Source organism: Pinus tabuliformis, chromosome 7, assembly GCF_031772625.1.
Source record: "Pinus tabuliformis cultivar Carrire ecotype Pingquan chromosome 7, CPIR1, whole genome shotgun sequence".
Classification (NCBI taxonomy): Eukaryota; Viridiplantae; Streptophyta; class Pinopsida; order Pinales; family Pinaceae; genus Pinus; species Pinus tabuliformis.
This window is the reverse complement of record NC_142293.1, coordinates 851094163-851166251: the sequence shown is the minus strand read 5'-3', so window position 1 is coordinate 851166251 and position 72089 is coordinate 851094163.

Genomic DNA, 72089 nt, shown 5'->3' with positions numbered 1-72089 from the left:
GAGAAAAAGATGGCTAGGACCATATATAGTGGAAACATGCAATGAAAATGGTTCAATCCTTATTTGGACCATTGATGAAGAAGCCATCCCCATGCTCGTCAATGGGCATCGATTGAAAATCTACAAGAAGCCTCTTTCTAAGCAGGAGTTCATTGAGACTCTTGGCAAATTAGTATTGGTAATGGAGCGGGTCCCTGCCTCCACTCTACCTACATCATGAAGAAAAAACATCCAAAAAAATAAATAGAAAAAAACACAAAAAAATAAAAATGAAAGATCCTTGGGTGAAACCTCTTGGAGGCGCCCAGGGTAGACAGTGAGGGTGAAAACCTCTGGGAGGCACCCCAACTGTCTCAGACCAAAAAAAAAGAGAAAAAGAAAAGAAAAAAGAAAAATAAATCTAATTTCTGTTGAATAAATTGTAGGTTGCAGGAAGGTCATTACAGGTTTTGGGAGAATTGCGCAAGTCAAAGACAGAGGACATGACCAGGATGCATGCATCCCTCACAATCCATTCCTCCATCAGTGTTACCTTTCCCAAAGATCTGGCCTCATTTGGCCCGAAATTCCACATCCTACAGGAAGCTCTATATCTTCTACGGGAGGATCCTGTAGAAAATACAGACAAGCCAAAATCGGCCTCAGAAGAGGATCCAAGGGTTTGAGAGCTGTCTATGAGGCCTATAAACCTCCCTGCCTCCATCCCTCACCATAGGCCATCCTTTTCTGTCTCTTTACACCTCCATTCCACCCGTTTTCATGTCCCTGCACAGTCACACAACAATCTTGTCTTTTATGCTGCCCACAAATTTTAGTGACAAATCGAAACAACAGTTTTTCTTTTCACTCACCATACCTGCTACCATCCATCCAAGATTCCTTACCAAGTAGAGATCTACGTCAGTAACTATAGCCCTGCTCATATTAGCTTGAATCTCAGAAGGAGAAGCAGCTACAGGAAATCCTACAGGATTCCTGTAGCAGCTGATCCCTCTGAAACACATACTAGAGAGTCAAGGACAACAAAGTATAGCCTATGACACATGCATGAGCTCTATTTGAACGTGTAAACATCAGAAACAGTTCGAGGTCGAGCATGCAGAACGCAAGCAACCACAGCAATGAAGAAATGGGTTCCAACATCCGAAATGTGCATAACACGTCCGTGACTGCACAAGTAAGTGACTAAAACCTATTTTGCAATTACATGAATTATATTTCAAGGCTGCATAACTATGGGAATGGTTTGGTTTGAATGGAATCGGTGGCTAGTTAACTGGCCACCCTCGATCAGTTACACATCCTCGCGGAATCCAACCGAGCCCCATTAAATTCAAAATTGCTGATAAGATACATAGCCAGCACGTGTGGAATGTCAATTCACGAAGAATTAATCAGGACTGGTAGTGGTCGAGGTAGATAACAGGAGTAAGGGAGGTGATGGCAGTCAAGCGGCATGCAACAACATTATGGCCGTGACGTAGGATCAACGGTCCGGTCCGGCCACCTCACCACCTCACCACGAATCACTCCTGTAGATAAAACACAGCTCAGTTAAGCCATTCATCACCTTTTGTTCATTCTGCACTCACAACCTTTTCAACTGGAGTATGCATCTACCACTTCCAGAGCAACTAATTAGTTGTCCTCTGCAAGATTTCTGCCTATTTTTCAAAAATCTCCCGCCTATCAAACTCTATAGGAAGCATAGTTTCATTCTACAGGAACCCGGTGACTTCTACAGGAAGGGTTCTACATGAAAAACAGAGGACAGCTTTGCAGAAAGAAAACCTGAGACCTTCACCGAATTTCACACTCAAAACGAGGTAAGCTTAGGAAAACTCCTCTCTGCATGATTTGTTGGTGCAAAATGGTGAATTGAACACGACATTATATTGAAAAATGATAGTAAAAATTATGCCTGTGCATTGAGAAAAGGTGGAAGTCTACCTTCATGATTCACTGAGTTCACCTAGTTTTTTTCTCCTGCATCCAAAATCTCCTCATTAGTTTTTTCAAATTTCTCCTGTAAGGAAGGCATGCAACAGTAGAGGCCAACCTGTTTTCATGAAGAAAAACCCGAATTTACATATCTATCAATGTGCTGAGAAAAAACCTGTGTCCTTATGCTCTGTTCTGTAAAAAAAAAAAATTCATAAATAGACAGACCAAATTCTGGGTGACAACAGTTTTCAAATAGGGGAATTATTGCCATTTGATATTGTAAGGAGCACACGAGAAATTCCTCCTTTGATCTAAGAAAAAAACCGAATTCAGCTATCCTCTGTTTCAGTGATTGACTGTGTTTTTTCCCACCTGAGCATTTTCTTTTCTGGTTAAAGACCAAACTCAACACCATGCCAGGAGGATTCATGAGGAAAGAGCCCTTAAACTCTAGCAAATTGTATGAAAACCCTGAGGTGGTGGACCTTTTCACCAGGGCACATTGGATATCCTTCTTTGACAGAATTCAGGGTTATGATGAGGAGGTGACTGAAGAGTTTTTGATGTCCCTGAGACCACATTCGAAGACACATGCCACAGTTAGTTTTAGGGGTTTGACCCTAGAACTTACCCCTGATTTCATCAGTAGAATTACCAGTTTACCATTGGGGCTCCCTTGGAGCAAAGTGGAGAAGTCATTGGGACAAGTGGCTATGAAAACATTTTTTCTTCCTGAGGAGCATCTTGTAGAAGACCAAAATGGGGTTAGAAGGACAAGCTTGCCTCCTCTCTGCAGTGAAGTCAGTTATGAAATCATGAAGTATATCACATGTGAAGGGAGGTTTAGCATCATTTATGGTTATCATTTCAGGTTGCTACATGAATTGAGGTATGGGATGGACTTACCTCCAGCTAAGAAACTGAACATCCCATATTTCCTCCTTCAGTCTTTGATTGAATGTGGTACAAAGCTAAATGCAGGAGTCCCAGATCAGTTAGCCCACCATGGACTCATCAAAATGTTGGTGGAAGATGCTTTACACACCTATATTGTCCCCATAGCTTGGGAAATCTTCATGAATATGTCTAGGGATGATAAATAACATCAGCCCACCCAGCAGTGATGAGGTGGAGAAAATTGAAGAAACTGAGAAGAGCATTGATGAAGGAACACAGGACATTAAAACAGAGGAAGAACAGAAGGGAAAAGAGGAATTCAACAAGATTGTTGAACCTAAGACAACAAAGGAGAAAACAACAAAAATAAAGAAAGGGAGAAAGACAAAGTTTGGGAAGAAAAAGGTCAAGAAGGCCCAAAAGAAGGCTGCCACAGCCAAGGCAGGTACCCAGCAAGAGAAAGAAGAGACACACCCTGAGATATCAGGGGCACAAGCAGAAACAGGGGGCATAGAGATTTCTATAGGAAGTGAAGAAAAAGAACAGCAGGAAGAGAAATCCCCTGAAATGTTGGCAAGAGAGGCAACAGTTGTGCTTGCTGCATTAAGCACACCTACAAAACAAAGAGGAAAAAGAAAAAGGACCTCCATGTACTTCAAAGCTAGAAAAAGCACAAGGATCAAAGTAGGCAAACCTCAGCCACCGTCCAAGGAACCGATTGTCATTGAGGACTCACCCACTAAACAGAAGGAAGAGTCTCCTTCCAAGATATCCATCACCTATGAAAGAGGAAGCCCAAAAACCTCTACATGGAAAGAGAAAATTAAGTTGATGGACTCAAAGGCAGTTCTACAGGAAGCTGCAACATCTCTACAGGAAACTCTAGCCAAGTTAAAAGAGACTGAGAAATTGGAGGAGAAGGTAGCTAAACAATCACAAGGGGAGAGAAAAACTAAAGAAATACCTGAACCTACCCCTCAACCTAATTTGGGCTCATATTACAATTTGTTAGAGGGTGGGAAATTCATCCCACAGAAATTTTTTGTACCATTATTTTTCGAATTAGAGAAAGAGGGGATCAGAACACACACATGGATGAAAATCGCCAAATCTAAGGGAGTTGAGGACATAGGCCACATGGAGGAGAAGTTAAAATAATTAAGGGGAGAATTGGCCATGGTAAGGCATGTAGAAAGTTGCAAAAGAGCCCAGCTGTAGGAGGAGAACGAGCTGCTGAAAAATTAGTTACAGCTACAAGAAGTCCATAGGAAAGATAGGTTATCCATTTTGGGAGGGCAACAGCAGCAAGAAGGACCTCTAGTAGACAAGGACACAACTAAGAAACAACTGAAAGAGGAAGAGATACAAACTAATGTGGAAATGCTAACAAAACTATTGCAAGAACAGGAATCTCAGGCAGCAAAAGAAATACAGGTTTTGAAACAGCAGTTGCAAGAGAAAGAGGCCCAATTGGCCTGCATGGCCAGTTGGGCAATAGAAGCCTTACAATGTAGGCAACCTGCTAAATCTTATGCATTATGCCTTAAAGAGAAATGGTTGCAATTTCAAATTAACACACTGGCCCAAAGGGGCACTACTCCATTTCAGAATTACAATCAGTTTTTGCAATTGTGTGACAGTAGCTCAGTAGAAGATAAGGCCGAGATGGAAGAATTCTATTTGCATAATTTGGCACTACCTAACATGAATCTCTGGGACCCAAACACTTTTTAGGAGATTTGTAACTAATGGCCATGGCTTCTTGGTTAAGCCATGAGGAAAAAAGGGAGTAGAGATTCAGAAGATTATGGCCAAGGAACTAAATGAGCCACTTATGATCAGGGCAGAACCAGAAGATCCTTCAACCCTTATATATTCCCATTGGTACCTTGCAGAAAACCCTCACATCATGCCTGACTATGTTGAAAGACAAGCTCAGGCCATTGCCCACTTTGAGGACATGGAAAGACTGTTGGGTGATAATTGCATTCGTGCTTGCACTAGGAGATGGAACACCTTGTCCCATAGTCTGAAAATAAGATAGTACCACTCCCCAACTAGGATGAGGGAGGCTATGAGAAGAGTAACCCTATACAAAAAATCAATGTAGAACCTGAAAGCCAATTGGATTGGCCTTAAGTTTAGCCCTCCGCTACTGCTGGGGATGTTAGAAGGGGTCAAGGAAGAAGAGGATCAAAGGCAATGGGAGGAGGTAGACAGAAAGGAAGGATTTCATGATAGGGAAGAGGACATCACTTCAGAGGCCTGGGATGTCAGGGAGGCAGTCAAAGAAATCAAGGAGGATGAATTGGATTAGTTGCTCAGAGGATGAACAACATTTTCAGCAGCGGGGTGATGATGAGCCCCGGAAATGAATAACTATATGGGCTCATTTTGCCTAATATTCTCAATTAATCCACCATTCTCCATAGTTTTGTGCATGCTTTTGAATATATTTATGTTAATTGTGTGAGTGGGAATAGTCACTTTGCCACAAGGTCTAACACGTGCTTATTGCAGATTTTTGGACATTTTTGGGACCAAGATCAGGCACTTATGAGCATATTGGCTGCCAAATAAGAGGAAACAAGGCTGAGGATTTGTAGGAGGGATGTCTACTGCACTAAATGACCCCTTCCTCGAGTTCTCCACCATCAGCTCGGAGTTCTACAGCCCACCAAAGATGATTTTAAGGGCAGCTGAGCAGGTCTAGTGAAGTGGTTGATTAACTGCAGTTTTGGGAAGCAAAGCTCCTCAAGTTAAGGAGGACTATTGGGGGTCCTCGTATGCATAAATAGGAAGGCTTCAAGCCTTGGTAGTTTAGTCATTTTTCCAATCCATTTTCACACTTTAGTGCAGCTCTGTATTTCGAGCTTCTTCTTGTAAACAGTTTTTGGATGTAGCTATTATTTTTTTTATCAATGAAGATGAATCTTGCTTTGCACTAGCTCTGATCTTTCTTAGGAGGTTTTAGCTCTTGGGGTTGGGCCCAACCCAAGTGCCAGTACCTCCTTTGTGTACTTTTATGTGTTTTTCTTGCATTCCTAGAATAATTTTTGTTATTTAGGTTAAAATCTTGCTTCATTTCTTAGGTTGCTTTTGATGATTTAGATAGTTGTTCATGCTTCAAGTTGATTTGACAGTTTGGTAATAGAAAATATCCACAAAAAGGCTACCAAGCAGCCCTTTATCTCAGTTCTCCCTCATTGGGACCATAAATTGAGACCAAAGTACACTTGTTGCCACAGAAACATTGTTTTTGCCTTCTAATGCAATTGCTAGTGTTAGATGTTGAATTGGAAAAATTGATATCAATTATGTCTTCATGTTCAGATTTGTTCTTGCTTAGTTTCCATAGCTCTCTTGCATGATTTCCTATTTATACACTGCTATTCATCATATTTCTAGTTTTTAAGAGTAGATTAGGTCAAAGTAGATAGATCTCTGTTTTTTTGTCTTTGTTTGGATCAGTTTTTGGAAAGTAATGTGTAGAACACCTGTAATACATCCCTACCTACCCTTCCTCCATCATACAACCTGTTCCAACCCCTCACTCAAGATTCCTTCCCTTCATTTGTCACACTTCTCCAACTAACCCTAATTTCTATATTTTTGTGCAACATTGCTTTCTACATCCTTGAAAAAATCCAACCATCTTCATCACTCCTGAGCTTCATTTACCAGGTCCCACACCTCTTACCATTATTATCCATCCTTCATTTCCATTTCGCCACCATTTTTTCCTCCATCAATCCTCTAAAAATCACTTTCGGCCTGTTCCTGTAGAATTTCCTATAGATCCCCTACAACCTCCTGTAGAAGATAACACAAGCAGTTTTTCGAGATCTGAGCGTAGTGAAAATATCTAGAAGGGTGCTAGGGACCCCTTAGGTCCTCTCCATACCTTCCTAACCCCATGCAAACACCCACTCCATTTTCTTTCGCCAATAAAACTCTACACAGGCAAAAATGGTTAAAACACATGCATAATAATCTTGCATAAAATTGCTCAAAAATACAAAAAGATGAATTTTTCATATTTTCTTTCAGAAGTAGCTTAAACACATGTATTTTTCCTCTGCAATAGTCCATGGCATCCATTTCAGTAGTTGTACATCTCTTTTCTTGCACAAGTAGGGTTAGTCTGTAAAACTATGGTTTGCTAGGGTTTGCATTTCCTTTCAGCTTTCATCTTCTTTCTGCAAGTAGACTAGCCTCTTTTGAGTTATCTTTTGTCCATTAAATTTAAAAGCTTCTTCGAAGAACTCATAGAAGTTGGCTTAAGCTCCTAGTGAACTTGTGCCAGTTGATCAAGTGACAGCCTGTAGTAAGAGCTAGTACTTGTGCATATAGCACCACCGCTTCCAAGTTTGTTACGAACTACTAGGTTGATAAAAGTAAAGTAGGGAATCCCAGGAGTTGTAGCATCATTGTTGTAATACTAGAGCTCACCAGAGATCATCCACTTGGTAACAAGATAATCATCCTAAAGGAACAATGCAAGAAAATAGGATCTTGGAGGGTAGAGAGGAAGGCTAGAGAGAAGCCAAGATTTCCTGTAAGCATCTATGAGGATTGTACTGAGAGCTAGCTAGCTATGAGAACTAAGGATTTGTATAATTCCTATGTATTTCCACCATGTATGATAATACAATAGTGTGGGGTTTTTATCTGAGGATTTCCACAAAAGTATTTTCATGTGTATTGTGCCATTGATTCTTCTTCTTCTGGTTATATTGTTCAGCTCTATCTTTAAGCTTCTACAAATTGATAGTAGAAGTAGGTTATAGTATTATGCTTTGATTTATATTTCATTAGCAGGTTAACCTATCATAGATTTTCTGCATGGTATCAGAGCTCGATTTGTAGAAGTTTTCTACACATCCTTGGGAGACCATGGTTGGCCCTAGCTGATGCTTACATTAGCTGCAAAGCTGGGAATATGACCATCAAGAATGGGCATATGTCCAAACATTTAGTCCTATACCCTCCTGCTCAACCTTTTGTAGAGCATGATTTACCTTTAGAGTTGGAGGAGGAGGAAGAAAATGAGGTTTATTCAGCCCAACTTTATGCTATGGAAGCAACCATAGGAGGAGGACAGCAAGATGACGATGACTTAATTGAACACCTGCTCCAAATTCCAACTCTTAGTTCATTACCATCAAAAGAAGAAGTAAGGGAAATCCACAACAATCATCCAGTTGACTTATTCTTGTCCAATTCCAACCCACTCCATGTCAAAACCATATAATTTGGCCCAAAGAAAACTTTGAAAATTAATCCATCCCTTTCTGCTCTCGAAGAGGAAAAGCTATGCAACATGTTGAGAGAAAACCTAGAAGCCTTTGCTTGGAGTTACAAGGAAATGAAGGGAGTACACCCCTCAGTGTGTCCTCGCCACATATACATCAAAGAAGGTTGCAAGCCAGTTAGGCAACCACAAAGGAGGATGAATCCAGCTCTTAAAGATATAGTCAAAGACGAACTGTGAAAACTGCTAGATGTAGGATTCATTTACCCTATCTGTGAAAGTGAGTGGGTCTCTTCTTTAGTGTTAGCTCCCAAGAAAAATGGTAAGTGGAGGATTTGTGTCAATTACAGGGAGTTGAACAATGCCACAAAGAAGGATGATTTTCACCTGCCCTTCATTGACCAAGTGCTAGATGGCCTGGAAGGGAAGAAGTTTTTCTCTTTCCTAGATGGATTCAGTGGGTACAACCAAATCCAAATCTTCCTAGAAGACTAGGATAAGACCACATTCACCTGTGATTGGGGTACTTTTTCATATAGGGTCCTTCCTTTTGGCCTATGCAATGCCCCTGCCACTTTCCAGAGACCAGTCTTGAGTATTTTTGTTGAATTAGTACGTGATTGGGTGGAAATTTATATGGATGATTTTACACCTTATGATTGTGATTTTCAAGAAGCCCCGACTAACCTAGGCAAAGTATTGCAAAAATGCATTGAAATGAACCTGTCTCTCAGTCCAGAAAAACGTGAATTCTTAATGACTAAAGGGACCGTGCTAGGTCATTCAATATCTCAGCAAGGACTGCAGGTGGACCCAAACAAAATAGCAATCATCCAAAGGGTCCCACCTCCACAAAAGCAGAGGGATGTTAGGAGCTTCTTGGGGTTAGCTAGATACTACCGAAGGTTCATAAATGACTTCAACAAGTTAGCCTCTCCTTTATTTGGGTTGTTGGCCAAAGATTGTGAGTTTATATGGTCGAAAAAATGTCAAGAGGCCTTAGACATTTTAAAGGGTAAGTTAACCACTGCACCAATTCTTCGAGGCCCAAACTGGGCCCTCCCTTTTCATATTCATGCTAATGCCTCACACAAAGCCATAGGAGCAGCCTTAGGTCACATAGAGGAGAAATTTCCCTATGCAATCTATTTTATTAGTAAGAACATGTCAAAGGTTGAGTTAAATTATACTGTGACCGAAAAGGAACTCTTGGTTATTGTGCATTCATTAAACAAATTTAGGCATTACATTATAGGCTACCAAACATTTTTGCATACTCATCACGCTGCAATCAAATATTTAATGAACAAACCAGATGTGAATGCTAGAATTATAAGATGGTTGCTTTTATTACAATAGTTTGATCTAACTATTGTTGATAATCCTGGTAAGGAAAATGTTGTTGCAGAATTTCTATCTAGGATGAATCTGCCTGTAGGTGAAGAAGGAATGGTGGATGACCAGTTACCAGATGAGAATTTGTTTGCTATTTCAGTTCTCTCCCCATGGTTTGCTGATATAACAAACTATTTGGTATCAACATAGTTCCCACCAAACTTTCCCTCCAAAGAAAAGAGAAAGATAGTTAGGAAAAGCGCCCCCTTTACTTGGATTGAGGGCAGACTTTTCAAACTTGGCCCAGATCAAATATTGAGAAGGTGTGTAAGGGAAGAGGAATTTTTTGACATCCTTCTGACCTATCATGATGGGCCTTATGGAGGTCACTTTGTAGCAAAGAGGACAACATTCAAAGTGTTACAAGCGGGCTATTATTGGCCCACTCTTCATCAAGATGTGAAAAAAGTACATTAGTCAGTGTGATCAGTGCCAGAGGATGGGAAAGCCTAGTCTAAGAGATGAAATGCCCCTAAAACCTCAAGTGACTTTCGAGCCATTTGACAAGTGGGGCATGGACTTCATTAGGCCTATCAACCCTCCTTCAAAGCAAAAACAATACATTATTGTGTGCATTGATTATTTGACTAAGTGGGTTGAAACCAAGGCGATTAAGGCAACAACAAAAGAGAAGGTGGCTAAGTTCCTAAGGGAGAATGTACTCTACAAATTTGGGTACCCTAGAGAGCTGGTCACAAAGCAAGGCAGCCAGTTTACCTCCAACATGATTGAAGAACTGCTCAGCCATCACAAAATCAAGCATAGGACCTCCACTCCTTATCATCCATAAGCAAATCGGTAAGTGGAGGTGACTAACTGGGCACTGGAGAGCATATTAACCAAGGTAGTGAGTAATAATAGGAAGGATTGGGTAGAGAGACTAGTTGAGGCCACTTGGGCCTATAATACAACATGAAATACCACCACTGGATTTACACCCTATGAGCTGGTCTATGGGAAAAAGGCTTTGCTGTCCATTGAGTTTGAATATAACACATTAAGGATGGCAGCCCAACTAGATTTGGATCTCAGTCATGAACAGAAAGAAAGATTGTTCCATTTGAATGGCTTGGATGAATTTAGAATGTAGGCCTGCCTACATACAGAGATAGTTCAGCTTCAGAGGAAGATTTGGAATGATAGACATATTAAAGAGAAGAAATTTCAAGAGGGTGATTGGGCATTGTTATATGATTCAAGGTATAAAGACTTCAAGGGCAAGATAAGGACAAGATGGCTCGGACCTTATGTGGTGGAAAGATTCCATGATAATGGTTCAATGCAAATCAAAACTATAGATAAAGAAGCCATTCCATTGCTTGTTAATGGACACTGATTGAAAATGTATAAGAGGCCTTTATCAAAAAAGAGTTCATTGACAATATCAATAAGACAATGATGATGGTGGAGCAAGTTCTAGCTCGGCCCTCATCAGGTCACTGAAAAAAAAGAAAAAGAAAAAAAGGAATAAGGATTCAGGTGAAAACCTCCATGAGGCACCTAAGTCCCATCTTTGGGTTGAAAACCTCGTGAGGCGGCCCAATGATGAAAAAAAATGAAAAAAGAATAAGAAGATCCCTGGGTGAAAACCTTCCTTGAGGCGCCTAGGGCAAACATCTAGGGTGAAAACCTCTCTGAGGCAGCCTAGGTGTTTTTCAAAAAAAAAAAAAAAGGAAGAAAAAAAAAAGATAAAACAGACATAATTGTTATTTGCAGGTAGGCGAGAAAGACAATCAAGGAGCAAAGAGAAGATCCAAAGGGAACCTTGCCTCACATATATTCATCTCCTCCACTCCTTACCATGCATCCCTCCATCAATTCCATTGTTTTTTCACTTCATTGCTTCAATTCAGGCGAAGACTATGTTTTCTACAGGATCCCCTATATTCCTACAGGATACCCTGAAAACCTACAGGAAGCAATCCGAGGGTGAATGGTAGGTTGGTTAGGTCCTGTAGCAGCCTATCCCACAGAATATCAATCATTAGCTACAAGTCTTCACTAAGATGATCCAAACAGTAGACAACAGGCAGCAGAAAACAGACAGCATCCAACAGAAGAGGAAGAAGAATGACCATGCAGCAAATAAACAACGCAACACATTTGATCTTCGACAACTACAGCATGGCATCGAGACCACAGGTAAGTATCCCGCTCACTCACTCATATGCATAATTTGATCAAAATTTGTAAAGGTTACGAGGTAGTTGGTTTATAAGTGAAAAGGTGGCCAGTTAACTTGGCCACCTTCATTCAGTGATCACATACAAAACCAGGTTTCCTCTCACACGTGGTTGCAGTCAACTCAAAGATAGAGGAGGAGTAGGACAAGAAGTGGTTAACTATGGATATACAAGGTGGGATCTGATTACGAGGAGTGGGAAACAAAACATCGTTTACATGCATTCATGCATTCCACCTCCTCGAAACTCCCTCACTCAAGTCACCCTTATAACTCTGGCCACCCACTGGAAGCAAGGATTCATCGTTCTGCAAGAGAATTTCTATAGGAGCATGCACATGAATAGTCTACATGAGAAGTATATAGGATACACAGAAGTAGTCTATAGGATAGGCAAAGAGTGGTTCAAGAGGTAATATCACGAGAATTGTCTACTACCACCATTCTAAAGAGGTAGGATCTAAAAAGCCATCCCCATTTACAAGCAAATGAACTAGAAATGCTCTAATATATAGTGGATATAACAACTGTGGGAGGTATATTACATACACAGGAAACTCTATTTTCTCCTGAATTTAAAATTCTTCTGTCAAATCTCTCATTTCCTCCTCAAGCCTCACAAGCAAGATGATAGGAGGGTTTAATAGGAGAGAACCCACAAACACTGTGAGGATACAACAACACCCCCAAGTGCTTGAAATCTTTATAAGACACCAATGGATGGGGTTTCTCGAAAAATTCACAGGGCATCATGATGAGGTGGCTCAAGAATTTTTTCATTCCCTCACTCCACACAGAAGAATCCATGCCACTATTACAGTTAGAGGGCTCACAATAGATCTCACCCTAGAGCTCATCAATAGGGTCACCACACTCCCCCTAGGAATTCCATGGAGAAAACAAGACAAAGCAGACATTCAGGTGGCAAAAAGGAAATTATTTTTAGAAGGTGAAGAACCCACAGAGGATAGAAATGGATTAAAGAGGGATAGTCTACCATACCCATGGAGTGAGGTAGGTTACCAACTCATCGAATATATCTCATGTGAGGGTAGATACAGTGTTGTTTATGGCTACCATTTTAGGATGCTTAAAGAATTAATATTTGGGGTAAAAACACCAATTCACCAAAGACTCAGCATACCCTATTTCTTGATGCAATCACTCATAGACTCTAGCAGCAAAGTAAAGGAAGGGAATTCTCAACAATTGCCTCACCATGGGTTGATCAGGATCCTCATTGAGGATGCCCTCCAAAACCTCAGGATCCCTATAACATGGTCAGTCTTCATAGACTTACCATCAGAGGATGACATCAAAACCCTCACCTATAATGTTAGTCCTTCTGTCAATGAGGTGGAGGAAAAACGAAAAGAAGAAGACACAAAGCTAGATGGGGATGATATGGATGAAGAAGAAACTAATGCAGAGGAACATGATGAAGGAGAAGAGAAGGAGGATGATGTTGAAACAGAGGAGGAAACAAAGGAAGGAACTGATGGAGATGAGAAAGAACAACAAGAGGAAGAAGACAAGAAAAACAAAGAGCTAAGTGGCTTAAGGTACATAGAAGAAATAATGAGAGATCAACTTGAGAGGGAAAATGCATGGCTGAGAGGACAGCTGCAGGAAATGGAAAACCAACTAGCATGTATGGCTAGCCTCTCCTTGGAGGCCATCCAGTGTAGGATGCTACCTAAATCCTATGCTCTTTACCTCAAATAATGGCTGCAATTTCAAATTAAAACACGAGCACAAAGGGGCACCATGCCATTTCAGGACTATAGGCAGTTTATTGATCTTTGTGATCAAAGTCCACTGGAGGATAGGGAAAAAATGGATGAGTTTTACTTGTACAACAAGGCCCTCATAGACATGAATGTTTGGGATCCTAATGCCGAGCTAGGAGATCTACAATTAATGGCTTTGGCATCATGGATGAACCATGAGGAGTCAAGGGCTATAGAGATGAAAAGAATATTGGCCAGAGAGAAAAATTAACTTCTTTTCATTAGAGCTGAACAATCAAATCCCAAGGCCCTAATCAGCAACCATAATCTAATTGCAAATGATCCTTAGTTGGCACCTAGATATCTTACTGCCTAAGAGCAAGCAATTTCACATTTTGAGGATATGTTTAGGCTACTAGGAGATGATAGTATACATGCCTACTTCAGGAGATGGAACACATTGCCACATAACTTGAAGATTAGAGAATGTCACTCCCCTCAAAGGTTGAGAGAGGCACTCAACAGAACACCTATGTATAAGAAATCAATGCATAGGTTGAAGGTCAATTGGATAGGCCTAAAACTCAGTCCACCACTACTCCTAGGGATGCCAAAAGGGAGAAAAGAAGAAGAGGAAAAGAGGCAGTGGGAAGAAGTATAAAGGAAAGCAGGCTTCTATAAGCAAGAAGAAGAGACCATAGTAGAGGCATGGGATGTCAGAGAGGCTACTAGAGCCATGAAGGACATGGACATTGACTATGTTTCTTAGAGGATGAACAACACTTTCAGTAGGGGGGTGATGATGAGCCTCATCATTGGGTAATTATATGGGCCTTAATTCACCTCCTAGCTTAGTCAAACCAACTATTCTCACAACTTATTGCATACTTTTGATTATATTTTGTTTATGAGATGAGTTAGAGTTGGATATTTTCCTTTTTGGTCTAGTGTGCATTTAACGTAGGATTAAAGGATAAAAGCAAGGAATTTTAGCAAATACCTTGGTCAAAAATCAAATGGGACAAGGGAGAGGAATTATAGGAGGGAAATACTCCTCATTTAATACCCCTCCATTCGAATATTCCTCCATCAGCCCGAAGTAAAAATAGCCAAATCATGGGGACTAGAAGGCAGTCGAGCAAGTGGAAGTCAAAGCACCAGTTTAGCTCGAGTTTGGGAGTCGAGCCTCCCTAATTTTAATGAAGTCATTGGAGACTTCAGACGTATAAGTAGAGAGGCCTAGGACCTCAGTAGGATTCGAATTTTTGATTGTAAAACTCTACTTTATTTTTGAGCTGCAAGACTTGTGACAGTTTTGAAGTAATCCATTATTTTGAGAATAAGAATAAGTTTTGTTTTGAGCCAACACTGAGTTAACTCAGAGGGATGAAGCTCTTGGGTTAGGTCCCAACCCTAGAAGCTCAGGATCCTCTTTATTGTACATGTATGCTAGCATAGATTCATGGTTTAATCGTTCATTTGCTTAAGTAGTTGCATTTCCATTACAACAGTGTAGCGTAGACTGGTTGTGTTTCAAATTTCTAGTTATCGCATGAGCTTTGGAGTTTGTTGTCTTGATTCAGTACTTGGTTCATTTCATCGTTATTGTCTTCAATCACTCTCTTTCTATAATAGATCTCACTCACATTCTCATTTCCTTCAGCACGAAATGCTTAAGCGAGAGCCAATAACTCACGTCTTAATCAGATTATACGTAGATCTCTTTACCATCCAATCCACAACAAACTTGGCCAATCACCGTTAACTACATGCGTATTCATTTCAACGTTTGACTTTATGCACCCAAAATCTCCACCGTTGATTTGTATAGCTTGATCCAACGACTATTGTGTCCTCCCAATAATTTATGCACCCAAAAATATCCAATGTCGATCTGTCTAGCTTGATCCAATAGTTATCGCGCAATCTCACGCGAATTCTTGCACGACTGATATTTGCCCAAGAACACATGAGAAAAGTGGTCTTCTCATGCTACGTGTCACCCAGTTAGGTTAATTGCATAAAATTTTGGAATTCTTCTTACATACTTGAGGGCGCACAAGAAACGGCTTACCACCTACAAAAACCTGCTCCATCATTTCACACATTTTTCCTGCGATAAGATCTCCACCACTCATCTTCTGTTAATCCTGTTTGTCCATCTATTCAGTTCACCTCCATGATAATATCTCTGCCATACATCTCCTGTTAACACTGTTCATCCATCTATTCACTTCACCTCCATGATAAGATCTCTGCCATTCATCTCCCGTTAACCCTGTTCGTCCATCTATTCACTTAACCTCCACGATAAGATCTTTGCCATTCTTCTCCCGTTAACCATGTTCGTCCATATATTGACTTAATCTTCGCGATAAGATCTCCATCGCTCATCTTTCGTTAATCCTATTTGTTGATTGATCCACCCATCTCTTCACGTAATCTCCTGTGATGAGATCTTTGCCACTCATCTTCCGTTCTTATTGTTCGTTGAATGATCCAACGGTGCCTATGCACTGCTACTTCATTACCTCTCCCTTTCACTGATTTCAATCTTCGATTGCTTGACTCCTTCCCGAACTTTGTTTTGCATATCCTTAAAATGCTGCTACTCTCGAGCTTTGACTTGGTCATTCAATACTGTCTGATCATCGCAAACACCAAAAAACTGAAAGAAAGTGAAAATAAAATTAGTTTAGTTTCCTTTATTACACCTTAGTTTGGTTTGATGCTCTTTACTTCTGTAACTTAGATAGCAGTATTAGGTTAGTGTTGATTTAGCAATTCTGCTTAGTTTAGCTTTTTAAATGGTTAATTAGGATATGGTGTGATTTAGCATTACATGTTGTTTTCTTCATTACTGCAGTAGAGTAGCTCTCTTAAAATAGATTTGCTCTTCTTCCATCAAAGAATCAAGCTTCTTCTAACTCTATAGAAGTGTGGCTTGGAACCCCTAGGGTTTATCGCTAAATGAACAAGTGACAACAGGCAGGACCTTCACTTCAATTTGTGCATATAGCATTGTCACCTCCAAGTTTGTACGAACCTCGGGTTGATAAGTAAATTTGGTAGCCGAGGACTTGCAACATCCTTGCTGCAATACTGGCACTCGTCAGTTCAAAGTAAACCTTGGTGAAAACACAATGCTTGCGTGCAAACTAGTATCACCTACTCTAGTCGGATGCTTTTGGGTTAACCCTTGTCATCCGAGTCAAGTAGAGTAAGGTGAGGGGGAAAACCTTAACACAACCTTTTCTACACTCAATAAGTTGGGATCCCTATTCTGCCTTTGAAATGAATAAGTGTTATGCACAGTTACAAAGATGAAAAATGATAAAAAATGAAAAAGTGAAAAAAAGTTTGAAAAAATGAAAATAAATTAGGCGAAAGAAGAGAAAGGCTTTCGACATAGAGAGGTGATGCAAGTAACTCCACAGGGGTACTGACCAGGCTCACTGGTGTTCCTATGTGACTCCATTTGGGTACTTTCTAGGCCTGCTAGCAGCGGAGAAACACTAGAGATGAAACTAAGACTCTATACTGCTTGCACACCAATATGCCCCTCAACCCCAATCGAAACAACTATGTTGCCTTGGCTTGGAATGTGTGTCAATCGACCAAGAACTTGGTAGATACTACATCTTACAATCAAGCCAGTGTGAAAACAAGACAAACTGAGAACTGAATAATATTTCCGAAGGTGTTAGACTTGCTTTCCACGAACAAGGTTCATTCAGAGAGATGGAGTTCTACCAGTGCGTTGCCAAGTGTTGTAGCAGGTATAACCACCCTCCAAAATTTTGTCTTAGCTTTGTTTTGGATCCTCCCTACCAACATTTCATAGCAGCATGTCTTGCTTTTTCAAGTACACAAGCTTCAACGATTTTCTTACAGAAAGATAGCCTGTCCATCAAAACTTGTTGCACTCCCCTCACAGGTTGTTCTCTCGGACTTGGTCCAGCTCCAGGTTGAGCAGCTCCCTAGAAAATTTGTGCAATTCTGGAGGGAAACCAGCCTTCCCTCCTGTTGTGGCCACCAACAAACCCCCTCCTTATTTAGTATTAGCAATAACACTATGTAAGCGGGGACCCTTAGTCAAAAAATTAAAAAAAAAAATCAATTAATGCTTATATGTCACTCCTTAAGAAATATTGCATCGCGACAAGAATGATAGGGCATTTTCTTATGGATCAAAATGATAAAATGCGAGATTGCGATGCGAACTCCATCGCATCGCATGCATTAATAAACACTCACGTTGGAAAATCTTAAAATCGCCGATATGCGATATCGCATATTGCATGTCGCAAAATCGCATAAAATTCACATAACAATTAAACGATTAAGCGATCCGCGATCTTGCGATATTGCGATCTGCAATCTTTGCAATGTTGCGATCAAACAACCTTGAGATAGGACAGCACGATGAAATTGCGGTAATGTGATATAGCGAAATGCAATACTGCGTAACAAATCGCAGAAACATTCCATCGTAGATTTTCCTCGCTCAATATTCAAGAAAAAGTTTTTCCACGAACCAAGAATTGGTTACGCGCTTTAATGATAATTAATGAATTACAAGCCAGTTGTTAATAAAATATGGCTTTGTGTTTTTTGAAGAGCGAGTTCACATCAGATGGCATGTTTTTGCATATTCGTGGCATTTAAAGCTTTCCGGTCATTATTTATTATCATTACTCTCTCCTCACTTGTGAACTACAAGAACGAAGAACAAAAGTTACACAAAGCAATGTGTAGGAAGCTATGGGGAAAAGGGGTGAGGCTCCAATGTTCAAAGACAGAGAAAAGGCGCCCTTATAAATAGATACCGCATGCAACAGAGCCGTAGATTCACAAAATGCTGCTAAGCCATCCATTACAGATCTTTCATATACAACAATGGTTAAATGGCTACTGAGCGATGCTGATATCAGAGACAGACAATTTAATGCTCAGGGACAAGAGCTCAGGAGGTCATTACTTTCATAAATTTTTAGCTTTATACCCGATAAAGAGGAAGAGGCGAAAAAGGCGAAAAGGCATCAGAGAAGCCCGGATCAAAGAACGGAGGCAGTTTCCCTGAGAAAATTGATCGAGAAGGAAATCCTCTAACTACTCAGTCACCTGTAAGCCCGGAAATTGCAAGAAAGCAATGATAAAAAGCAAACTGGAAACAGAAAGCTAAAGAAAAGGCAAAAGCAATCCAAAGGGTTAACCAAGTTGAACTGGGATTATTACTGGGCATACACGGTAAAGCCACATAGTCAGTGGATGACTCTCAAGTATATCATCGATTTTGCTGAGAAGATGGTGCCAGCTCTTGCCAATTCTGTTTGCTTAGCTCAACCAAAAGTGGAAGACAGTCAATCGACTCTACTCAAGCAAATACTGAATGCTTGCAACGTTAAGGAGCAAATGCAGAAATAGTTAGATATTAGATTTAATTTTTAGAAATAGTTTTGATTTATTTTTGCTTAGAAAAAGGGCGGTCATTTAAACCGCATCCTGAATCTTTGTAATAAGTTATTTAGTTAGTATTATTTAAACCCTTCTCATGCATTTAGAGAAGGGTCCATAAATTTATCAAAAACTTGTCCTCAAAACATGCACTTTTGCACCCTCAGAGGAGGTTTTGATGAATGAATGGAACAAGATTTGTTGATGTTTGCATTTGATATCTACTACTGATGTTGTACTTTTGTACTCTTAGTGGATGTTAGAGCAAAGAGAGGTAAACCATTGTCGCTTGAAGCTCATGAGTAGGACTAGTTATAAATGGTACTTTTATCTCTTAACCATTTCTGCTTATGTGTTAAAGTGATATACAGTTTTTAGTTGTTTATGTATTATTTCATGAATGCCTGAGTTATCATTTGGCACTTTTGTATGGTGATAGCTATTTATTTAAGCTTAATGTATGAATAGCTTATTATGTGATATGTTTTTCACAACTGTTTCGTCTAACTTTTTATGCGAAGTGGTTTATCCTTATTGATTTCTTTTCTCATAATAGCTGAATGATCTTTATTACCAGTTGTTATTTGAAATCTTTTTAGATCGCATAATAGAAGAATTACATCCCGGGTTAGTATAGATTTTAGATGTTGCTGCTTATTAGATTACAATAGCATAGCATTAGATTAAAATTAGAATTAGAATATCTTAATTAGGAACTGTTAGATCAGGAACATCAAATTCTACACACACACACTCATAGATTGGGAAACTAGTCCCATATCCCCATTCAGACCTGCTATACCAAACGGATAAGGAGCTGCCAACCAAGGTTCGGACCGGGCGGGTATCCCCCTTGTTGTAGACCTGATTTTCAGGGCTTCAACATATTTGGCGCTAGAAGGAGGGCCTGAACTAGGAATGGCAAGTAAATCTAAATCTGAATACCATTCTGAGAGTAAATTGCCCTCACCATCTCCCCCGACTTCTCCATTACACTTAAATCTAGAGTTAGAAGTCGCTGGAGTATCAACCGCTGCTACAAACCCTGACATTTCAGAACAATCTACCATTGAACTTCCTGAAGTCGAATCTCTGATTCACAAACTTCAGTGATTTTCTATTTCTCCTCAAAGATCTGATAAATCTCAAGGCAACGTGACTTCACAATATAACCCTGCTCATCCCCTGACCAGATTAAAGAGTGAAAAGTTTGGTGTTCAACCCACTGAATTACCTCTTCCCACAAGGAAAAGAGCAAGGAAATCACCTAAGGAGTCCGATAGTGAGACTCTTTCATCATCATCATCCATCTCAACTTCTTCACCGCGAAGTCAACCATCCACTCCGCCACTTCAGATCATTTTTCATCCGTCCACTGGAACCCCTACAACTCCTCCTCAATCATCTGCAATCGTAGTATCCTCATCTTCCCAACTGCAGGGATCATCTTCTGCACTTTCCTCTGTTGGTAGTTCAACAATGGCCCAATCTCCATGGAATAACCCTGGGGCAGTCTTAATGCCTGCACCCTTGAGTCAAATACCAACCCATCCTGAGAAATGGCTACCTAAGTTTAATCCCGAGGTAGGCATGCTAGCAGAAGAGCACATAAACAACTTTATGCTATCCATTAATCTTAATGGGGTTACTAATGAAGATGCTATTGTTCGACTTTTTCCTTATACTCTGCAAGGAACAGCCAGATCATGGTATTTCTCATTACCCTCCAGATCTATCACTAGTTGGGACATCTTCCAAGAGCATTTCCTGACCAAGTTTGGTGATGACAGGTCTACGACAATGCTAATCAACGACCTATCCAACCTTAGGGCTAAATCTAGAGAGCCTATCAAAGATTTCAATTTACGTTTCAATAAAATCCTAAACAAAATTCCTACTACTTCCCAGCCCAGCAAAGAAGTACGAAGTGAATGGTATATCACTGCTCTACCATCACACATAGCAATCTTCGTGGACAGGGCTAGTAAAACAAACTTAGCCGAAAACATGAAAGAAGCAATAGCAGTAGAGAAACGTATAATAGCCATGGAAAAGAAATCCGCGATAGAGGAATAGAAATCCAAGAAAGTCACCTTCAAAGAAGACTCCAAGAAGAAACAAACAAAAGATCCATTCAATTTAGAAGGATTGCAGAAAGTTCTGAAGACCATGTCCAATGAAATGGTCGACATCAAGAAGCAAGTAGTAGAAACTTCTTCAAAAAAGCCCTACAGAGCTTTTAAAAGAGGCCCTTCAATGGATTCAAAGCCACCCAATGCTATTTCAAATGCTGAATCTGAAGAAGAGGAAGAGGAAATTGCCACTAAAGGGAAAACTGATGAAGAAGAAGTTGTAGAATTACAAGGAATGTGGGATTTCATCCTCCCACAAGAAGAAGATCAAGAAGTATTCCCAGTTAGCACACGAAGTAAAAATCAGCTTGATCCTCCCCAAACTATCCCTAAGCCAAAGAGTGCAAGCTCTGCAATAAAGGATAAATTCGCAACAAAGAAAACAACATCTAAAGCGACTCAAACCAGCCCAGTCCAAACAGATGCATCAACTCCATCTAAAACACTAATCGTGTCGGATGAAATGGAGTACAATATTATAGAAGATATGAAAAAGACTAGGGCCAATATCACTCTTTACGAATTGAGCAAGTTAAAGCATCAACAGAAGATAATGTTGAAAGAATTACATGTTGTGCCAGTTGCACCTTTGCCTGCCGTTGTACTTTCTCAAGCTTCTCATAACATGGGAAGACCTCCAACTAATGCGATCAATAAGATTGATCCAAATGACATCGCTCTAATTGGAGGAAGATCGAGATCTCATACTCCCCCGTTTCTCCTTACTTATGAAATTTTCAATAAAAATGTGCACAATTGTTTGGTGGATTCTGGTGCTTCATCGAATATTTTACCAAAGTCCATATGTGCCAAGTTAAACGTTCAACCACAGAAATCCGTTGTGCGCATAGTTTAGCTAGATCGATCTCAAGTCGAAGTGATTGGTGAACTAAATCAAGTAACCATAAGGCTGTCATCCAACCCAAAGGTATGTCAAGTTATTGACATTTTAGTTGCTGATATCCCAGAATTTTATGGCTTAATTCTTAGCAGGGATTGGTCAGAAAAACTTCATGGATACTTTGCAATTGACTGGTCGCACATGTGGCTGCCCTACAATGGTAAACCAAATCAAATAAAAGTTGAACGAGAACTACATCAGAAATACATAGTAACGGAGCTAGAGGGGGAAAATGAACCAGTAGCATATAACAGTAGCATTATTGGCAATTACTCGGTAGATTCTTTCCTCGGCAATTTCAATGCTCATACGTCACCCTATTTAGAACACTCTGTTTTGTCCCAAGTCGAAAATTTTTCTCGAACTGATAGTTCAAAATGTATCAATTTTTTAGATAGTCCTATAAATAAATCTTTGTTTTGGAAATTATTTTTTGATGGTTCTAAATCTAATGAAGGAGCAGGAGCAGGATGCATTCTAATTAGTCCAGAAGGAGATAAAATTATGCTAACATGCAGACTCGAATTTGATTGCACCAACAATATAGCAGAATATGAGGCTTTGGTCCAAGGGTTGTAGAAAGCAATTGGGTTAGATGTCAAGTACCTTCAAGTTTTTGGAGACTCTGAGATTGTGGTTAGACAGGTACGTAATACTATACATTGCTTATCAGGTCATTTAAAACATTATCAATCCTTAGTTCAAGATTTGACTGAGCATTTTATAGCATTTAATATCTCTTCAATTCCCAGACTCCAAAATGCAAGTGCAAACCTTTTGGCTAACGTAGCTTCTAAGCTTATTCCTTCAGAAGATTTTAGTCCAGATAGATTCTCAATAGAATTAATCTTTAGACCATCTATTCCTGATAACATCACAAATTGGAGAGTATTCAACGACGATCCTGATATCGTAAATTTCCTCACATCTGAAGGATCCTACTCCAATCAAATAATTGACAAAGACCAACATGATCGACAATTGCAACAAGATAGCACTAATAATGCTATACCTAAGTCAGTAGTCAAGTTAGAAGACTTGTACGATTTGAAAGATCAGTTTAAAAGGTCTACCAATTCAAAACTCCAAAGTTCAACTTTGAACTACGAATTAGTAAACCTAGGAACCGATGGCAAACCACAAAACATTAATCTAGGTCTCGGCCTAGCCCCTGAAGAAAAATTAGCGTATATTCGTCTTTTGAGACAATATAAAAATGTTTTTGCTTGGAATTATGATGAAATCAAAACATACGACACTTCCATCATCCAACATACTATTCCAATGATCGATAATGAAAAACCTGTCCAACAAAAGCTGAGAAAGATCCATCCCAATTTAGAAAATCAGATAAAAACTGAACTCAATAAGTTATTGAAAGCCAGAATAATCTTTCCCGTCAGACATTCTAAATGGGTCTCCAATATGGTACCTGTTAGAAAGAAAAACGGAGATATTAGGATTTGCATTGACTTTCGAAACCTTAACAAGGCCTGCCAAAAAGATAATTTTCCTTTACCACCTATGGAACAGATATTGCAGGCAGTGGCGGGCTCAGAATTAATGTCTTTCTTGGATGGATTTTCAGGATACAATCAAGTGTTGGTACATCCTGATGATCAATTGAAAACCACATTCAGAACTAAATGGGGCACATACGCATATCGAAAGATACGATTTGGTTTGATTAATGATCGTGCCACATTCCAGAGAGCCATGCACATCGCATTCAAAGGTTTAGTCAACAAATCTGTAGTAATTTATTTGGATGGTATAACAATGTATTCCAAGAAATGAAGCGACCATCTTAGAGACTTAAAACAAATCTTCCAACGGTGTTTAAGGTATGGAATTTCACTTAACCCCAAGAAATCTTTTTCACATTAAGTGAAGGGAAACTTCTGGGATTCATAGTGTCAAAATCAAGAATTCACATTGATTCCGACAGAATCAAAGAGATTTCTGAAATATCCTTGCCTCACAACAAAAAAGCCATGCAATCTTTCCTTGGTCAAATCAACTTTGTAAAGATATTCGCTCCAGATTTTTCACGAATCGTGTCTCCTTTGCAAGCCATGATTAAAAAGAATTCAAATTTTAAATGGGGCCAAGATGAACATGAAGCATTCAACCTGGTCAAACAAGCTATTATTAATGCTCCATCTTTAGCAACTCCGAATTTTTCAGAGCCTTTTATTTTATATACATTTGCCTCAGATAGGTCATATGCTGCGATACTCACTCAAGAAAATCAAGAAAAAGTGGAAGCCCCAATTGCGTTTTTCAGTTCAAATTTACAGGGCACTGAATTAAATTATTCAGACGTGGAGAAACAGGCTTATGTTGTTTTCAAAGCGGTCAAATACTTCAGACCTTTCTTACTCAAAACCCATACTAAAATTATAGTACCGTTTCCAGTAGTAAGGAATATTCTAGTACAGAAGGATGTGGGTGAGAAAAGGGCCAATTGGGTTACTGCCTTACAGGAATATGACATTGAGATTAAACCAACAAACATTGTAAGAGGCCAAGGCTTTTGCAAAATGCTGGCTGGAGCATCGCAAATTTCTAAAATTCCATTTGCAGAGGTACAAATGTGCGAGGTAAGCCTAAACGATGCAGAGTCATTATATGCTGATATCATTTATTATCTTAAGAACGGGTATGCTCCTTCACACCTTGATTATACTAAGAAAAGAGCTCTAAGGTTGAAAGCCAAACAATATCAGCTCATAAATGATATTCTTTTTAGAATAAATTATGATTCTGTTCTTCTTAGATGTCTTGAGAAATTTGAAGCTGAAAAAGTTTTGCAGGAACTCCACGATGGGCCAGCAGGCGGACACTATGCTGGAAATGCTACTGCACATAAAATCTTGTGCGTCGGCTATTACTGGCCCACGTTATTTAAAGACTCACACAGTTACGTGAGGAAATGTCAAGTCTGCCAAACTACTGCTGGGAGACAAAAGAAGCCATCCTTGCCACTACAACCGGTTAACATTGAGCAACCTTTCAGTTAGTGGGGATTGGACATAATAGGTGAGATCGTTCCTCACTCTTCTAAGCAACATAGATATATCCTTACAGCAACAGATTATTTTACTAAGTGGGTAGAAGCAGTTCCACTCAAGACAGCTAATGCTGAAAATATCATTGAGTTCATAGATCAATTTATAATCACCAAGTTTGGATTTTCTTCCACTTTAATGTTTGATAATGCATCATACTTTTCTGGAAATGCAATGACTGAATTTGCACTTAAAAGAGGATTCAAACTTAAATATTCGGCCAATTATTACCCGCAAGGCAATGGGTTAGCTGAGTCTACAAATAAAAACCTAATCAGGATTATCAAAAGAACAGTTGACCAAAATCATAAAAATTGGCATAAGACTTTGATATATGCTTTATGGGTAGACCGAATAATGCAAATAATCTTCTATTGGCACTTCTCCTTTTAATTTAGTTTATGGGAAAGAAGTGGTTCTTCCGACTCATTTGGCAATTCCCTCTTTGTCGCTAGTTCAATACATTGATGAAGTACCCACTTCCTCCTTACAGCTAAGACAAATGGAAATAATCAAATTAGAAGAACAACGAGAATAGGCTAAGAAAACTCATGTTCATCATCAAGCACTAGTAAAATCCTCTTTTGATTCAAGCATAATGACCAGAAAAGATTTTCAGATGGGAGACTTAGTTTTAAAATGGGACAAGGCTCATGAAGAGAAATGCAAACATACAAAATTTCAAAGAATGTGGCTTGGTCCTTTTCAAATTGTAGAAGTCATAGGTCCATCAACGTTTGTGTTACAAGATTTACCAGGTAAAAGAGGCTCCTTGCCTGTTAACGGACAAATTCTCAAGAAATATTTTCCATAGAAGATTATTCTTCTATTTTTGTAGAGTAGTTGTTTTTCTTTTTCATAATAAAACCAGTTGTGAGTGGTTACATTAGGAATTTATGAAAAAGACACCAATTCTCTTTCAGATTTTGATTTTTCGCTTGTATAAATAGAAAATCTTTTCGAAAATTGATTTTTATTATTGATAGATATAGTTAAAAGACTCTAGCCTAGATATGATACTAGTTTCAACTTCATAAAGTTTGATGAAAACAACCTTTAGTGAAGAAATTGTTTTATGTCAATACAATGAAAGGTATCAATAACAAAATAAAGATTCTCTATAGAACAGTTGTTTCCAAAACCTCTACTATTGTCATCCAGAGCTATCTTAAGGAAACAATGACTTCCTCCCTGCTAAATAGATCACAACTTTCAGAGGAACAACCCAAGGATACACTTCATCTTGAAGAATAAAAGGTCTCATCACAAGCCGACTTATCATAATCACATATATTATAAACTTGCTGACTTTGCCAAATACTGTACACCACAACAGGGCAATGACTCAAGATTGTTACAATCAAAAGACAAGGGGTCTCATCACGAGTCAGCTTGTTTAGCAAAGTTATAAATCAAGTGAATGATTGTGTCATAAATTGGCTATCAAACCAAGACATTGTTCTTTAAGAGTAAAAAGAAAATCAAATCAATAAGTGTGGATGTGGATTCTTCTTTGAGAGTTGTAGGTTGCTTTAAGTAGGATACAGGATCATTGCTGGGTAACAGGTAACCCTGTCGAGGCTATAAATGTCTGCTGGCAGTAGAGGCTCTACCTACGACAAATGAGCATATTTAAAACCGGTTTACAGAGAAGACTTTGTTTTATCTTTACAAGACCAAGTAATGACTGATGTAAATACAAGGGCTAGCTTGAGGAAGCAAATAATTAAAATTCAAAATAGTGGAAACAAAATGTCATTTACAAGTTAGAGCATAATGTACTTTATCTTTCCATAATAAAGTTTAACTTTCTGAAAAATTTTCTGTTTTGGAAGTTTAGAAAATTCAATGGAAAAAACAGAGATAACTGGTTCTTCCAAGTGAATCGCCAATTGTTGTGGCAACCAACAACCCCCCTCCTTATTTAGTATTAGCAATAACACTATGTAAGCGGGGACCCTTAGTCAAAAAATTTAAAAAATAAATCAATTAATGATTATATGTCACTCCTTAAGAAATATCGCATCGCGCCAAGAATGATAGGGCATTTTCTTGTGGGTCAAAATGATAAAATGCGAGATTGCGATGCGAACTCCATCGCATCGCATGCATTAATAAACACTCACATTGGAAAACCTTAAAATCGCCGATATGCGATATCGCATATCGCATGTCACAAAATCGCATATCGCATGTCGCAAAATCGCATAAAATGCACATAACAATTAAACGATTAAGCGATCCGCGATCTTGCGATATTGCGATCTTTGCGATGTTGCGATCAAACAACCTTGCGATAGAACAACACGATGAAATTGCGGTAATGCGATACAGCGAAATGCGATACTGCGATGCAAATCGCAGAAACATTCCATCGCAGATTTTCCTGGCTCAATATTCAAGAAAAAGTTTTTCCATGAACCAAGAACTGGTTACGCGCTTTAATGATAATTAATGAATTACACGCCAGTTGTTAATAAAATATGGTTTTGTGTTTTTCGAAGAGCCAGTTCACGTCAGATGGCATGTTTTTGCATATCCGTGGCATTTAAAGCTTTCCTGTCATTATTTATTATCATTACTCTCTCCTCACTTGTGAACTACAAGAACGAAGAACAAAAGTTACACAAAGCAATGTGTAGGAAGCTATGGGGAAAAGGGGTGAGGCTCCAATGTTCAAAGACAGAGAAAAGGCGCCCTTATAAATAGATACTACATGCAACAAAGCTGCAGATTCAGAAAATGTTGCTGAGCCATCCATTACAGATCTTTCATATACAACAATGTTAAATGGCTACTGAGCGATGCTGATATCAGAGACAGACAGTTTAATGCTCAGGGTCAAGAGCTCACGAGGTCATTATTTTCATAAATTTTTAGCTTTATAACCGATAAAGAGGAAGAGGCAAAAAAGGAGAAAAAGGCATTAGAGAAGCCCGGATCAAAGAACGGAGGCAGTTTCCGATGCAAGATTAGTGCCTAGCACTAATCGCGCATCGCTGAGAAAATTGCTCGAGAAGGAAAGCCTCTAACTGCTCAGTCACCTATAAGCCTGGAAATTGCAACAAAGCAATGATAAAAAACAAACTGGAAACAGAAAGCTAAAGAAAAGGCAGAAGCAATCCAAAGGGTTAACCAAGTTGAACTGAGATTATTACTGGGAATGCACGGTAAAGCCACATAGTCAGTGGATGACTCTCAAGTATATCATCGATTTTGCTGAGAAGATGGTGCCAGCTCTTGCCAATTTTGTTTGCTTAGCTCAACCAAAAGCGGAAGACAGTTAGCCGACTCTACTCAAGCAAATACTGAATGCTTGCAACGTTAAGGAGAAAATGCAGAAATAGTTAGATATTAGATTTAATTTTTAGAAATAGTTTTGATTTATTTTTTCTTAGAAAAAGGGCGGTCATTTAAACCGCATCCTGAATCTTTGTAAATAAGTTATTTAGTTAGTAGTATTTAAACCCTTCTCATGCATTTAGAGAAGGGTCCAAAAATTTGTCAAAAACTTGTCCTTAGAACATGCACTTTTCCACCCTTAGAGGAGGTTTTGATGAATGAATGGAACAAGATTTGTTGATGTTTGCATTTGATATCTGCTATTGATGTTGCACTTCTGTACTCTTAGTGGATGTTAGAGCAAAGAGAGATAAATCATTGTCGCTTGAAGCTCATGAGTAGGACTAGTTATAAATGGTACTTTTATCTCTTAACCATTTCTGCTTATGTGTTAAAGTGATATACAGTTTTTAGTTGTTTATGTATTATTGCATGAATGCCTGAGTTATCATTTGGCACTTTTGTATGGTGATAGCTATTTATTTATGCTTATTGTATGAATAGCTCATTATGCGATATGTTTTTCACAACTGTTTCGTCTAACTTTTTATGCGAAGTGGCTTATCCTTATTGATTTCTTTTCTCATAATAGCTGAATGATCTTTATTACCAGTTGTTATTTGAAATCTTTTTAGATCGCATAATAGAAGAATTATATCCTGGGTTAGTATAGATTTTAGATGTTGTTGCTTATTAGATTACAATAGCATAACATTAGATTAAAATTAGAATTAGAATATCTTAATTAGGAACTGTTAGATCAGGAACATCAAATTCTACACACACACACTCATAGATTGGGAAACTGTTCCCATATCCCCAGTCGGACTCGCTATACCAAACAGATAAGGAGCTGCCAACCAAGGTACAGACCTGGTGGGTATCCCCCTTGTGGTAGACCCGATTTTCGGGGCTTCAACACCTCCAGAAATTGCGCAATTCTATCTGGTAACCTGCTGGGCTCCAGAATTGCCCAATTCTGCCAGTCAGGCTTCATCTAGAAAATTGCACAATTCCTCCCAGCAGAGCTACTCAGCCTAGGATTTGCGCAATCCTGGGCAGCAATCCACTTCTCTACCCAGGAATTGTACAAATCTCCTGGGCAGCCAACCTAGCTCCCTTCCAGAAATGCACATTTTCTCCCAGCATTTGAGCAACCTCTTGCATGTGCAGTTGAGTTGACCAGTTCCCTCTGGAAACGAGCAAAAATGACTTGCACACATGGGCTACTTCTCCTAAGACAACATGTAGAGGCATCCCTTGATTCAGGGATCTACTTTCAGTAGCTGGAGGTTGTATGCAAGGATCATTTCAGAAACCTCCCACCAAGTTTCGCTCTTCCTAGATTTTTGGCATGTGCATCACATTGTCGATTTTATCAAAAGTCATGAACCGGACATTGCAAAGCTCATTCCTAACATTAACCTTGCAGCTCTGACATCCCACATCGCATCTAGGAGTCGTCAGCACATTTAGCTCAGTTGTTTTGGGGTAAGCCTGCTTTCCATGTCTTGCATTGCGTTTCTAGTGCTTTTTGTGTTTCGCTTCATATGAATGTTGTCTTCTTGATTTCAGTGAGTGCTTGCTGTCATTTTGATACATACTAGCTAGTACTAGCACTATTTCAATTTTCGTTCACATCTCACTATTGCCGCATGCATGAAATTGTTTTTCACGAATGGTCACCAATTCGGCAACTTGCCTCACCCACATGCATGTTGTTCTATTTTCTGAATCTGTCATTCACTATTTACATGCACGATCATTCACTTATGCTTACACTCAGTATTTCCATGCATTCGCATTCACATTCGCTTTCATTTGCCTATTGGTGAGTTTGGGCAACCTTGGCCTGGACTCTGCCTCACCAAGACAACATTGCGTAATCCTGAGAGCAAAGGCTCTGTCTTCCTCTCAGAAAATGTGCATTTCCACCCAGTGACTTTCCTCCAGTCTTGCATTGCACAATTCTAAGGAACAGTGACTTCTGGCCCAGAAAATTACGTAATGCAATCACTGAGCCTGCAACCATTGCCAACTGAGATTGCACATTGCATAATTCTAGTAGTCAGTAGCCAGACAAGACTATACATTGCGCAGTTCCAGTAGTTATTCAGCCTCCCAGCAACCCATACTATGCCTTGCGCAGTCTTGGCAGTCAGTCTCCCAACCTCTCTGTGGAAATTGTGCAATGTTCATGATCAGTCACATAGGTATGTTGCAAGTCAGTTCTCAAGTTCATTTTGGTTTTCGACTGATAGATTGCTTGCCATGAGTGTTTCCATATCTCCAGGTATCACTGGTGTTCATCTACCTCTCAATAGTATAGGTACAATGGTTTCGAAGAGGGCAGAGTCGAAGACACCATTCAGAGCTCACTTGGGGATGCACTTGATCAAGTGTCTATGGACTTGCCTACCCATGAAGACATCAAGTTGTTCATAGACAAGGACATCAAGATATGATGACAACAACATCACATCAAGCAGCACCATGAACACCCGCTGAAGGAAACATATCGGATGCAATGAATGTAAGAGGAAGGTTGTTGACAACACAGAGGAGGAACAAAGTTGCAAGCTCAACCAGATCCACTTGTGATGAAAGCAACTTTGGAGACCAAGGCTATGAGGTGATGGTGCAACATGAATATCACACGAAGATAGAGAATCAAACAAAGAATGAGTTACATATGCTAAAGTAGCAACTCAAGGAAGAATAGGAGCTACACAGACAAGCGAATGAGTTGCATCAAGAACAGGAACAACAGGAGATGCAACATGCACTCATGGATGAAACTGCGCCCGTACAAGTTATAGATCCATCCTTGCAGCTGACACAGAGTAGACATGGTGAGTAGTGTTGTTGATCACATGCAAGGGAATTCATCGGCATGCATGTCATCGTGTGCATGCATGCGATCCCACCCATTAAGCACACTCACTGAGGCTAAGACAAGAAGCAAATCCAATTGGAACCGAACATGTAGTTGATAGTTGATGCACATGACCACCATCACACACCAGATGATCAACACGGACACTATGCATCAGTGTGTTGTCAATTTGGCCGCACCCAAGAAGACCATGCGCATGTTAGCAAACGAGTTGGATGGAGGAGCCACACCAATGCACCCGGATGCAATAGAGACAAGAGTTCGCTTCAGCAAGATGTCACCATGGAGTGCATGCACACCATCACAAATGACCAAGCTTTGCATAAGCTCACCACGTCCACCATCATAAGCATGTCAAAGAGTTGGTCTCACCACAACGGACCGAGTCTCAATGATGTCTTGCATGGGTTTCTCAAACCATTTTGTCTCACATGGGCACATGTGCATTGTAATGTAACTTCTTATCAAGTGGAAGTTCAAGTGTCGATAGTTGGATATAACAATCATATAGTATATGAAGAGTCATGAGGGTAGATGAATTGTCACAAAGGGGAATGTCAAGGGTCACCCCACTGTTTGCTATAAATAGAACCTCATAACTCATTGTAGAGGCTTTTGGTCATCCATGCTTCGATAGGAGTATCTTAGAGAAAGCTTGGACAATATTGTAATGAGCCTTGGCTTCTCTACTGTGCAGAGCTAGTACATCTCTTTGGAGGAGCAGGTGGTTGTGGCTGTAACGTTCCACTATCAAAACTAGTGATTGGAGATGGATGTATTGTATGAATGGAACTTACACTTCTAAATATAACAGAGCCAACACGTTTCATGCATATGTTTTATTGTATTCTATGGTATCTAGTTTACTCTAAATGATATATATATGTGTGTGTGTGTGTGTGTGTGTTTGCTTACGCATGCATGTATGGACTATTCTATATAAGTATGTACATGAATCTTTCTAAAATGTGTTGTTGGTTTAACCATCACTTTGGATTTCTCTTTAACTTTCTTTCCATCTTGTGATGCATCTTCGCTCGTGTGTTCCCTTCCAATCCGCTTACTATTACAGGTTTCAAAGGGACACACTTACCTCACCCTCAGTGTGTTAAAACATCTCATGCATGTTCCTTGACTTGCTGCAGCTGTCACACCCTTGCTACCAATAGAGACATCTTACTTGCCTTTGTTCGAAATCGCGATCAAGGCATTACCATACAACCGACTGCTGGGACTCCTACAACAAACAGTTTGAGGTCTAATTGGGACTTCTTACCGAGGATATCCCCTGACATGTTAGCGAGTCCAGCAACGTCAACAGTTACCTAGTACCACCCAATCTAATCTCAAAGTTGGTCAATAGAGCATCATTATTAAGACTTGCAAGAGAGTTGATGAAGTATCTACTCATAGTGGAACAATACTTTAAAGGTGAAAGAATACATGAAAACTCTTATCAGTAGAACTTTAGGTGTCTTTTCATTATTCTTTGGCAGCCTCATTCAGAATAAAATTTCCTCATTCATGTTATGTCCTTTGAGTACCTATAAGTACCTTATGGGTCCAAGACATTCTGCAGGTAATCTAAGTCACTCTGAAAGGTAGCATCCTATGCCTTTAAGGGGCTTTCTAAATTTGCTCCTCCATCTACTAGTTGCAAAAGAAATGTTCATAATCCAAATCTAAAATGGTAGGAAACATGGGACTAGATCCTTCAATGTAAAATAGGTTTTAGAGGTTAACCCGTCGAGGCTATGGACACCTTCCAGCAATGGGTATTGACCTGTGATACCACTAGGCAAACCCATCGGGGCTATGGATGCTCGTGGGAAATGGGGCATTCTACCTAAAGAGGTGTCAACCAAACCAAGGCTTCTTATCTACACATATTATGGTTAGTCTATAGTGTTACAATAAAAGAAGCATACGTGGATGAAGTCAAGGGTAAAAATGAACTCCATAAATTTTCTGCTAAAGAATGGTCTTAAGGTAACGTTGAATCCTCTATTATTAGTTTTTCATGCTATATATAAGATGTATTATCTTAAGAGTGCGACCATGATCTTAGAAGCCTAATATACTCAACCGTGAAATTTATCTTTATTACTTGAATGAATGTAAATCTTTTGAGAGTGAAAAAGGGTTGACCAATTTAATATGGGGTTTTCATTTGTTGAGACTATTGATACTCTTTTATTTTCCTTTCTAAAGGAGAAGAACAAAATCCCTACTCTCATTTATATATGACTCTTTGAGCATAAGTGTTGCTAATATTTTGATGAAGTTTGTATAAGCAAGGAAATAGAAATCTCTGATATAGAATAGAAAATTTGGTTATACATAGAGGATGGATATTCACAAGGGATTTTTGGACACTGCTCATTTTTCATGCATTCATGCTAATTGTCATCAAATATTTATTGGAAATTTTAAAATAATGTGGCATTAGATGTAATTCATGATTATGATCAATTTGTATTTTCATGATCTTATGATCTTCTTTCTATGTGTTCAGGATTAGCACTCATAAATTGTGGGTTCACAATTTATTAGTAGCTCTTAGGTTTTGTTCTTAGTAGCTCTCAAATTGGTATCAAAAATTTTGTAGCAGTTTTGTGTGAGGACAGGCAAACTCTTCGCTTTGGGGGAGAAGTGATCCTCAAATCCCTTCCAGAACTTCAAATTCCTAGTATTATCTCTAGCATCTTCAACTAGTTGTTTTTCTCTTTAGTGGACCAACTTCTGTTCTCTTTAGCTTTCATCAACTTCCATTAGTTCTCAGCCTTGCTCCATTTCATCTTCAAATTTCAGTAGTCCACATCATGATTTTGCAGACATTTCATCATGTTCTACATAGTTTCCACTTCAGCATGCATTAGAATTCAAAGCAAAGGTAACTTGAGGTAAAACTAGTACAAATATTTTTAATTTACTAAGAACTTGGAAAACATGATGTATAACCACTATTACCCACTCCACACTTCACTATGCATTAGCACAACTACTCAATAAATCCTCCATATTCATTCCACTTGTCATGATGAACAATATACTTTGATAACAAGACCAGGAAATGAAAAGGAAATATGTGGTGTACAAATACAAAGCAACATAATGTCTTAAGTCATCCTAAAGAGGATGAAATCATTGTTTCTTATCCAAACAAAGAACCAAAAAGTAAATACTGGTCTTAAAATTGGTGTAAGATACAGAGTATAAAGATGTCCAAGTTCATATGACTACCATTCACCATCACTTTGATACCCTATCCACTTCTTTTCCTTCATCTCTAGCAGTTTCCAAAGTGTTGCTCCATAAGAACCAACACCTACACAAAAGAAACAATGTCACATTAGTCTATAAGAAGAGTATCATAAGTTCTTCACCTTGTTTGCATGAGGACATGCAAATCCTTGGGTTTGGGGGAGTGTTGGGCTCTAGTTTTGTCATATTTTCTTCTATATAAATACACTCATCATTACACCTTCTCCACGCATTTCATCAATAATATATCCATAATTACACCATAAACCTTCGTTATCTCTTATTATTCATCCTATGTGGTTAATACATAATTTTCCATATTTTTAGTGATTAAAATGATTATTATGCAATAGTTTTAGTGATGATGGTTTAATTATATGTTTCTATGTCCAAGCAACATGTTCCTATAGTTAGTATAGTACCAGACTGTGCTCATCCCGTACATTTTATGTGCTCTATGCTCATCCGGTACCAGACTGTGCTCATCCGGTATTGAATTAAAATCAAAATTTTGGAAGCTTCTAGAAGAAAATCGAGTACATGGGTTTTGTTCGGAACGACTTCGAAATGTGGGATCCTGAGTCAAAATTCACCCATCTCACATGTGTGGACCTCCAACTCAGGGGGAATATTTATGCAAAATAAATAATAAAAATCTCAAACTGCCAAATTGCACCTTGATTTGCATGCAAATGGAAAAATATATTTCCAAACGGGCAAATGAGTATCGAGAAAACATAGCCAGCTACATAGCCCTTCAATGGTTTCTAAAAATTCACAAAGAATAGAGAGGTATCGAAGGGTCTTTGACCCGAATTTGTAATTTCTGCATAAAAACCCAGAATTTTTTATTTTTCATTCTAAAAATCATAAAAATGGTTTTAACCAAAATCTGATTTGAGGGAATTCAGCTTTATCCATTCCTCCATGGATTTCATGTATAAATAAGCCTCACAGGGTTGTGAGAGAAAATAATTTTATCATTATGATCATTATTTGTAATGGAGGAGGAAGAGAGTTATGATTTCAATGTTGTAATTTGAGCTTAATTTTCGATATATGAAAGGTGATTGATTCCAAATTTGTGGTGCATCCTTGGAGTTCATTTGAAGTGCCTCTAGTAGAAATTTCCAGCTTGGGAGGGCCCCTCAAGATTGGTAATATGTTTCTCATTGTATTTTTAATTTAAATTTATTATTTGCTTTGTTTGCATGCATCTAGTATCATAGATTTCTTTGCAAACTCTATTTCTCAGGTTGTATGTTAGAATTATTGTTTTCTATTTTGAAGAATAGGAAAGGTTAAGACAGGAGATCTCACCACTCCCCTGCACATGCCATTAAGTGAAGACTCTTGTGATATCTCACATTTCCTTTAGTTTGTTTTATTTAGTTTAATTTGGTTTTCTCATAGCTTAGCTAACCATTACAAGAATCCATTGAAGGATAGAAAAACTAAAGTAAGCTACTCACGATTGATCACACATGAAAGACTGTGATCTAAGCCTTTATAGCACAATTTATTTATGTGTCCCAGTGATGAATCCTTAGTGGTAATAGCTTGCAGTTTGTTTTACTTTTCTCATATTGTCGTCGGATTTAGATTAGGCTATTCTATGCTCCAATCTTGCATTTCTTGTGCTTGAACCTCTAATTATACAACTCCCTAGTTGACAATTTAATATTTGGAATTAATAGTGTAAATATTTAGCCCGACATTTTTGGCGTCATTTCCGGGGAGGTGCTAAAGGGATTAGAGCATAGTTGCTTTCAAAAGTTTTCTGTGTGATCTTAGTTGCAGGGAAACTAGAGGGTAGAGAGTGTACGGTAAGACGTGAGTGAAGAGCCATGCATCCACTATGGTGGGGTTTCTCCAAAGTCTAGTTGTCTCTAATTGATTTTCTAGTTTCTTTTTCATATGCGTAGAATTAAAGGTAGGATCCAAAGCTTCATTTTTCCTTATTTTTTCTTTCCAAGTGTGTTTTTCTTTAGATTTATTCATGGAAATAAGAGAAGCCTAACTTGTGTGAACAAATAACTTAGTGACAACATGTTCTTAGTAGAATGGTGGCGCTTCGAGTACATGATTGGTTTGCTTGCATTTGTTTTATGTATGTTTCCTTTTCAATTCTCTAAGATTTTTAAAAGTTCTTGGGTACTATAAGAAACCCCCCCCCCCCCCCCCCCCCCTCTACACTAATCCATGTGTGAAACAAGACCCATCAACTAGCAACAAGGACTCAAAGATGATCAAGAGTTTGGAAGAACTCTTTCCATCCTAGCAACCATTGGGATCTTGATCTCTGCCTCTCAGAAAGAACAAATATGGGAAGCAGTCAATAACTTATTTGCCTCTCTAGAAGTGATAGAAAAACAAGATTTCCATGAGCTACATCCACAAGAAGATATAGAAGCCTCCTTTGATCACCAACATATAGAGGAGACTAAAGAATCATTCAATGGGGAGAAACTACTAGGACCTAAGATCGAGGAGTTCTTGACATGCATATCGCTAGATCTAGTATGCATCCAAGAGACAAACCATTCGAAAGAAGATGATCTGCGTTGCATGATAAAGGGAGATATGAAAAGTGGTATAAATGAGGAAGTAAACCATGAACATCAAGATTACATTGAACATTGGTTCTAGACGACAATAAGATTGAGCCACCACTCTCTTCTTCGACAACTCTTTACATCCTATCATTCAAGTCAGTTGGTTCCTCAGGTTCGGGTACGTATTAAAGTATATTGTTCAAACCTCAATGTCAGTATATCCTTAATATTGTTATGCATGTGGCTTCAATGGAATTATTCATATACTTGAAAATGGATCCTTTCTTAGGTTAGGTAGGATAGTAAATAAGAAAATAAATGTTGCATATAGTTGTTAGTTTGGTGCAACATCATTTTTATGTCTTCTGCAATAATTAGCACTGTCAATCTAATACACTAATATTAAGGGAGTATTGTTGCTCCCATAATTGTTAATATGTTTTCAGTTGATAGATATTTTTCCAAGTTTTCTAAATAAATGAGGCCATGACGATTTATTGGAATTTTGCAGGCATTATCTTTTCAGCTGGATTGGGAGAACATCTTCATGACTGATTCAGGGAAGTAATTGTATTTATTTTGGTTCTATTGTTTCATTAAAATGTATTTCATTCTGATATTTTGTTACCTAATATTGTTTTGGAACAGTTGAATCATTTTTCTTCAATTACTTTCCTAAAATTGGTTTCTCTAAAAACTACACTTTAACCTTTATTAGTTTTTCTCTACTATTTTTCTGAACTATTTTCCTTGAAGAAATTTACAGTTTAGGTAATCATTAATAATGCAAAACTAAAAAGAAAATAATTCAATTATCAAACCACAAAATTTTTGTCACAACAAATCATTTTCAAGAGATTTCCTTGTCATTCTTTATACAAAATTTCATATCATTTATAGCAATAACTCATAGCCATGTCTTTAATTATGACATGGGATTATATAAAGTTAAAATTCTATATTATGGGTTGTATAGGTAGCTATTACAACCTGATCTAATCTCAAAGTTGGTTAGTAGAGCATCCTTATTAAGACTTGCAAGAGAGTTGATGAAGTCTCTACTCATAGTGGAACACTACTTTAAAGGCGAAAGCATACATGAAAACTCTTATGAGTAGAACTTTAGGTGTCTTTTGGTTATTCTTTGGTAGCCTCATCCATTTCACAATAAAAATTACACATTCATGCTATGTCCTTTGAGTACCTATAAGTACCTTATGCGTCCAGACATTATGCAGGTAATATAAGTCACTCTGAAAGTGCCATCCTATGCCATTAAGGGGTTTTCTGAAGCCGCTCCCCCATCTACCAGTTGAAAAAGCAATGTTCATAAGCTAAATCTAAACGGGTAGGAAACATGGAACTAGAGCCTTTATTGATGTGACCATAATAACTTTGAATTTATTTTCTTGATAGTGTCTATTTTGAAGATCATAAGCCTTGTTGATAAAACCAACCCAAATATTCAAAACATTTGCGAAAATGATCAATCTAAGAAATTATGTTATGGGTTAGCCAATCATTGGCATAAAAACTAGATTTTATTAAGAGGAATCTATTTGCAGAGGTGAAAATATTTCAAGGAACAATATCCATCAGAGATCTTGTCTATTGATATGCTTTGACATTAGATTCGAGTTGTCCAAGAGAATCCTCCTGTTACATATGAATGGTTATAAATTCATTGTTGTAAGTGAAAAAAAAGGGGATCGATCTTTGATTTAGGGGGCCCACTGGTAGGTAAGATATTAAGGGAGAAATGTTGCATATGTAGTGATGGTGGAATCTTTTGTAAGCTAGAAATGTTGCACATGTAGTGATGGTGGAAACTTTTGTAAGATTTGTTATTCTAATTTGAGTCCATTAATAAATGTTTATAACTTTTGTTCCCAGGGTTGCTTTAATATTGTTTTTTTAAGCTTTTTGTAATTTTAATTCTGTAAACTTTTTGAAGGTTATTTATTCATGTTTTATGATTTGATTATGTGAACAATTAGTAAGCATTTTTGCATTTCTTTTTTGATATTGTTAATTTAGTTTAATTTTCTATAGAAATTGTATGATCCTTTAGTGGTTTGAATCTTAAGAATGACATTGATTTTGAGCATTACTATGATTCAAGTCATTGTGATTTGATTCTAGGATTTCGATTGTAAAGGATGTCATTTTTTCTAAATTGAATTGACAATTATATTGTAATAGTTTCGAATGTGTTATCATGTTTCATAGTTTATTGATTTATTTTATTCATTAATGGATTATCAAAACATCTTGTAAACTTTAGAAATCATTGCAGTTCTCCTTCTCTTTGGCTAAAACCAATAGTAGTTGTATTTCATGACATTTCTTATTGTATCAATATATAAGTGAATCTAGTTTGATCTTATTTTGTTTATAGAAGCTAAAGACCTGCATTTATGCATTTCTCTGGTTTTTCATCTTTACTTTCTTATCAAGAATTGTCACTATTTTAGATTAATTATTGCATCTTTATTTACTATCCTTATTCATTCTTCATTATTTATGTAAAACATAATATGTATTCATAACTTACGCTAGTTACACTGAGTTTGTTGTCATGAATCTTTATATATATGTATATAGTGTGTCATTATTTTATTTCCATTGTATACATATCATTGCATATATTTAGGATAGTTTTAGCGTAGTGTTTTCCTTGTCTTTTCCTTTTATTAAGGAAGAGGCAGAAGGTCAGCATAGCCTCTAAACCCATCGAGGATGACCACACCAAACAACTAGTGCTATTAAAGAGCTTCCGTTTAGGTTGTTTCTCTCTTGTTGACTAGGGTGCACAAAACCCACGTCAACAATATGGTTTCATCCTATAATTAATGTTCCTATCAAGTAATTGCTTCCATCCATTGCACTTATGAAGGTGTGAAAACTTTGATGAGTCTCTTGTAATATGAAGTCATATTTTTATGTACCAACTGAGAAATTTCATAATAGTGGTTTTCTACCATTATATATAACTTCAACATAAATCCATTGTAATAATTATGTTGAATTTATAGTCAACAACATCCACAGTTATTATCTGAAATTATATTAATGTCAATAAGCTCTAAGTTGATTTTTAAGTTGAGTTTGGAATATTGAAACTGGATGTAGAAGAAGATACGATTAAATTAGTCGACTTAGCTGAAGAAGGTTGTAAATAATAGTTTAAAATCAAAGTTTGGAATCCTCCTGTAACTTCCCTTTTCAATAGGTGCATCCCAATTGGATGAGATTGAAGTAACAAAAGTAAATGAGGTTTTATCCATGATCGAGATGAATTGTTTGGATATATTCTCCATTCATGTATTAACCTTGATATAACAAATTTTCATCAAGATCAATCGAAAATCGCTTACATATGAATTATGTGTAACACCAACCCCCAATAACTATATATGTTGGGCATGTAATGTTATAGTTCTAACTAACCAATAAAGAAGTTTCTTTTTTTAACACGATCAGTTACTTATGTATTATAAAACTTCAAGGAACTAGTCCTGTTACATAAGATAGAGGGAGCAGAGAGGGTAGGATCCAAAATTGGTACGCAGACCTTTGATCCTTGATGGTGGACTTGTGAAATGCAGTTTGAAAAAGATAACGGCTATATTGCCGTACGAACAAGCCTACTAGAAAACAAAATTTATAAGACATAGATCAAGCTACAGTTGCTGGTTGACAGAATCATCACGCTGAGGCTCCTTTTTTGTGCTAGCCCTTGTCGAGGCCTCTGCTTGCATGCTCTGAGTTATTGATTTGATATGAGCAATGGCTACTTCCATATGGTTTCATTTTTCCTTGAGACCTTCGATCTCCGCTTTCTGTTTCTCCAGCTTTTTTCTTTTTGATTTACTATCATCTTGGAATTCCTCCTTGAGATCGTTGAAGTGATTTATGAATCTTGCTATCATTAAACAGTGAGCTTTGCACAAAGTGCAGCTACTGTTGGTGATTACTCACTCCAGGGGGTTCTCAGCTGGATCACGTTCTGCTGGATTCTCGGCCATTTCAGAACCTCTCTTGGGGGAAGCTTGAAGGAGATGATATAGAGGGGAGAAGCAAGGGGGGCAGAAGGGAGAGGGGGGGAGGGGAAAAGATGATACTAACCAATAAAGAAGTTAACACTGAAATTTATTCTCTATTTAACAACTTGCAACATTATAATATCGAAGTTTAAAGGAAAATCTACCAACTCTAAGTTTAGGTCATCATTAATGTAGGAATCAATTTTATCGGTGAACTCTATTCGATTTTTTTTTATATATCTGTACAAAATCAATTAACAATTTAGAACCATATATTTTCCTCAAGGTACAATAATGTACAATTCATTGATTGATCATATTAATACATTTCTATTCTTTACAGGCCTGATAATATATAAATTACTTTAGTGCAATCATACATCATTAATGGAATCGTGATATAATGAACCAAAATTACAATTTTAACATTACTTAAAGAATTTCTACATTAAATTCTTTATAACATTAGAATACAGTTACCCATTATTGTGCCTTGATGTCCAAATCCAATTCTCCATGCGACTATAACATTTGACTTCAACATTGAGAAGTCTTTGTCTCTCCTATATTTTCACAATTTGCCCAACTTTTCTAGCTCAACAATGAATCTCTCTGCCATCTCCTTGGGTACTATTCTTCCCCGCAGATCCTTGACCTACGATGGGGATTTATGGAAGACGAGTGCACTAGTAGGTGGAGGAGAGCTTTAAATCTCAAAAGGTTCTCACTCACAAGGCCTCCACTTTGACCAAGCTCACCATAGATTTTAATTGTCGCATAAAATGCAAATTATAATTAGGGCACTCATCCAACAATAGGGTGCTCAAAAAGTCCCTTTCTTGCAAATTTCTTCTTTTTTCATAGAAAGTTTCAATAGTGAAACTTGGCACCTCATGAAAAATAATTATTTTCTTTATTCCAATATTTTGATTATTCAATGTCAATCCCTCACCGAATCTCTCATGAAATTATTTTCTTAATTTCTTTTTAAAAAACTATTTTCCCTCACCCACACATGTTTCCCTAGTTCTTCCCGTAGTTGTCCCTTGATCCTAATTTGAACTCTCCATTTTATGTTCATTAACTTAAGTGAATAAGTAGGTTCCAATTTTTTGTCCCCCAACTACCCCCTAACTTTTCTCAAGTTAAAACCTTAGTTGGAGATTTTGTGTTATGTTTTTGGCCACATGGCGGTTCTCTTATGAAATCCATTTTCCATAAATTTTAATTTCTTGGTAAGAGTAGATTGTCATTGAATTAATGTTTCTATTTTGAATTTATGTCACCATGTTCTTTTGGTATTAGGACAATTTAGATACTTATGAGTTATTTACCTTTTTTAAGTTTTTCCAAGTGTGAAGATGATTGTTATGGTTATTATTAGATTGAACTTTTATATCTACACCTATTATTCCCTTTCCAAATCTTTTAACTTATAAATTAATTTTTCCTTTAAGAAAAAATTATTTATATTGTGTATTTTAGTGCTTATAAATTCATGAGCATGAACCATCATTTACCTTTCAAATGTTAATGATGCTAAGGGTTCCAAGTCATTCGTGCCCTTCAAGAACATGTCCTTGAAGTTCCAAGGTGCCACGATGCTTTTCCTTCATGCATCCATGACTAAAGAGGGGAACATGGGCACGACGGTGGAGATCATTTTCATCTCTTGTGTCACCCTTTGTTGTGAGATGAATGGTGATGAGGATCAATGAATATGACTTGATGTGTGCACTGTAGTAAATCCTTGTGAGCGACCCTATCTGATGTCTGTCCTCATAACACCGTGAGTTATAAGGCGGAGACATTCCAACACCGTCTAGCCCAAGTCATAAAGGGAGTGTTAATGGGTAGAAATAGGAATATTGTCCCGCCCCTCTCATGAAATTTGATTTGTACTTTACAATCCTATCACCCATGTGTGATTCCTTCAGCCAAGAACGTGACTTGTACCTGAAACCACTAATATGCTGTCAATAATCATAACAACATATCATTTGCAAATCAAATTCTAGCATTAATTGTACTCAAACGACCAAAACAGAATTTTTTAATTCATCACATGTATATTTTTGAAGGTGGTCTCCTGCCACTCTCAAACAACTATCAGTAATATATGGTCCCAAAGATAATCATCAAAGTATATAAACATGATAGAACATCACTGAATTCATCAATAGTCATATGTAACATAACCATCAATTTAATCCAAACTAAACTTGAAATAAATACGTCATTACTTATCATTACAAGGAATAATAATAATAATAACTAGATCAATCAACCTTAATGTCCTCAAAAAATAAAGTAGAAGCTTGTCTTAAATGTCTAAATAAGACTAAAGAATATGTCTCATAGTTAAGGTACAAGAGGGCATTACATTGAACTGTTAGGTGAGATGTTGTAATAAAGTGTTGAATAAAAACATAATAATGTTAAAACATAATGTCAACTCAATTAAAAATAATAATAATAAGTGGAAAAATGTCAACTCAATTAAAAATAATAATAATAAGTGGAAAAATGTCAACTAAATTAAAAATAATAATAATAAGTCGAAAATTATTATAAAAACAATAAGTAACTGAATCTAATATGCTATATTGCATTTTTTTTAGCCTAGAGAGGTGTATTCTTCAGCCTAGTATGAGGGCCATGAGTGATTATGTCCTTCTTCAGCCTAGTATGAGGACTATGTGGGATTATGTCATTCTTCAGCTTAGTATAAGGGCTATGTGTGATTATGTCCTTGATACATGTCCTTTTAAAATTAAGAAATAAATATTTAATTAAATGAATATTTACCATTTACAATAAAGATTTAATTATTTTAAACTATAAAAATAAATTTTGAAATTACTATTTAATTTTTCATAGTCAACTCTTTGTAATTTACATGATTTTAATTTTTGTTTAAATGGTTATTTTTATTTTTATCTCTCATTAATATTTAATATTTAATATTTAGAGTTATTACACTATAATTAATTTATTATAACTGATTAATATACATATTAATTTAATAGTATTATTATAAATTACTTATAAATAATTTTATTTTTGTTGAATTTAGACTTTTGTGATCCATACCAAGTATTGAGAAGATTTTTCGGCGAAAATCACATCATAATTCATTTTTCGACCTGTTTCAAACCAACAAGTGTGGTTCATCGTGAGGACAAGTTGAACTAGATCATGGCAGCGATTTAAATAGAGATCGGAAACTGTATTGGACCGAGGGATAAGGATAGGAAAATTCAATTAATTCAAAAAATAGTTTTGTTAAATTTATTACTCTATTTGATTAATTTTAATTGTTTATATTTAATGAGAATAAACTAATAATAGCTTTATTATTATTATTATCTTTAATAATATGAGATGTATCATGAAGTAAGTGTTTCGAGGTGTATTACCAATCATTTAATTTATATGGTTGCACTAGTTAATAAAATTTTACATTCCCAAAAGAAGATTTACACCTTGAGGGATTTGATTCCTCTTAGACATATAGATCGAGCTAATGGATCTAGCCTAATATTCATAAAATTACAAACAATTTCTTATTTAATAATAATAATAATAATAATATGCATATCACGTTTTATACATAAGAAAGAAAAATAGCATTCAAATATATGTAACTACATGTATTATTAAAAAAAAAAAAAAATTAGAAATAAGAATATTATATAGATGTGTGAAATACATATAAAATATTAATAAGAACTATAAATTATCTTATTATTTAAATTAAAATAATAACGATTCATATTCATAACCATAATAAATTCTGTCAACACTCCATCGACCATATAGAAGAACATTCATAACCATGATACTTTAAAAATATATAATAAACATATAAAAACTTAATATTTATAATAAAAAGTTTTTAAGAGTTCTTTCTCACATATAAACTAAAAAAATGCCACGGATGTGAATCCTGAATATTTTATGTATAGAGATGTGAATATAGATATAAATAGTATTATAAAAAATGTATTTCTCTCTAACTAAAAATACCATATGTATATATGTTGAATATTTTATGTATAGAAATGTGAAATTTATACAAATATAATTAGTATTAAAAAAAATCTCACATATAGATATAAATTAAAAAATGTCATGCATAAATATGTTGAATATTTTATATATAGAGATGTGAAATTTATATAATATAAATAGTATCATAAAAAATCAATATAGACTTTTGGAATGACCAAAAATATCAAATCTCTCTATATATAAACCATTTTCAAATTTTACACATAAAAATGTTGCATTTTAAGAGATTTTAAACATAATAAATTTAGAATTAAAATAGATTTATGTTAATATTAAATATATATGTAAAACAAAATACTCAATATTTGTGAATATTTAACTAAATTTTAAAAAATTATAATAAAATAAATTCTATGGATTACATAAGCTTAAATTCAAGAAAGTAGAATTTAATAAAATAAATTTAAAAAATTATTTTCAAAATTATAATAAAATAAAAATATATTAAAAAATTTTAAAAAATTGTTTTTTTCAAACACCCTTTTATAGGTTTTTAAATTGTAATATTGTATGAATGGATTTTGCAGATTTAGAATGATGATTGCAGCCTCATCGATTCTTATGAAGCCTTGCAGGGAAAAATGCATTTAATTGAAATTGTTTTTTTTTTAGGGGGGAGGGGCATCCTGGCCGAAGAAGCAACATATACAATATATACATCATCTGTACATCAGAATTGAAACCAACATCTATTATGAGCTATGTTGGCGAAACACAATGTTACAATAAGCTGCAGAGCAGTGCATCATGCAAGGTGAATCGAACCCGGGTGGGGGGCCACAAGCCGACCGTCCCAACCACCAGGCCAAACGACCAAGCATTTAATTGAAATTGTTATCAGGATATATATATATATATATATATATATAATCAAAATTTATCATAGATACCAACCAATTATTTTAGATCTTTGGCGCAGCCTGAACCATTAAGAAAACCTTATGGACTTCTGAGAAGCGACGGAGAACTTTCCCAGGGAACTATCAACCTAATCTCTATCAAATTTGTTTTTTTTAAATGGGAGGGGCTAGTTCCCAGGAGAAGCAGCATGGGGCCCTCTTTTAATTACATTATACTATCAGACTGAGCTGACAAACCATCAAATCAACACATACATTAGCTGTAAACAGCCGTCATATCGAGCAGGGAATACGCTGCAGCACTGGGGCGCAGCTCAGCAGGGTTTGAACCTGGCCAGGGAGCGTGTAAACCGATCACCCCGACCAATACATCACAGGAAAAATTGATATTAATATAAATGGGATGTTTTAGAATAATTTTGATTCATTTGAATTGTACGGAATGAAACTTATAGTTTCAATAATTTTTTTAAAATTTTGAAACAAATTCAAAATAAATAGAAAAGTTGTGGTTAAGTTATTTGGTCCCTACAAATTTTATGGTCCAATAATGTGGTGATAGAGTAATAATACAAAGTTTACCAGATGAAACTTACAGTTTCAATCAATTTTTAAAATTTTTGAAACAAATTCAAAATATATAGAAAAATTGTGGTTCAATTATTTGGATGGTCCAATAATGTGAAGATTTCATAATTCAATCACGAACAAGACTCTATAGACCTAAAATCTATTGGTGGAGAAAAATATTAATTTCCAGAATATTTAAACAACACAAAATTTAAATATTAGACACACAAGTCGCGTAATCCAATCCCAAATAAAACCCTACAAGTCTAATCACTGCTCCATGCTCAATTTCTTCCATTAAAAAAAACTAACTTCTAAAACATTATGCCCAGTGTCAGATATCTTACTGTGCTTACTTGCAACTGTTAGTGCCAGAAACACAAGAACATAAATCTCCTGCGGCCTGCACTCTCTGATTCTCAGCTTTTCAGCGGCCTCTGCACCTAGGGACAGTCCGCAAATTCATGCATGCCTCTATGGTGTCCCTTCTTCTGCGCCTGAGCCTACGGTCTTCCATGCGACCACTCGCCTGCCCCAGTTCAGTCTTCGCCTACGTCTCACCCTGCTTATGCTGCACACGCATCTGAGTTAGAGCCGCGCATTCATGGCACTCCACTAATATTCTTTTTTAAGTGATTTGATTATTTTATGTTTTGAAGTTTTCAATTTTTTATTAAATAATCTGTTTGGGATCAAATGAAATCTTGATTTTTAAACGTATGCATAGATTCAACACTTTTTAAAGATTGAAATACTTAAATTGTATAGAATTCCAACCAATTTTTACGATTTTAAATAAATGGAAAAAAAAGCTTAACAAACTCCATGAAAAACATAAAGGAAGTGTTTACTCAGGCTGAGGAATTGTTAGGATGGTTAGATCGAATTTGGATAAAAAAAAAATTCAATAAATTTTGTAATAACAGTATTTTGTATTTTAATCATATATATTTTTTATGTTCAAAATAAATTTAGTCCAATCAAAATTATCGAGAATTTTAAAATTTAACATCTATAACTTAAATTTACAAAAACCTTACCAAAATTTATCAAAATCTTATTTAAATTTCCAAGAAAAAAACAGTCTCCTGAAACAACCAGACTTCATGACAGCAACTACTCACCGGCATAAGCAATGTTCTCAGAATCTCATGTGCTTCTGGCCGACCTGTGCTGATTCTGTCGGACCAGTTTCTTGCGGAGCAAGTTAATAACTAGATTCGTGGCTGTACAAGATTAAATTGGAGAAATACTTGATTATGAGTTTCTGTAAACGTGGAGACTATAGTATTTAGTTAGAAGTTAAAAGGTTTTGAATTTTTATTTTTTTTTTCCCTCAAAGATGTCTAAACTTTTGTTTTGTATATAAATTATTCTCAAATTTTTATTTTGCAATTTAATTTGCCACCTGAAATGACTATGATGTGGCTATTCACTTATTCTTATATATATATATATATATATATATTCTTTTAAGTAATTTGTCTTTGGAAATGCTTATGGGGCTATTCACCTAGTATGTGGTTCTTTCTTTTATTATATTTCTTTTAAGTAAAAAATAATTTTAAAATAAAAATTATAAAGAGTAAGTTTATAAATTGTTATTAAATTGAGAGGGGTTTTCTGTATTAAAAGATTTTATAATAATGGTAAAGATTTTATAATAATTGTAAATGAGTGTATATATTTAAATCTCTATTTAATAAGAAAAATAAAAAAAATAAAGATCCATTAATCAATTTAATTTGTTATATTATAATTTTGTTTTTATTGATAAGTGAATAGTTAACTTTATAAATAAATAAATAAACTTATGGATAAGTGAATAGGTAACTTTAGAAAATAAAGGCAAGATCCAGAATCAAATCACAACAACTGCTACTATTCATTTCAATATCAAAATATTCAAATTATCCAAATCTTTTTAGTTGTCACAATTTTCAACTTGTTCAATTTTTTGCCACATAAACTAATATGTCACGGAAAAATAAAACTAGGGAATTACTAAGAGTGTTCTCAATTACAAAAACCATAATATGCATATCCCATTAAATTAAATTAAAATAATAATAATAAGCATATAAAAACTTAATAAATTTAATTGTGTGAAGAGGTGTTCTTCTCCTATTACCTTATGTATACAAAAATAATAAAATTAAAATAATCCTCCCTTAAAATTAAAATAATTTCAAACTAAAATAACAAAAATAAAAAACCCACATCATCATTATTATCTAGTTACCTACCGGGGAATTAAATCAACCTAGATCTATCTCAACTCTGAATCTATCATGCTCTAAGAGGGATCAAATCTCATTTCCACTCAAAAAAGATGTTTACACCTTGAGAGATTAGATCCATCTCAACACTTGATAGATCTAGAGTTAAGATGGATCTAATTTGGTTATTATTATTATTGCTTTGAGAAACTGGAATTATACAAATATGGTGATAGAATTGCAGCTTCTCAAGAAATTTAATCTAAATCAATAGACAAAATTCTACTCTACTGCTCTGTTGAAATTAACTCAGAATTTAGAATAACATTCAGAAACATGCATCAATCACATACACAAGTACACAGATTTATAGTCTGCTTGTATTAATTAGATGAATAGAGAACGTATTACAATTGTTTGCTTGCTCTAAGCTCAAACTGCAAGTGAATAATTGTTCTCTCCGCTCAATGAAAAGCTTTGACCCAAACTTAGTTAATTTCTGCCTCCACCTGAACTCCTATTTCCTTGCGCATAGCCCCTATTCTTTAGGAATTTCCTCTAAAAGGATTGTGCAATTCCCAAGGATTGATCATTGATTGCATGCAACACCTGTACACTCAAGACTAGCCTACAACTGATGTTAAACTGCCTTGGAATCTCCACCATAGTGGAGCAATTCGAATTCTTTGCATGCATGAGTTGTTTTTTGTTGATTGATTAGTTATTTGGATGATCATGGAGTTAAACTATTGTCCCACTACAGAACTGACCTCCAACTAGTTCTATCAATAGTTAGAACTAGTTCAACTGAATACAATTGGAAACAAATGTACTCGATTGCTTGAAATTAGCAATCACATATGCATAATTTAACTCCAATCCCTATAAATTGAATTTACTGATCTAACTAAGTGATAAGAGCCATGTCACCTCAATTATCTGCCTCCAAGTTGTCTTTTGATGTGGAAATTTTGAATTTACTCAATTTGACGAAGGCTAACTCAAATTGCATCTTTCGTTCTACACTTCTCAACGCTCCCTCTTAGCAAGAAAGGGATTATCAACCACCCCTATCCCACACCTATGGAATTTGAACTTCCCTCTTGACAAGGCCTTTGTCAAGATGTCAACATCTTGTTCCTCTATCGGAATGTATTGTAGCGGCATTATCCTCCTTTGCACACAGTCCCGTAAATGATGATACCGGATATATATATATATATATATATATATATATATATATATATATATATATATATATATATATATATATGCTTGGATCGATCGTGAAATATTCGATTCTCAAATAGCTTAATGCAACTCTGCTTATCACAATAGATCACAGTTAGATCCATCTCCTAACCAAACAATCCTATAACTATCTTTCTCAACCATATTGCCTCACAAGTTACTTGTATTACAATCATGCATTCAGCTTCTACTGATTTGAGCGCCAAAAACCTCTACTTCTTGTTGTACCAAGAAATTGTTGTGAAACCAACGCTGAAAAATTCCACCTGATGTACTCTTTTGTTCGAATGGGCTGCTGCCCAATCTGCATCTGTGAAGCCACACAAATTCACTCCCTCTATCTATTTGTACCATAATCCATACTGGTCTGTGCCTCTGAGGTATTGTAAGACATGCTTTGTTGCCTTCCAATACAATTTGGTTGCCCTAACCATAGCTTGTCTCAACTAGTTGACTGCATAGCACATATCTGGTCATGTGTTCACAAGATACATCAATGAACCCACTAACTGTCGGTAAATGGTAGCATCAACCTATTCACATGAAGTGGCATTCTCCTTCCTCCAGTTGGTCACTACATGTGTCTCCATGGGTTTACAACTCTCCATGCTAAATCTCTGCAATATCTCGGTGGCATACTTTCCCTAAGACACAAACAATTCCCCATCACCTTTCCATACTTCCAGCCTGAGGAAGTAGTGCATGAGACCTATGTCTTTCATCTCAAATTCCCTTGCAAGGTCCTCCTTCCAAGAGTTGATTAGCTACTCATCACCTGTCAATATTAAATCATCAACATATAAAACATTGATAAGAAATTTACTTTCTACCAAAATATGATAAAGGTTCACATCCGCTTCACATTTTGTGAAGCCTAATCTAGTGAGATAACTATTAATATGAGTGTACCAAGCTCAGGGTGCATGTTTGAGACTATAATTCTTGCCTGAGTTTGCACACATGAGACTCCCGATCAAATGTCTCAAATCCTTCTAGTTGCTTGATGTACACTTCCTCTTCAATAACACCATTGAGAAATGTTTTTTTTACATCCTTTGGGTGGATCTTCCACCCCATCTGTGCAACTAGTGTAAGAATTAATCTAATGGATGAGTACCTTGCTATGGGAGAAAAGGTTTCCTCATAGTTGGTTCCCTCAACTTGAGACAATCCTTGGACGGCCAACCTTGTACTTCTCTATGCTTTCGTCTGCTACATGCTTAACTTTGAAGATCCATCTCGAATCCACAGTTGATTTATATGTCGGTCTTGGGACCACTTCCCAAAGATTGTTCTTCATGATGGATTTGTATTCTTCCAACATTCCATCAACCCAAACTAGTTTCTTAGTTGCTTCCTCAAAAGAGGATGGCTCAGTCTCTACAAGCTCAGTTATTAGAGCCATGTAGCTAGTGTACCTCTTAGGTAACCTCCTTTTCTTGTGAAAATTTGAAGGAGCTCCCACATTCTTCCTTGCATCCTACACTAATCTATCAGCGTCCCTAATTCTCTTTCTACCTTCTCTAGATGGTTCTGCTTGAGTAGATGTCTCCACTTTGCCTCCTCTTTTCTCCTCCATTTGTGGCTTCTCCACAACTTCATAAGGCTCCTCCTTTGGAGCTAAAATCTCCTCCTCTAGTGGGATTTTAAGCTCCCTCTCAAGAGATCATTTCATTTCATTCTCCTCATTAAAATTTACATCCCTTTAGACAACTGTCATTTTTAGGGAAGGTATGTGCACTCAATAATTGTGTGGAGTTTCGGTGTAACCCACAAAAATTCCCAACTCTGTTGTTAGCTCAAGTTTCTTCCTCAAATATTTGGAGACATGGCAATAAATAGAGGCTCCAAATATTCTAAACTGAGACACATCCGTCTTTTTCCCTGAGAAAGCCTCCTCCGGTGTAAGCATACCAAGAATCTCATGAGGACTATGGTTCTTCAAGTAAATTGTTTTGTTACATGCCTCTGACCACAAATGCAGTGGCGGGCCTTGGTCATGTAGCATAACTCTCATAGCTTCCACAATGCTCAAGTTCTTCCTCTCTGCTACCCCATTCTGTTGTGGGTTGTGGGGAGCTGTCAGTTCTCTTCGAATTCTTTCTTTTCCAAAATAGTACTTGAAGTCATTTAAAACATACTCACCTACATTGTCACTCCTGAGAGCCTTCACCTTCTTGTAGGTCTATTTCTCCACTAGTGCCTTGAATTCTAAAATTTTTGAGAATGTCTCATCCTTCTTCCACGTGAAGAAGATCCAACACTTTCTTGAGAAATCATCAATAAAAATAATATAGTACGTATGTTTGGCAATGGAGGTTGTCAAGAAGGATCCACAAAAATCAGAGTGGACTCTCTCCAAGGTTGCATGTGCTTTGTTGTCTTGATCATGGAATGTGGATTTTACATACTCCCCCAAGGTACAACCCTTGCAGACATCCTGCTATTCAAGTAATCCTTTAGGGAGGCTAGTGGTTATTTGCGGCATAACTTTTTAGATGTCATGATGAAAATGGGCCAAACTCCTATGCTAGAGTTCACCAACATCGTGACTCTACACTTTCTTTGCCTTACTGTTTAATGAAACACAATATTCCACATCAAGTTTATCTAGATTCTTTAGACGAACCCTGATCTGCTTCACCTACCCAATAGCTATGTGTCTCAGAAAGGCTTTCCCTTTACTGAAAATAACATCATAATCGCAATCTTCTAAAATTTCTACAAAGATAAGGTCCTTCTTCAAGCCTGGTACAAACATGACATCTTTGAGGTCAAGAGGGGATCCCAACTCCCTTTTAAAGGTTATTGTACCAATCTCAGTAGCACTGTACCTTCCATCATCCCCAATCTCAATATGCATCTGGAGATCTTTCTCCTCTAGGTCACTCAAAAAATCCATATACCCTATCATGTGGAACGAGGCACCTAAGTCCAAGTACAACACACTCCCCATCACAATTTTGGCCATGAATTTGATTAAGGTGAAGTCTAACTTTAACTCTAAAGCCAATGCTTCACTTGCTGCTCCTCCTGAGTTATTCTTTCTAGACTTTTTGTATGGACAATTTGTAGCATAATGCATGAATCCATGACAATTGAAGAATTTAATTTTGGACAAGTCTTTCTTCTTGCACCCTTGGCTGGATTTTGGTTTGGTTTGAGATTTCTTACCTTTCCCTCCTTTCCCTTTCCAACCAATTTAAAATTTTCTCCATCTTGTCCCTTGGATGAACCTCCACATCTAGTATTTTGCCTGATTTTTTCTTGTGCCAAATCATACCATAAGTGTTCCCAATTTGGTAATGTGTCCCTGTTATTCACCGAGTCCTGGTAGCTATGCTAGCTTTTGGGAAGGCCTAGGAGAGCTCGTCTCACCAGGTCATCTTCTACAACATTACACAAACCCCTCCAATCTCATCCCAAACTTGTGTAAAACTGGTAAGATACTGTGGAATAGTATCATTATTCTACATATTAATTTTTTTAAGTTTGTCTTTGAGGGAAAATTTTCTATGGTCACTATTATTATCGAATAGCTCAGTCAGTGCCTTCCACATTATGAAAGGAGTTCTTTTCCCATGGATATTTGAGACAATGTGGTCTCTCACTCCCTTCAGGATTATTCTCCTCACCTTGGCTACATTTTTCTTCCATTGGGCTAGGTTCTAGGGATCAATTGATCCTGGTTTTAGAATGTTTGTCTTGACATATTCTAGAAATCCATTGTCATCAAGCATTTCTTCCATGTGATCCTTCCAGGCAACGAAATGTGAGATGTCTTCCAAGGCATACTCTAATCTCAGTCCATTGAAGGCCATTCTCCCAATTCTGAGGAAATCCTACTACACTGAAGCTGCAAATTTTAACCTCCTCAGGAACAACCTCAAAATTATTTTTATAATGTGAATCCTACTATGTTACCATGTATAAATATGGTTGTAGAATTACAAATGCTCAAGAAATTTAATCTAAATCAAGAGACACAATTATACTCTACTGCTCTATGGAAATTAATTCACAATTTAGAACAACATTCACAAACATGCATCAATCACATACATAAGTACATAGATTTATCTAGGGGAAACCAATTCATAAAAACCCCTTAAGCCTACTTGCATTAATCAAATGAATAGAGAATGTATTACAAGTCCTTGCTCGCTTTGAGCTTAACCTGTAAGTGAATAATTGTTCTCTCTTCTCAATGAAAATCTTTGACCCAGACTTAGTCAATTCCTGCCTCCACCTGAGCTCCTAGTTCCTTGCGCAAATCCTAAGGAAATTGGCCCATATTATTTATGAATTTCCTCCAAAATTATTGTGTAAATCCTAAGGAAATTGAACCATATTCTTTATGAATTTCCTCCAAAATGATTATGCAATTCCCGAGGATTGATCATTGCTTGCATGAAACCACTATACACTCAAGACTAGTCTATAATTCATGTTACACTGCTTTGGAATCTCCATCACAACTAAAAAATTCGAATTCCTTGCATGCATGAGCTATTTTTGGTTGATTGATCAGTTAAATGGATGATCATTGAGTTAGACTGTTGTCTCGCTGAATAACTGACCTCCAACTGGTTCTATCAATAGTTAGAACTAGTTTAACTGAATACAACTAGAAATAATTGAACTGCATTGCTACAAATTAGTAATCACACATGCATATTTGAACTCCAAGCCCTTTAACTCGAATTTAATGAGCTAACTGAGTGACAAGAGTCATATCACCTTAGTTAATTGCCTCGAAGTTGTTTGTTGACGTGGAAATTTCAAATTGAGCCTTTCTTGCTACACTTCTCAACAAGTATGGAAGAGATTTGTAACGTCCTTTTATATTGACTCAGTCAAATTACATAAGAATAAAAATAAATAAAATAAAATCATTATTAATCATTAAAATAAAATAAAATTTACAACCTATGGTTTTGCCAATGGCCTTCTTATGGAATATAACCTATTTAAGGTGTGAAGTGTGTGTGTGTGTGTGTGTGTGTGTATGTATATATATATATATATATATATATATATATATATATATATAACCAACCTAGATCCATCTTAACTCTGGATATATCAAGCTTTGAGATCCCTTGAGGTGCAAACCTTTCCTCAAGTTTTTCACTCAAAAAATAGGTTTTCATCTTGAGAGATTTGATCCCCCTCAATGTGATCCAGAGTTAAGATGGATCTAGGTTGTTGTTGTAACTGCTACAAACACCATCCAAAAATGTTCCTATGATGCGATTTTGGAGCCCTCCCTTCTGTTTACACAAGCTTATCTTTAATTGTCATCAAGTATTCATGACTTTATTACGACTTATCCTTTTCATCTGTGCTTGTGTCTACTTGTTTTCATACTTATCTGATATTTTTGAGTCACTAGCCAACCTTCTAACATGACCTTGTAGAAGTCATGGGCTAATTGCCTCCAGAAACTGCACAATCTTGGAAGGCAAGCCAACCCTAATGATGGAAACTATACAATCCTTCATGGAAGCTCAACCTTGAGCTTGAGAATTGTGCAGTCATGGATGGCAACCCAACACTAAGCTCATAAAATATGCAATCCATCACTTGTGCTCATAAACTGCACAATGCACTGAGTCGGGAATTTGCCCAACTCTCCAGAATTGTGTAATCTTCCTTGGTAGTGTGCATGGCAAGTTTCCTGAAAAAAAAAAAGAAAAAAAAAGCAAAAAGAAAAAAATTAAAAAGAAATCCCTATAATATAGTGATTCATTATTAGTTTCCCAAATGTGGTATAATCCCTATTTTTAGAAATTTTTTCCAAGTGTCACTTTTTCCTAGATTTTAGGCATGCACGCCATAAACCCTAATCTGCCCAAATCCATTTAATTGGCACCTCTAGAGCTCATTTGTACATTAGATCTTAGAGCTATAACATTCCCAAGGAGATCAAGGAGCCTTCGGTGGATTTTGCATTGCTTTTCCAGGTAAGTTTTGCTTTTGTCATCTTTTGTCGCGTTTTCAAGTCTCTTTTTGTCATTTCACTTCTATGAGTATTGTTTTTCTTGTTTCTCTTCATGGTTTTTGGCTTTTTAAATTATATTATCTTGGAGAAGTGTTGATTCAATTTTTCCTTCACCTTTCATAAGTGTCGCAACAATTTTCTTTTTTTTCACATTGGTGATCATTGTTTCAACGAATCTCCTTGCTTACTTGTTTCTCCTTTCGTTTGTTGAGTTTCAACACTTGATTCACATTGATCATCCATACCTAGATCCATACTTTAACTTTCATTATCACTTAGATATGAATTTTTCCTACACCCTCATCGGGCATATCTACACTTCACTTGGCCATGCATTGCCTCTCCCAATTGGGCATTGCACAAGTCTAAAGCTCAAGCTAAGAGCTTGGACTATGAGACAATATAATGCATAGTACACACTATCCCAAATACACATTTCACAGTCCCAGGGCTCAGTCCAACCACCTTGGCATTGAGACTATGCAATGTGCAGTCTCTCACTATCACTTCCTAAGCTAAACTGTGCATTGCGCAGTCTCAAGCCTCAGGTTGCATCACTGGATACTGAGACTACACAATGCATAGTTCCCTCAGCTAGTCTCCCTCTGTTGCTCATAAAATGTGCACAGTCTCTCTCATCGGTGCAGGGGTTTGCTTCCTGATCCATATTTAAAAGTGGATTTACAAAAGCTAATTTATTCTTGCCATGAGTTCCTTTTCTCTCCCGCAGGTACCATAGTTGTTGAGCACTTCTCTCCACCAATCACTGTTATCATGGCACCCAAAAGATCTCCCTCAAAAGATACCACAGAAAGCAGTACTGGGGAAGCAGTTGAGAGTATGCCAATAAACTTCCTAGTATATTCAGAAACTCAACTGTATGTGGAAAGGGAATTAGATCTTACATGGAAAAAAGTGAACAAAGATTTTTTAGCAAAGAGATTTGAAGCAGATCTAGAGGACCAACAGGTATATATTAATGTCCAAAAATCAAGGCTACAGAGGGTTGCATGTAGATATCAAGCCTTCCCATATGTAGATGTTATCAGTTGGATTATTTCACATATTGATGTCAAGACCGTGACTTTCAGTAGTTCCAGCAGACGAAAGCTTGCTACTTTTCTGGAAGCAGATTACCTTCATATGTACCATTTTCTCGAGCCATAAACACTCATGGAATCATACTTCTATGCCACTAAAAACTATGTGGGGATGAAAGATGTTGTTAAAAGTTGGGTGAAAGAGCCATCAAAATTTCAACAGACACCCACCAATACTTATAAGACAAAGTCTCTCAGGAGGTCCTAATAGTGGTTGATCATCTTAGCTTGCAGAATCTATAGTCAGCAGAGCACACAGACCTTTCCTAAAGGATGAGAAATTTTATTGAACCAGGATGTGAATGAGGGGAAGTTGTTCGAATGGTCAAAATTGTTGGCTCGACAATTAAGTATCTATTAAGAAACCAGCTCAAGAAAAGATAGAAAAGATAGATCAACGCCTTAGAATTCAGCCTCTTCGAGGGGGCAACCTCCTTTACATTACATAAATGAACAATTCTTGGATGATTCAAATGACAAAACCTCCTTTCTATATATAGGAGTCTAAGGAGTCACAATATAATCCAGCCGACCTAACAATAATAATATAAAGCCACAAAAATAAGAATAGAGGGATTCTATGGGGCACAGAAATAACAATATGGGGGTAATAGGGGCACAACAATATAAATAAGGGGTATAACTACAATAGCAATGGGGTAATCACTAGTATTATAGGGACCCAACATGCCCCTCTCCTTCAAAAAAGTGTTGTCCTCAATGCTTGAGTAGCTCTGGATACTTCCGCATAAAATTCTCATCCTCCCATGTGGAATCTTCAGCGGATAAGTTCTTCCACTTGATAAGATACTCTGAAATTGATCGATTTCGTAGCTATCGAGTTCTTGTTTCCGTGACTGCTTCCGGTTCCAATATAATTTTTCCTTCCTCGTCAAGTTCTGGCAATATTGTTTGAATTGGGAGCTTGTCGCCTTTAACCTTCTTTAAGCATGAAACATGGAAAACTGGGTGCAATCGAGAAGCTGCAGGAAGCTCCAATTTGTATGCCATAGTACCAATCTTTTGCAACACCTTGTACGGACCATAATACTTTGGTGATAATTTATTATCCTTCTTAGCTTGCTTTAGGGACATTTGCTTATATGGTTGTAGCCGTAGGAATACCCAATCACCTACATCAAAACTTCTTTCACTGCGATGTTGATCTGCCTGTTGTTTCATTCTATTTTGTGCCAACACGAGGTTATCCTTTAAGAGTTGGAGGACTTGTTGTTGATGTTCGATGTGATGTTCCACTGCCTGAACCATAGAATTTTCTCTTAAATATGATGTGATGGATGGTGGTTGATACCCATAAAGTGCCATAAATGGGGTCATTTTTGTTGCTGTATGGAAGGAAGTGTTATACCACCATTCAGCCAGAGGCAACCATTTGACCCATTGTGTCTGTTTATCAGATACAAAGCAACGAAGATATCCTTCCAAACATTTGTTTACTATCTCAGTTTGCCCATCAGATTGAGGATGATAAGACGAGCTATGAGCTAACTGAGTACCAAGACAAGAAAATAATTCTGTCCAAAAATTTCCAGTGAAAATGGGATCTCTGTCACTTACAATAATCTTTGGGTTTCCATGTAGCTTTTGAATTGTTTCCATAAATGCAGTAGAAACTATACTGGCTTTAAATGGATGTGATAATGCACAAAAGTGTGCATACTTGGTAAGTCTATCAACTACCACCATGATGACACCTTTTCCCTCAGACTTGGGTAAACCTGTGATAAAATCCATTGAAACCTCCTCCCAACATTGGCTTGGAATGGATAAAGGTTGTAGTAGACCCGGTATCTTAATTGTTTCAACTTTATTTTGTTGGCAAACCAAACATTCCGCCACAAACTTTTGAATATCTGATTTAAGGCCATCCCAAAAAAATTCCTTCTTAACCCTGTGGTAAGTTTTTAAAAATCCTGAGTGCCCTCCTAAGGGAGAAGTGTGGAATTCCATAAGAATCTTTTGTTTTAGCTGGGAATTCTTATAGAGGTATAAGCGATCTTTGTACCATAACGAATCATTTTGCCAGCTAAATGTATCAGACGTACTGGAATCTTGTTGTAGCTTTCGAAAAAGTGCCCAAACTTCTTCATCATTCTTCCATTCCTCCCTTGCTTCATTTATCCAATCTGGTTGGATAATAGAAATGGCGCACAACAATGCTTCCACATCCTCATCCTTTCTTGAGAGTGCATCTGCCACCACATTTTGCTTCCCTTTTTTGTAGATGATTTCAAAGTCATAACCCAACATCTTTGTGACCCACTTTTGTTGCTCTTCAGAGGATAATCTTTGTTCTAAAAAGTATTTAAGGCTATCATGATCCGTTTTTACCTTGAAGTGTCTTCCCATTAGGTAGGGTCGCCATTTCTTAAGTGCATGGAGTATTGCCAACATTTCCTTCTCATAAATAGCTTTGCTTAAAAACTTTCCCTTGATTGGATGACTTTTAAAAGCAATGGGTCTTTCATCTTGCATTAGAACAACACCAATTCCATTTCCTGAAGCATCACATTCCACAATAAAGGTTTTTGTGAAGTCCAATGTAGCTAAGACCGGTGCTTGGCACATTGCCTCTTTAAGATGTTCAAAGGCCTTTGTTGCTTCCAGAGTCCATGAAAATGCATCTTTCTTCAATAATGTTGTTAGAGGTGCTGCTATTCTCCCATAATTCTTAACAAACTTGCGATAATACCCTGTCAACCCAAGAAATCATCGCAGATGCTTTATGGATGTGGGGATTTTCCATTCCTTAATGGATTTAATTTTGCTAGGGTCTACCTTAACTCCTTCATGAGATACAGTATGAACCAAATATTCCACCTCCTGGAATCCAAAGAAACATTTGGATCTTTTTGCATATAATTGTTTCTCCTCCAATAGTTGTAGCACCTTGTCAACATGTTCAACATGATCCTTCCAAGACTTGCTGTAGATTAGTGTATCATCAAAAAATACTAACACAAATTTTCTAAGGAATGGTTTGAAAATTGAATTCATCAAACCTTGAAATGTTGAAGGTGCATTGGTAAGGCCAAAAGGCATGACCAAAAATTCATAATGACCCTCATGAGTTCTAAATGTTGTTTTTGGAATGTCTTCAATCTTCATTCTGATTTGATGATATCCCGAACGAAGATCCAACTTGGTGAATTAAATTGATCCGTGCAATTCATCCAGTAATTCATCAATGACAGGAATGGGGAACTTATCTTTAATAGTGAGCTTGTTGAGCTCCCTATAATCCGGACACATGCGCCATGATCCATCCTTCTTGTGCACCAATACTACTGGAGTAGAGAAATAACTTTGACTCGGTTGAATTATACCAGCCTCTAGCATTTCTGCAACCATACATTCAATTCCACTTTTTTGGACATAGGGATATCTATACGGCCTAATGTTTGGAGGAACACTTCCTGGAATCAGATGAATAGCATGATCATGATCACGCATAGGTGGGAGACCTTTGGGAGTCTCAAATACCCTGGAATGATTGTCCAGGACTTTTTGGAGATCTGGAGAAATAGATGATTCCGATGTGGAAACATCTAGCGAACATAATTGTGCAATTACACTTCTTTGCTCCTTTTTTAGAAGCTTTGTCATACCATTAGATCTGATTATCTTTCCTGGTTTCCCTGCAATACCCCTTAATTCAACTTCCTTTCCTTCTGTAGAAAATTTGATGAAAAGTTCTTGAAAATTAAAAGCTATTGTACCCAAGGATTGTAGCCATTGGACTCCTAGTACAACATCAGCACCTCCCATTGGAATGGAAAGCATTGGGCTAGTCAATACATATTCTCCCATGGATAGCTTGATATTATGGCACCTTCCAGAGAAATTTATTGTTCCTCCATTTGCAATCATCACTTGACACTCTGATGCTGGATATAGGAAGCAATTCAATTCTTTTGCTACCCTACAATGAATAAAATTGTGGGTGCTTCCTGAATCAATCAACACTATTACCTTTTTCTTCTTGATTTGTCCTTCTATCTTTATGGTTTGAGGAGTGGTAATTCCCGCCAATGCATTACAAGATATGGTCAGATTTAATTGTTCTTCATCTAGGCTTTGTTCCTAGAGCATATCCTCTTCTTTTGACCTTTCTTGCTCCTTTTCTTCTTCCTCTTCACAATCTATGTAGAATAATTCCTTCTCAGCACACTTATGACCTTTAGTGTATTTGCTATCACAATTGTAACAAAGCCCTTTTGCTCTTTTTTCTTCCAATTGTTGTGGTGTCAACCTTATAGGTTGTGGAAGACTAGGGGCAACAACACTTCCATCTTTATAGTTATGAGTGGTATGCTTCCTGGTTGCCATAATTTTGCTTTCCATTTTTCTTGCTAACCTGAATGCCTTCTCTAATGAATCAGGTTCCCAAAGGCGAACATCATGTTGGATATTATCCTTTAAAGACCCTATGGACACATCAACCCTATGCTCCTCTGGAATATCTTTTACCCTTATGTTCAATTTTTGGAACTCCTCAATGTGCTCCATTACTGAACCCTTTTGTTTGAGACTTATCAATTGGCTAAAAAAAGTGTTGCTTTTTGTATCCTCATAATGTGCTATCAATTCTTCCGTAAAAATTGCCCAAGTGATAAATTGTTTATGAGAGAAAAGCCATTGATACCATACAAACTGATTTGGTTCCAAATATACAGTTTCCATACGTACCTTTTGTGTGTTTTGCACATTATTGAGATCGAAGAATTGCTCCATCTGTAATATCGATGTGGCAGGATCCTTGCCATCAAACTTCCTCATATCGATTTTTTGAATATGGTGAGTCTTCGATCCAACATTAGCATCTATGGAATCATGATTAACATTTCTTTTATTCTCATCATGAGTTTCCTTTAGTACCCTTTCATCCTTAGTGCCCATTTCTTGTAGCAACTTATTCATATTTATCTTCAATTCGTCCATGTCTGTCTTCAAATCTATCTTCAAATCTGCCATGTCTCTCTTCAAATCTGTGTTCGAATCATCCATCTTAACTTCGATGCCCTTTATCTTAGATTCCACGCCATTTATCTTAGCTTCTGTTAGCTTTTGTGAGCATGACATTTGTTGCACTTGTTCTTGTAATTTTGATATATCATGTAGCATTTCTTCCTCTTCTTCATGAGTCATGCTGGAGCTTTCAGGTTCCTTACTAGGTGTTTACATTTTCTTTCCTCGGGGCATCAGTTACCGATAATAATACTTTACTATGCCCTTTGAATTCCTTCAAACCAAGCTTATGCAAAAATTAAGAAAAAAAACTACACACATTTTTTCACTTTGTAGAAGCCTGATATTGAATCTGATGTATCTTTGTAATTTCGGATCATTCAGTTCTGAAATTTTGACCTGTAGTAGCCTTCTGAGTCCTCTTTCCAATGCCACAAGTCTGACCCAAATTGGTTTCTCCAAGGAAGATTTATGCGAAATCTCCCACAGTGACTTGCTTATAGACTAGTTCAGTAGAGCAAACTTGTACGACGTGCCACGAGTCATTGTTTCGACCTATGGATCTGAAAAATGCATACAAGAAACTACAGTCTATCCTCTTTCTGTACCTTCTTACTAAATTTCAATCTGATCCTCAGATAGAAAGTTATGACGATTTTCCCCAGGTCACCTGTTTTGAATGTAATTCAGGAGTCTGCAAAAAGACCAACTTCCTCAGATCATATCTCCGAAAATATTGTGCAAAAAGCTCTGAAATTTGGATCCAAGGTTCAGCATGATTTCTTCTCAAATGGATGTTTTTTGCGACTTCTGAAACATCACAGAAAAAAGTTATAGCGAAAATGCCATGATGACCTGTTTGGAGCAGCGAAACCCTAGAATCCAAAGCTCTGATACCAAATGTTAAGAAACCAGCTCAAGAAAAGATAGAAAAGATAGATCAACGCCTTAGAATTCAGCCTCTTTGAGGGGGCAACCTCCTTTACATTACATAAATGAACAATTCTTGGATGATTCAAATGACAAAACCTCCTTTCTATATATAGGAGTCTAAGGAGTCACAATATAATCCAGCCGACCTAACAATAATAATATAAAGCCACAAAAATAAGAATAGAGGGATTCTATGGGGCACATAAATAACAATATGGGGGTAATAGGGGCACAACAATATAAATAAGGGGTATAACTACAATAGTAATGGGGTAATCACTAGTATTATAGGGACCCAACAATATCCATGTAGGTAACACCCTAAATCCTCCCAACGGCAGGCAAGTGAGATTTTATATGTATGCATATTTATTGGATGTAATCTGTACACATAATGCATTACCTGGCATGAACTAGGCTTGCATTAGGGGAATTTTGAGGTACAAAATGGATCTCCTAAGGAAATTACAAAATTATAGTGGAAATAATAAAATAATATTAGATTACATCATCAAATTTTAGAGGGAAAAAAAAAACACTATTTTTTCAACTCGTAGTTTCAACTTATCTACTTATGGGTTTACTAAAATTTCAAGCAAAAACACTCGTTGGATGAAAAATTTGATTCCTCATCCAAGGAGTACCCATGTTTCATACTTTTGATGGACCTTGCTACATGAAAAATGAGAAATACATGTAAAATGTGATTGCAATCACGTTTTTCATGTATTTCTCATTTTTCGTGTAGCAAGGTCCATCAAAAGTATGCAACATTGGTACTCATTGGATGAGGAATTAAGTTTTTCATCGAATGAGTACTCCCGCTCTAAATTTGAGTAATACCTTAGGGAGATAAGTTGAAAATACGAGTTTTAAAAGTAGTTTTATTATTTTATTATTTTTTAATTTTTTACTTTTTACTTTTTTACTCCAAAAATGGTGAATCATCTCCCATGGTTGACATCATCATCTTGAATCCTATTGGTTCTTATAAAGTATATTTTGGCTGTACATTTTTCTTAGGAGGACCATTTTCGACATCAAAATTCCCCTAATGGACACCTCGAGATCATGTCATGCACATCCACTCCAAACTACTCTCGATTGCATCCATCGAGGAGTAATGGAAAAACTAACTGACCAATCCTCATTCCATTATACAAGATGATATTTGAGGAAGAACCACCTCACATATCACGTGGGGAAATGGAAGTAGTATCAGAGATTGCAGATTGGATTGCCTCACTAAATGGAACCTTCCTTAGAGTGTTCGGTAGTCAGAAGTTGCCACATATTTTACCAAGGTATGCCACTGGAAAGCTTGTCATGCAAGAAGTTTCATATCATATCTCCACATGGTTGTTAAAAAAATTTCACAGGAAGAAGAAAGCACCTTGGCCAGCTCTTCCTATGTAAATTGGATTGTACAAGATAAAGAACTCGAAGTCGCGGATATTGAAGGTGTTGACACCTAATCATAGGGATTGGGTGAGCAACTGTAATTAGAGTAAATACATAATAAAGGAAATGAAGAGTCATTGGGAGATGAACCGAACAATCACTCCCTATTGTATATAATAATGAACAACCTGAATGAATAATACGATTACATTTGAGGAGTTACCTCCTGGTCTGACATGGTATTAGAGCCAACGCCATTTTTGGCTTCCCTCTCTTCTTTGTAACTCCCTTCTACCTATGTTCTATCTATTTTGTAGAACTTACCACATGTGTGCCTCTCTCAAGAATTTGATAAACGTTCTACAGGTTTTCCCCTCTCTCATAACGGTTGCCCCTCTTTGGCAACTGCTATAGACATTTGGCTGGTTATTGGGTATTTTTTCTCTGTTGATACATTTTTCTTAGAAATCACAGTCAATTAGTGTTAAGCGCTAAAGACTAAGTTTAAGCATTAATACTAAGTTTAAGCGTTAATACTGAGTTTAAATGTTAAAAATTTCCTTAAATTTGCCTTTATTATAAATATGAATTAAGCACGTGGGTGGTATTGATAAGTATAAGCGATAACTCGCGCCCTAAAGGCTGTAAGTGGAATTCCAAAATTTCATGCGATCAACCTTAGCGGGCGACATGTAGCACGAGAAAACCACTTTTCTCGCGCGCTTTCGACCTGTTATGCATCGTGCAAGATTTCACGTGAGATTACGCGATAGCCATTGGATCAAGCAAGATTGATCGACGAAGGAGATCGACCAAGCTAGTTGGTGAGCGGGTGACATGATAACCATTCGATTAGCCAGGTCAGATCTGATGGTGATCGCGACGAAAGATGCATGTGAGTTAATTTAAATTTCGGACACAATAAGTTTTTATACAACAAGATTAAAACCTCATTGAGGTTCAGCCATCAAGACCGTTCGTTGGTTGATTGATCAGACGCATATCAATTCCAAAAATGCGTGCATGTTAATGTTAAAAATGGATGCGATAAGGTTATGAACTCGAGTTTTAATTCCTTTTGCTTCCGTTGGACATGATATAAGTTGGATCTGGAGAAGTGAGATCAATGGCGCAAATTGAAGTGCTTGATAAAAGGAGAAGTCAACAAGGGACCGACAATGATTGGTCAGATAAGCAGGATCCTCAAGGGGAAAATCCACGTATAGAACCAGATTTAAGCGCAACTAATTGGTTACAAAGTTAACCAGCAATCAAATTACACAGTACACATTTTTTGAAATGCATTCATTGATATCTATTGTGGGAGTGGTTCTCAACGGGAAGGAGAACTATCCTGAATGGTCACAGAAAGTAAAACACACTCTCATTTATAATGAGATGTGGAAAGGAGTGTGTGTTGGAGATGGAGACAAAGAGCCAGAACAACCTACCTCAGATAAGGAATTAGCCATTTGGGAAAATAAGAACAACGAGGCTTATGCATTGATTGCATCATTAGTAAATGAAGAGGTGAGTCTCCATATTTCGCCATTTTTAAATCATTTTGAAGCCTTACAAAAATTGAAGGAACTCTATGACTCACACTCTTCAGTTGAAGTTGTTCAACTCATGATTAAATTTTTCACCCTTGAATTACAAAATGATGATCCTCTTGCTCTTGCATCAAAAGTAAAATCTATTATGCATGATATCAAAGTCACTAATGTTGAACTGGACATTCCTCTGATAGCTTTTCTCAAGGCAATTTATCCCACTTACTCAAAATATCTTGAGTCATTGCAAGAAAATGGAAACCTCAATGATATTACCTTTAACTCCCTTGTGAAAAAAAATTGTTGAAAGAGAATAAGCTTTTGGGAAGAAGACAGCTCCTCAGTCTTCTGAAGAGGCTGTGTGCCTTGCACATAGAGAGAAGAATCTTGCTCAAGATTATTAAAGAGGAAGAGGTGGTTGAAGAGGAAGGGAAATATATTTCAGAGGCAGGGGGGCAAACACTCTCAAGGAGAAAAGTCAGATTTTCACTGCATATGTTGCAAAAGAGATGGATCACATGATGCATCCACATGCAAGTTGCCTTGGGACAGAATTGAGCATGAAAGAAGCCAACCCAAAGGTAAAACTAATGATAAAGAGAAATGTAAAGCACATGAATATGCTCACTATGTTTTGGTACACTGTAATATTGGAGTAAATGAATACTTATTTAATGCTTCACTTGCTTCTTGGAAAAATGATTGGTTTCTTGATTCAAGAGAAACTTGCCACATGACTTTTAGAAGAGATTTCTTTGAAGAATTTACTGACAATTTTGATGGAGCAGTATGCTTTGCAGACAAATCAAAACTCAAGCTATCAGGGCTTGGTACAATCAGGCTTAAATTGCCTAGTCATCCAGACTTTCTTCTGCATCATGTTTTATATCTCCCGCAACTGAGGAGAAACTTGTTGTCCTTGGTCTACATCCATCAGCAAGGACACTCCATTCATATATTTGATGGAAAGCTTGAGGTGAGAAAAGCATCAGATCACTCACTTGTCATGACGAGGATAGAAGAAGAAAGGCTTCTCAAGTTGCAGGGTACCTCTACTCGTGCACAAAATTTCTCATACAATTCTCATTATGAAGAAGGTACATTTCCATCAAGTTTATTATGGAATGCTAGATTTGTACACTTGAAGTATGACAATCTCCGCTTGTTGAAGAAAAATGGTGTTGCTGGTTTCCCTACAATTCCTAGGAAACTTAAGCAATGTGATGCTTGCATTCTAGGAAAGCATAGCAAACAGTCTTTTCATGATTCACATTCAAGAGCACATAGGAAGCTTGAACTCATTCATTCAGATTTATGTGGTCCAATGCTTGTTCCTTCTGCAAATGGAAATAAATATATCATGACATTTATTGATGACTACACCAGAATGTGTTGGGTTTATTTATTAAAGAACAAATATGATGCTTTTCAAACATTTAAGAACTTTCATACATGGATTGAAAATGATGCACAATCTCATATTGGCTCTATTCGCACTGATAATGGAAAAGAATACACTTCAAATTAATTTGAAAACTATCTTCGCCAACATGGGATCAAACATCAAACAACTGTGCCTTATAATCCCCAACAGAATGGAGTAGCTGAAAGAATGAATAGGACAATCTTAAATATGGTGCGCTCCATGATGTTTTTCAAAAATATAAAAATGATGTTTTGGGATGATGCAGTTCTATGTGCTGTATATGTAAAGAATAGATGTCCATCTAATGTTATTAGAAACAAGACTCCTTATGAAATGTGGTATGGGCACATTCCTTCGGTAAAGCATCTCAAGGTCTTTGGTTCCACATGTTATGCCTTGATACCAAAGGTACATAGAAACAAACTTGGTGCAAGAAGTCGTAAGTGTATCTTCCTGGGGTATTCAAACACCTCCAAAGGATATCGTCTCTATGATGAAGTCAATAAAAAGTTTGTTGTATGTAGAGATGTAATCTTTCTTGAATCATCCAAAATTGACAAAGTTGTTGAGTGACAACTTGATCGCTTGGATAGATTCACAAATACAAAATCATTTCAAGAATTTGATAATCAGATTCCACATCTTGAAGGGGGGATTCCTATACTAGATCAACCTATGGAATCTTCTTTTGAAGCAGTCTCTCCCCCATATGAAACTCCAACAACGGATGATACTTTGAGTGATGTGATTGACAAAATTGGGAGACTCAATCTTGATTCAGTCCCAACTCAATCAATGGAGTAGCTTGGACCATCTCAGAAAGACACCTGAAAGTGGCTGATAAAGACACTTGAAAGTGTTCATCCTGATGAGGTTGGAAAGGCAGGAACTAGAAATTCAACCTAGCAAAATGGAGGTGATGTAGATGACTCTGATTCACCTGTTGATATTGATGTTTCTTGTGATTTTGAATTGAATTTGTCTACATATTTTGAACCAACTTCCTTCAAAGAAGCTACTTCTCATGATGAATGGAAAGAAGCAATGCAAAAGGAGTATGATGCCTTTATAAAGAATGGCACTTAGAAGCTGGTTGATCCTCCATCGGGAACCAAACCAATTGGCTGCAAGTGGGTCTACAAGAACAAGTATAAAGCTGATGGATCACTTGACAAGCACAAAGCTAGGCTTGTGGCAAAAGGTTTTGCACAGAAAGAAGGGGTCGATTATGAGGAGACTTTTTCTCCCACAACAAAATGGGCTACCATCCGGACACTCTTTTCCCTAGCAGCTCAGAACGGTTTGAAAGTCCATCAAATGGATGTAAAAACTGCTTTCTTGAATGGAGATCTAAAAGAGAATGTTTTTATGTCCCATCCTGAAGAATTTGCTATAAAAGGACATGAACATAAAGTATGCAAACTTGTGAAATCCTTGTATGGCCTTGAACAAGCATCGCGGGCCTGGTATGAAAAGCTAACTGAGCATCTTCTGAAACTCAATTTCAAACATTATGATCTTTATGATGCAACTTTGTTTGTCAAGAAGGTTGGCAAAACAGTTGTATATCTTGTGGTATATGTAGATGATATTTTGATGACAGGGAACAATGAGAGCTACATTGCATCCATAAAGAAGGAATTGAGGAAAGGTTTTGAAATGACTGATTTGGGCTATGTTCATTACTATCTTGGTATTGAAGTAACTCAACATCCGAAGTCCATATTCCTTTCTCAAAAGAAGTACATTGGAGATCTGTTGAACAGGTTTGGCATGACTGAATGTAATCCTCTGACTACTCCAATGGAACAAAACTTAAAGCTCACATCCATTGAAGGAAAAGAATTTGAGGATGCAACAAAGTATAGACAGCTTGTAGGAAGTCTCAACTACCTAACTACTACCAGACCAGACATTTTGTTTGTTTTTGGAATCCTCTCCAGGTTTATGAAAAAGCCTTGTGAGGGACATTGGTCTACTATAAAAAGGGTTCTAAAGTACTTGAAGGGAACTCAAGACTTTGGAATTAAGTATACACAGCTGCACGACTTCAGCTTAATTGGATACTCTGATTCAGACTTCGATGGAGACAAAGAAACTGGGGTATCTACTTCAAGTTATGCTATGAGTCATGGATCAGGAGTTTTCTCTTGGAGATCACGCAAACAATCAGTTCCAACAGATTCCACAACAGAGGCAGAATATGTGGTAGCAGCTAAGGCAACAAAAGAAATTGTGTGGCTCAGGAAAATTCTGGAATATTTGCAAGTAAAACAAGTACAATCGACTCCACTCATGGTTGACAACACCTCGGCAATAAAGTTGGCCAAGAACCCAAAGTTCCATGATCAAATGAAGCACATCAATACAAAATATCATTTGAATCGACATCATGTTGAGGCCAAACAATCCATCTTCGCCATTGTTCCACTAATGAACAAATTGCAGACATCTGCACCAAAGCGCTTGGAAGAGAAAAGCTTGAAAAATTCAGAACGATGCTTGGAATCACCAACATCCATTCAGATTAAGGGGGGGAATGTTGACACCTAATCATAGAGATTGGGTGAAAAACTATAATTAGTGTAAATACATAATAAAGTAAATGAAGAGTCAGCGGGAGATGAACTGAATAGTCACTCCCTATTGTATATAATAATGAACAACCTGAATGAATAATACAATTACATTTGAGGAGTTATCTCCTAGTTTGATAGAAGGAAAGGCTATAGAGAAGTTTGCATTCTATACTCAAGACTTTAATCTGTACGATCCTTATGGTATTTGCAAAGACCATTGTGTGAGAATTCACTTTTAGTGGCTCAATAAGACATTTCACTAGAAAAAGGAGGATTGATCCAGATTATCTTAGCTACCGGAATTAACCAAGATCTTTTACTTCTATGATGTTAGCCGAAATGCATGTGAAAGAGTATGAGAAAACACATGCGCATACTTTCAAGAGGATGAAACATAAAGGAAACCATCAAATCAAATAAAACCCACAATTTGATAATGGAGTTCGCCCAATGTGGGCTACATTTCTAGACCCAGTGTCAAGAGTGGGGAGGTTGCTTCATTAATTACTGCAAGATGATGATGAATACATGATGTGTTATTTTTCAATACAAGGAAGAACTCCCTTAACTAGAGTGGCATGTATCTCCATGAGATGCTCTTCTATAGGAACTCTCACTCATAAAATCTTTGCTTCAGCATGACAAGATAACAATCTCTCACATAACGTGGCATACAAAGATGCTCCAACAAAATGGAAAACAAGGATCTCAACATCAAATCATCATCTCAATAAAAATCAAAAGAATACATGGCATCAGTGCATCTTATACCTACACTTCTGGGGACGTCCTGAAAATGCACACCTTTGCTGAAGTAACAGATTGCACATTGAATTTCTGGCAGAAAGTCATGAAATCTGACTGTAAACTCAACCCCTTTATGACTTGGTCAACTCTAGGCTCCACGAGAATCTCAAAAGTTCTTCACAAGATTCTCTTCTTGGACACAGGAAAAAAAGATGCTACTTAGATGAAGAAATGGACTATTCCATTAGACTCGTAGCGAAAAAATGGCTCATTTGAGTATAAACTCGGCATATTTCTGACACCTTCAAAATTATACCCCTAGGGAATCTTATAGATTCCTCATAGAGAATATTCTTTGAAATATTCTCCTAACATATGCTCTAACAATATTCCTAGAATATTCTTAATATTCATGACTTCATTGGCCTACTTTCACCCTTATCTCGCATGTATTCTCCATCATTCTCGATGGTTCCCTTTGAGCTATTTGAATGACATTTTATAACAAAGTGTGAGGGTGAATAAGACAAAGTGTGTGGTTGACATAATGGTTGGCATAGTCTTATTAAGTTACTTGTTGTTGGGGAGGTTTGGGTTCAAAACCCATGGACTCCTAATTTTGCTTTAATATGGTTTAAAATCCCAATTTTGGTTTTAATATAGTTTTCAAACTATATAATATATGGAAATCGTATGTCCATATTATAATGACTCCAAAAACCATGAGAATAAGAAAAAAATGGAGGTTGAACCATGCTAAGGGGCCAAATTTTAGGTCTCATGTGGCACCATGTGATTGAGCCATGTCGTAGGCTGTCATTGGTCCACATCATATGCCATCTACATGCCATCTGCTGACTTGTGGTGTTGCCATATCACATGCTTGTGGGTCCACCTGGTTTGCTAACTAGCCTACCTAATTAGTTTTATGGGTCCCAATATGCTTGCTGACTTTGATTCCATGTGCCATATGTACAACCTGTCACCTGACCGAATGTTGACTTTGAATTTAACTTTTTCCCAGTTTGATTAAAACTTTGACTGAGCATAAATTTCACATACGAACTTGGATTGAGGCATCGTTTGCATTGTTGGAATCAGAAATATGAGTTCTACACTTTGATTCTAGTTTCATTGTAATCTAAGGAATTTTATTTTTGAGCCTATCCTGAGCCAATTTCACTTTCTAAGCCTTTCTGGAGCCACCTAGATCATTCCTCCCCACTGAGGAGATTTTGGTCCTCCAAAAGCGTGAACACAATCTGAAATCTAATGTACTCCCTTGTCCACACAACAAGTGCCCTACCAGGCCACACT